We start from the raw sequence: 72,089 nt of genomic DNA on the forward strand, positions 1-72,089 counted from the left end.
TAAGTTTTTTGTAGCCCAACAAACAGCAGATACTTTTTCTTGTAACCCTCAGAGTAGGAATGAATTCATCTTTCTTTCTGTCAGACATTCTTTGTCACATTATAGAGGCTGCACAGTGTAAGAGTAAGAGAACGAAACGGGGAGGCCAGACATGTGAACTGGAGATTTATCTGAGCAATCAGTCAATTGTGTGATCCTGCATGAGACACGTCATGACTCCAGTGCGTGGGTTTTTCTTACACAAAATTAGGTTTGACGCAATTCTGATATTAAGAATGACTGGTGGCAAGTCTGTGGCATAGAACAGAGAAAAGCTGTCACACCAAAGTTCAGCCAAGGGAATTATGCAATCACCAAGTCCTTATAGAAAACATAATTCAGCAACAGCAAAGTATGTACCCTTTGAACTCTATTCTTTTACAAGATTTTGCTGCCGCTATATTTACGTGGACTCATTATGTTTTTTCTAAACCCAGACAACAATCAGTCAACGAAAACAACTTCTCAGGTAGCTCTAACAGTGAGCAAGCTAACATGGAGATATTCCAATTACTCCTCCATTACGTTCACCTTTCAGTGACTTTTCCTTGCTCATGTATTTCAGAAGTTCAAAGACCTATTTCCTCACTGACCTGATATTGCTAGTGAGCTTTAGTATAAACACCTTACTTGAGTTCCTTGTGCTCATCACACTTTTTTTTCTCAAAGTAGTGGGTTTTTATAATAATATAAGTAAATGATCAAGTTTTTAGGAAATAAATTTAAAAATATTTACCAACAAAGCAGAAATGTACCTATAACTTATTTAAGCAAAATTTTCTAAAGGAATCAAAAGGTTTAAGTATTCATATTATTACAAATACCAAAACCTGACCCTGAGCAACGATTTACATTGTAGGTGCATTCACTTCAACATGGACAGATGCAGCAGTTGTTCGTAAACTGGCCCCCATACACAGAGGGAAAGAAGAGGCCAAGGAAGAGGCAGACCACTCCAGATTGGTAGATGGCAGATTTAATAAGCAAGGGAGCTTATCTATGAGACTTGTCTGAGTGGCCACAAGACAGTAGATCTCTGGACCTGCCCTCCAGAATCTTAAACAGTCACATGTCCAGTCCAGATGGTCTCAACAACACAGGCTACATCCTTGGAAAGAACTCCCACTATGGGAAGAGTATGCAGAACGTTCAAGGGCAAGGGAGGCAGTGAGGAGCCTCCAGTTGCCTCGGTCCAGATCAAGAGTTGACTGGTGGTCATGTTCTCTCAATGCCCTCCCTCAACACACAGTAAAAGTCACAATCAAAATAGCCAGAAAATCATTTCTTTTTCTTGAGTACATGTCAGCTGGAGGAGGTGAGAACTGCATAATTTAGGCAGAGGAAAGAGAAAGTGTTGGGATCCCGCTCATCTATGGGTTCAAAAAAAAAAAAAAAAAAAATTCAAATAGGGCCCTTTGTTTCTTGCGGTCTGATCACTAGGGATGGTCCTTGGGAATCTATCTTTAGTCTCTTATTCCACTTCTGATTTCAATCTATGTCCTTTCTCTTCTCTCCATTTTCTTTTCTCTGGGTACATGAATTACTTATATATCTATTTACCCCCCATGTAGGTGCTCTTTTGTATTATCCAGAAATCTCTTTTAAGTAAACTACCTATATCTGAAAACTCCTGTACATTCAGGAATTCATTAAGGAGATATCTAATACTGTAACAATTAGACACAAACCCTGTCCTCACAAAGCTTATAGTCTAGAAGAAACAGATAATAAACAAAAATAATGATGTTGGTAAATGCTCTGAAAAATGAGTTAGCAGGTCTTCTAGAAATGCTTAGTAGGGGCGCCATAAACTGATCTAGGTGGATCAGGGAATTACATTTGAAGGCTTCTTGGTCTAAATACATCATCTTCAAAGCTACACTCTGCCTTACAGTTGGAAATATCCCTATTCCACCTGTCCCCGAAGTTACTAAATATAGAGGTAACATCTGACTTGTCTTTAATTTCCATATATAGTCATTGCCATGTTCTGCCACTTGCTACTATGGAAATGCTATGGATGTGGTTCAGAGAAGTTTTATTTCTTCTTTGTAAACAAAAGTCTAAAATACTTAGGTTCAGTCTCTGTAAATTGCTTACATGAGCTTTAAAATAAGCCTAGTAAGCAAACAGTTGTGTTTTTTAATAAGCCAAATGCTCTATTTATATTTTTTAAACTACAATTAACTCATTTAAAGATTGTTTAGCATTTCAGTCAGTTTACCACCATAATATCAAGTCTTTCTTGGTATCAATTTTGGATCCATTATAATGTGTCTATTTTTAGTGAAGCCATGATGGAACACTTTTTGATGCTCTTCTTTCCTGGAAACCTGAATAATTTCATCTGATTGCCCATGTCTTTTTTCAAGCTTCAACATCCAGCAACAACACTTTCAGAAACAAAAAAGAAAGTGATTAAGTGAAAGAAAAAAATGATTGTATTTTTCTGACATGATTACAGTTTTACTTCTCTTTATCAAGTCCTCTACACACTAACTTCAGGTGTCACAGCAAGGTCAGAAGCTTTTGCTAAACATTCCACTTAGCAATCATGTATTTTCATTTAATTATCCCTTAAAGTAATTTTATGGTTGTCGGTATATATGTACTAATCTTCACCTTCTATAAACTGAAATTCTCCTTGCCTCTTTATGGAGGAAAACATGGACTTGCAGCTAAATATATCTAGGTGCCAGGCCTGGCTCTCTCATTTACAGGCTACATAAGCTTGGGCAAAGTTATTTAACCTCTCTGAGATTTCTCCATCTAAAATACAGAGGTCATAATACTTAATACTGCCCGTCTCACCCCTGCACTACTGACATCTTGTACCAGATAGCTCTTTGTGGTAAGGAGCTGTCCTGTGCTTTAGAAGACGTTTTTTAGCACCCCTGGTCTCTCTATTCGTTAGATGCCGGCACATGCCCCCCACCCTTGGAACAATTGAAATTCTTTCCAGACATTGCCAAATGCCCCCTGGGGCAACAATTACTTGATTGTTGAGTGGGTTAAATGAAGTTATATATGGGTCATTTAGCACATTTTGACACATAATATCTACACAATAAATACAATTTTTTGATTATTGGTAAACCTGGGTTCCCAACAATAATAATTACAACCACATTGTATTGTATAAAAACAAAGAATGAGAAATCTTAGAATGAAAGACTTTTTTTTATTATCAGGGAAAAGATTGGCTACAATTCAGAAAGGAAATAATTCAGTGTTAGTTCGATTAGAATCATAAGCTTTCAGTTGTGCCTGTTCTGGGGGAAGGAGAGGAGGGAACCTGAATCAGTTAAAGCATTTGTGAATTTGACAGATACCAATTTCAACACCAACTGACATTTTTTTCTTTTAGTTCTCTGAAAACAGTCATTGGAATTTCAAGCTAAATTTAAGCCTTAATTTCCAAATGTCTGATAATGTATAAAGAGTTCAGCTTTGAGAAACAGACAGATCTAGGTTCAAATTCCAGCTTACCATTTAGTTGGGAAAATTTCTAACCATTCTGAGCCTATTTCCCGATCTGCAATATAAGGAGCAGTAATATTACCATTTAATTGTGTTTTATGAATATTCTGTATTTTTTCTGGCAACCTAAAATAGAACACAAGGATTAAGTACCTGAGATCCTGTTATTCATTGGTATCTGCTATGAATCAGGCATTGGTCTAAGAGCCTGGCATATATTAACTCACTTAACCTTTAAAACAAAAACAGAAACTCCAGGAGCAGAACAGCACTAATGTTATCCCCCTTTTGGAAAGGCGCCAGGGTGCTAAGGAACTTGCCAAAGGTCACATGGCCAGGAGGTGATGAAGCTAGAATTATAGCCTTCCAACTCCAGAGTCTAAACCTGTAACAACTAAAGTTTCCTAACTCTTATCCTCACCTAATTAGATATATATAGCTGGAGTCTGCATTAGATCCCTTATGTTGATGGAAATGCCTTTTCAGATAGACTGTTGAGTTAAGAAAAGACAGACATGATAATTCAGATTCCAAACTCTGGATTCAAAGTCTTCTATAAATTTGGATCATAGCAAAGGAAAAGAATTCAAACATTTACAGACCAGAAAGGAGAATGATTAAGAACTTACAATGACCAAATAGCTAGGGCTCAACTGCTTATAAAGCAAGTTTATTTTTATTAAAAGAGATTAATTCATTTATGGATCATGTGCAAATCTTTAGCAAAGTATGGGGAGAAGTTGGAGTGGAAGCAGATAGCTTTGAAATGTTCTTAATTTCCTGAGAGTCTATAGGCTTTAGAAAGAAGATTGTAAATGAAGTGACTATAAATGAAAAGAACATATATGGGGATCCCCCTCCCCGGGCAACTGTTTCACTTGTTGAGACACATACAGAGATGACCCATTCAGAAAAGTGCTTCTGATTTTGCACTGATTGCAGTATTTAAAGCTAGATGCTTATGTAGATTTTTTTTATCACAATCTTTGTTAAAAATTAAATCCTGTATTAAATAAACATTTTGTTCAAAACTTGCCTAAAATTTTTGAAAATATTTGCTTATTTTTTCCCCAAGATTTTATTTATTTATTTGACAGAGAGAGAGTATAAGCAGAGGGAGCAGGAGAGGGAAATGCAGGCTCCCCGCTGAGCAGGAAGCCTGATGTGGGACTCAATCCCAGGATCCCAGGATCATGACTCCAGCCGAAGGCAGACACTTAACCAGCTGAGCCACCCAGGTGCCTCTATTTGCTTATTTTTATTAACACAGAGTACAAAGTGTACAAGGTGTGTTGGGTTGAATAATAAATTGGAGTCAGACTAGGAAGGGCCCTGGGAGCCATTTCAAAGGGTTGTGAGGTTAAAGTAGTAAACAGTGGGGGCGCCTGGGTGGCGCAGTCGTTGAGCGTCTGCCTTTGGCTCAGGGCGTGATCCCGGAGTCCTGGGATCGAGCCCCACATCAGGCTTGTCTGCTGGGAGCCTGCTTCTTCCTCTCCCACTCCCCCTGCTTGTGTTCCCTCTCTTGCTGGCTGTCTCTCTGTCAAATGAATAAATAAAATCTTTAAAAAAAAAAAAAGTACTAAACAGTGAGGGGAAAAGAAAGAAAGAAAAAAAAAAAAGGCTGTATCCAAGGGACATCTCCCAAGGAGAGCAGATACTTCTTCAAAACCGATTAGATGTAGTGAGTATAGCAAAAGGGGGAGCAGAGGAAGACTCCAAGGTGGGTAGGTGGTGATGCCATTAGCCAAGACTAGGAAAGACAGAGACCATATTCTCTGAGAGGGGAAACAGTGGAAGAGAGGGACTAACTAGTGATAAAATGACTTCATTTTTAGAAATGTTGAGATGGTGCTCAACACCCAGGTGTGAATAGTTGATGGGATACTGGCTGTATGAATCTGAGTTTGCAATGATAGCAATCATAAGAGTTTCTATTTATTGCTAGATTCTGAGCTAAGCATTTTGTACTCTGTAGCAAAGTTGCTATTTCTAAGTATATATCCTCCCTCAATAACTATATTCCCCTTTATCTGTACTAAGAGAACCCATGATTTGTGGCTGGGTACATAGCTACTTGGAAAGAGACTGTGCATCCCAACCCTCCCTGGCTAGCTGTCATTATGTGACTAAATTCTGACCAATGGCCTGGAAATGGAAGTGTTCTCAAAAAAGCCCTTTCCTTATCTTTCTTGATGTGAGAATGCAGACAACCACATGGCTAGGAGAGACAGATACTTAGAAATGGAAGTCACCCACAGTACAACAACTACATGAGTTTAGACCTGCATACCAGGAACTCCACATCAGCCCCAGGTACCTAGTGAGAATTACTGATGAGACAAAAATAATTTGTCTCTTGTTTAGACTACTAATATTTGGATGTTTTGCCTTTTTAAAACAAAACCAAATCATAACTAGGGCATGTACATTATCTCATATAATCCCCGTAACAACACTATCATTATACCAATTTAGAAGTGAGGAATGAGGCTAGGAGAAATGAGGAAAGAGGTTTGCCCAAGGTCATCCAAACAGGAAGAAGTAGAGCTAGGATTTACTCATTATCACTAAGCTTTAGGAAACTGTCTAGCTCTCTGACCATTCCAAAGGTATCCCACACAGATAAAAATCAGTTGTTTCTTTTTTTTTTACTTTTTATTAAACTATAATATATGTAGAGAAAAGAGCACATTCCTTATTTTTTAAATGAGGAGCATATTCAATCGAAGCATTATCTGGTTTCTAACCTATTCATTCGTTCATATGCTCATTTTCCCTCATTCATGTGCTCATTTTCCCTCATCCCCAGATAAAGGCCACATAGGCACCATTCTTTCCATGTTTATTTTATGACCCAGAAACACATTATTAAAGTCCTCTAGAGACTTCTCTTTTGCAGGCTAAAAAACCATGAATCCTTATTGCCTTTCTTTATGGACTTAATTTCCTAACTACTTGAATTATTCCCGCTGTAAATCTTTAAACATTCTTTAATTCCTCTCAGTCTTTTACCTAAGTACCGCTCATGGTGGCAAACGGAGTAGCATATATGGCTTGAGAAGGAGTTTTTCACAACACTTCCTTTGTACCAGGCCAGGATTCACACATTAGCCCACCCGTCATATTGAGTAGATTTAAATACTTGGTGAGTTAAGAAGTTCTTTCTGTTTTTCAGAGACAAAGAGAGCTTTGTGTTATTGCTGAAAAGCCACATAAATAACTTGAAAACAAAGGGTTTGTCAATTACAATCTGTTCTTTATGTTTTCGGGATTTGTATTTGGCTAACCATAATCCACTAAAATTCATCTGTGGACAGGAGGGCATGGGAAAAGGTGGTGCAATAGTTTCTTTCTGGGACAGACCCAGTGGGTCAGCAGACAGGGAGAGGTTCACCATGCTAGAGAGGTAGATTTAGAGCAGGACAATTGCCATGGGTTAGGTGTCAGAGGGAATAACTCAAGGAATACAACTTGTTATCACACACCGCCAGAAAAATCTGGGTGCCCAAATAGCTTAGATTCAAAAGAAAGATCTATGCCACTGTATAAAATTCTAAAATTTAGAAGTTTAGGAGTTGTTTCCAGATACTTGGGTAAAAAAATTCAGAAAAGGGAAATGCCTTTTGCTAAGAAGGAGTACTCAGAGGTAAGATTAGGATTTCAAAGGGTACCCTAAAGATGCTTCAGAAACATGGAAAATTAGAGGGAAGTTGAAATTCACCGATACGGTAAGTTAATTACAGAGATGAGATAACCTTACAGGAAAGAAACAAAGGGAGTATCATTACACACAAATAGATAAATAATGTGAAATATTTGCAGGTTCTGGAGACACTATCATTAAAAATGATTTTCATGTACTTAATATAATGGTGGGAACATGAAATTTAGATCCAAAATTCGTGTGCATCACACAAAAGATGAATTTCCCTAATATATGAAAACTGTTGTCGATAAATTGTTACCCCAATGGAAAGGGATATGAAAAGATAGTTTATAGAAGCAGAAAGACAAATAGTTCTTCTGTATTTGACATGATTCCCCATTGTACTCAAAATATGACAATTAAAAATTTAAACTACCAATGAAATATTTCTCATCTCTCAAATTGGCAAGCATCAAAATATGTAATCAAACATTATTGGCAAGATTATGTGGAAATAGGCCCTTTCATAATTGCTGGTGGGAGTGCAAATTGATCCAATTTCTTGGGAGAACAATTTGGCAATGTCTATTAAAATTACAAAGGTACACCTTATAGCTTCAGTGCAACATCCTTAAGTCATATACTCCCGCACTGTGAAATGACTTGTGTTCAAGGCTTTTATATTGTAGCATTTTTAAAATTTGAGTATGGCTGACACACAATGTCATATGGGTTTCAGGTGTACAGCATAGTGATTAAAAAAGTTTATACATTATGCTATGCTCACGGCAAATGCAACTGCCATCTGTCTATTTCAGTAGACATTTTGCTATTACAGTATCATTGACTATATTCCTTAGGCTGTGCCTTTTATTCCCATGACTTACTCATTTCCTAACTGGAAGCCTGTATCTCTCTCTCCACTTCCCCCATTTTCCCCACCCCCCACCCCTTCCTGTCTGGCAACCATCAGTTTATTCTCTGCATTTATAGATCTGATCCCACTTTTTGTTTCCTTCTTTATTCATTTGGTTTTTTAGATTCCACATATGAGTGAAATCATATGGTATTTGTCTTTTTCAGTCTTATTTTAGTCAGTGTAATACCCTCTAGGTCCATCCATCTTGTCTCTGAAGGCACGAGCTCATCCTTTTTATGGCTGCATAATATTCCTTTGTGTGCACATGTGCATGCGTGTGTGAGTGTGTGTGTGTATGTCTCACGTCTTCCTTATCCATTCGTCTATCGATGGACACTTAGGTTGCTTCTCTATCTTGACTATTGTAAATAATGCTGCAGTAAACATAGGGATACACATATCTTTCAAATTAGTGTTTTCATTTCCATTTCTAGGGTAAATACCTAATAGTGGAATTACTGGATCATATGGTATTTCTATTTTAATTTTTTGAGGAAACTCCATACTGTTTGCCACAGTGCAGTACCAGTTTATATTCCCACCAACAGTATACAAGGGTTCCTTTTTATCCACATCCTTGTCAACACTTGTTGTTTCTTGTTTTTGATGTTAGCCATTCTGACAGGTGTAAGGTAATATCTCATTATGGTTTTGATTTGCATTTCCCTGATGATTAGTGATGTTGAGCATCTTTTCATGTGTCTGTTAGTCATCTGTATGTTTGTATATATTGTAGCATTTTTACCATGACAAAAGATTTTAAATCATTTGAATGCTCATTAGAGTAAGGGCCTCATTAGATCCGTAGTGATTCGCTCAATCAATGCAATACTACTTCATTGTTTCAAATAAAAAAATTGAAAATGAGTTCTTTATGTATAGATCTGGAATGATTTCTGTGCAGAGTTAATAGGTGAAAAAAAATAAGGTGCAGAATAAAATGTACATTATATTAGCATCAGCATAAAAAAATGGTAGAGGAGTCTTCTGTTCACTAGTATATGCATAGAACTAACTAATACTAACCTAATAATATTGCCCCAAAAGGAAATGGGTGGGTTGGGGACAGATGTCAGAAGGAAATTTTCTCTGCATAACCTTTTGTATCTTATAAATACCGAAGATATGAAAGTATTGGATAGTTCATATACAGTGTTCTTTGTTTTTTAAATTAATAAAAGCTAAATTAAAAAACTATCTAGGCTTGGGCCCAACCTCAGCCTCTCCAAGAGTTATTTTAACCCTTGAAATACAACTTACCTATTTTGGAATTTCCCTAGCAGTAAATGGTACTCCTTGCTTATCACACACTATTTCAAGGAACAAATGAGAAAAGAAGTATGAAGGCACTTTGTAGACTATAAAGTAGATTATTTGATCTCGATGATCAAGAAAAGGAACTTGGGTGTTCTGCTATAAGTCAGGGAAACCTTTTGAAAGTATTTGGTTAGGGTGATGAAATCTTCAAAGTCGTGGTTGAGGGAGGTTACAGTAATAGCAATATCCAAGATAGATTGGAGGAGGGTAAAGAAACTTGGGCTGGGTACATCAGTGTGTTACTGAAATAGTCCTGGCTGAGGTGACAGTGGTCTGAACGAGGGTGATAGCATTGGAAATGGAAAGCAGACATTAAACTATTAAAAATGTTTTAAAAGAGATTCTGGAGAGTAAAAACAGATAGTATACAATAATTGCTAAATAATAACTTTGCAAAATAGCAAATAAGCAATTGCTAAATATGGGGGTCTGAGAGATATTAAGGAGTCAAGGTTATCATATTGGAAGAATAGAAGATCCTATTCCTAATTAGAGTCTGGTCCCCCTCCTGTGTGTGCAAACACACTCAGGCTTTTCTTCTGTCATAATTTGTATTATTCAGTTTATGGTCTCTATTTATCTACCTCCCTCACTAGATGATGAGATGCTTGAACATAAAGATCATGCTTTGGTTGTGGCATAAGTGGCACAAAAATGTTTGTATGTATACAAGCTGGACATAAGGGAGGGATGATGGAAGGGAGGGAGGGAAGTATCTGTTTTAGAGGGAGAGATGAGCAATGGAATTTTATGTGTGGAGAGATAGAAGTAACAGTATATGGTTCAAAATAATACATTTATATTTTATTTAATCCTATTAGATTTTTTCAAATGTTAACTTTGTTACTATCCAATCAGTCCAACACATCATTCGGCATACCCCAAATATACATTCTCAACACCAACATTCTACCGTAAGGCCAACCTCCCACCAGCCATGACTTCCTAGTTCCATTCTACAAAAGTTTTCAAAGGTGCCAGCAAGGCTTCTGGTGGGCTATTTAGTAATAGCCAAAGCCTTAAAATGTATGTAACTTTGATTCTCCATTTGAACTTTAAGGTATATAGTCTAGGTAAATAAACATGGTACATGAAAAAGATAATTAAGGGAATGCTTGTCACATGGAAGTTTATAACAGCAAAACTTTTGGAAACAACATACCTTGCCAAAAATTGGAGATTGGCTAAACAAGTTATGGGATATCTCTACAAAGGAATCTATTGTTATCATAACCAATGATGTAGCAGATTACCAAATGGAAAGATGCTCCCTAATCACCAGTAAGTGACAAGAGCACATTACAAATTATAAAAGGAATGCATAATATAATTCCTTTTGGTGATACTATAATATTGTTGAAAGGCTACATACCAAAATATTAACAGTGGTTATCTTTGGGTGGTGGTATCATGGGGGATATGTATTTCTTTTACTTTCTACTTTTATTTATTCCCAAGTTATTCAGTAAACAGGTATATTTTTCATAGTAAGCAATACTTGAAACTTCAAGAGGAGTAGACTTTGCCATATTCATGTTTTTAATGTCCAAGGTATAGCACAAAATATTGCACATACGTGTTCTATAACTGTTGAATGAAGAAAAATATGTTTAAATATACATTTATATTTAGTTATTATAAATAAAATCTATATAGGATGTAAATATAAGAAATACATATTCTCTGAAGCAAGAGTTGCAGCAGTCATCACTGCAGAGGAGAGCACTGGTATCACCAATTCGACCACTCACAGAAGAAACAGGTCACACAGGTCAGGCCAAGTAACTCCAGTGAAAGGAAGAAAACCACCAGGTCATCAGCAGCTAGCAGGAAACAGAACCAGCAGCTTAGCAAAGGAAGGCAATGAGTACACAACTTTCTAGGAACCGCACCCTCCCCAGACAGTTGAAGAAATCCAGGCTATTGGCCAACGGGACTGACTCAGGCATCCTTCACCTGTTTTCTGGAATCCACGTGAAAATGACTCCTCTCTTCTGAGCGCTCATCAGTGAGCTTGTTTCACGCAACCAACGTGGGCACTTAGAACCCTCCAGTGGGCCAGAGACATTTTGTAAGACAGGGAGTGTAGTCTGGAAGCAGGAGCTATCAGATACGCTTCCTTTACTACTGGTGGTTAAAGGATTTCATAACACTGGCGGAAGAGGAAAGACCGTTCATTGTGGTGTTAATGTAGTTCCATGGAAGCTGCCAACAGATCTCACTTGCCCTACCAACCTCCCACCTACTTGCCTGTCTTGACTATGGAGACAGAAACAAGGGTGCAGGTGAACAGCCAGCAAGTGCTCTGTCCTACTCTGCCTATCAAGGAAGTCAGCAGTTGGGTTCTTGTTTGTGAGGATGGGACCTGGCAGTCTGGCATACCGGCAACTAATCAGATCTAGAATTTACCATCTTGCTCGTAATGATTATAAATTAACACTGGAGCCTAAACTGTGATCTCAGTGAGGGTAAGGTCCATGTGGTGCTCAGCTTTACAGCATCCGCTCAGAGCTGAATACCTAGAATGCAGTAATGAGAAACATGACAGAGGCTGAGCACTAGTGAAACTTAATTTCTTTTTCATAACTTGTTTTCTTTGACCGAGGTATTTGTTCAGTTAACCTTCATCAACCTTCCCATCATTCCTCACTGCAAAGTGAGCCTTTGAAAAACTGGGTAGATTTTTCCCCAAATCTCCAGATTAGCAAACAATCGTGTTTAGCAACTTTTATTTTTTTTCTGTGTGGAAAATACTGAAATATAATATGCACTTAGGTTTTGGAGACCAGGTGCAAATAGACTTTGTTAACTAGATGAACACATGCCAATCTTTCGGTTAAGTCTCTGCACTGAACCATGCCTAGGTTTTTAGGTTATGGTAACCACGAGTAGGGGTATTAACTGGAACAGCAGGGTGTGATTTTGCTGAAGACGTGTCCTAACAGCCCACAGGAACACATTTGCATTCCATACTTAACTTTCCTGTTATCTGACCTCTATCTGCTATTCCACACCAGACAGCAACCCCTTCCACATAGCCCCATTTGTACAAATAAACCCTTTACTAATCTGTAAAGAAACCCAGAAGGAAAGGTGGGGAAAGATAAACAGGGAAATGTACTGAACAATAACTATAAAAGGATATGAGATGACTGTGTAGATTAATGATTAAAATAAAACGCAGGAAAGCCAAAGGAATGGAGTAGCTGGGGGAGGGGTTAGGAATTCTTAAATTAACACCCCCTAGACCTATAAACAGAATGGGTCTTTTTTATTAAATCTGCAACTTCAACTCATTCAAGATGCCCTTTTGAAGAGAGGGAACACAAGCAGGGGGAGTGGGAGAGGAAGAAGCAGGCTCCCAGTGGAGCAGGGAGCCCGATGCGGGGCTTGATCCCAGGACCCTGGGATCAGGCCCTGGGCCGAAGGCAGACGTTTAACGACTGAGCCACCCAGGCACCCCTCAAGATGCTTTTAATATGAGAACACAAGAGATAACACAGTGTATTGCAAATGAGCTTTGGTGTCAAGTAGAAATGACTTCATAGCTGGCTTTTGATTTATTAGCTGAGACCTTGAGCAAGTAACTTTTCTGAGCCTCAGTTTCAATGTCAAAAAAAAATTAAGAGAGCGGTTATATGAATTACTGATAATCTATGCGGAGTGCACAGCTGACATGTAGGTGCACATTAGGTAGTATCCACTAACAGTGATGACCTCTCTTACCAATAAACCCTGACCAGTGCACGCAAGTATTATTCCAAATAAACTACTCCCTTTGAAAACATAATGGAATGAACTGGGGAGGGGAAAATCCTCTCCTTGGTCATTCCTAGGTGAGGCACTGGCAGGCAGGCAAAGATTACACCAAGGGAGTATTTCTGATTTATATATTGCTCAAAGTGAAATTTTATTTTTTAAGCAAGATTTTCCAAAACAACTTGTTACTGTTTTGATTTTTCTTTAAGCTTTATGAATTGAAAGAATTTATTTAGTCTGTTCTTTAAGGGCCCCACTCAGGAAAATCTCAGAAATAATCCTCAGCTGAGGCAGTTTTCTAGTGAAAACTAGGAGATTCAAGACATTTCTGGGACAGAAAGGAAGCCTGAAATTTGAAGTGACAATATTAAAAGTACATAGAAAGCTACCAGGAGGAGTTAAAAAAGGATACTTTCCTGATATCGACGTGACTCCCCATTAATCAGATTATCAGAAAGAGGAGTAAAAGGAGTACACTTAAAAAGAAGGAGCTTTGTGAAGACAGGCAGTAGGAACGGTAGGAAAGATTTCCAGGATGATCCCCCAACAGTGGCGGGTTCAAAAAAGTTTACAGTCCTATTTGATCTTTCTTCATTTGTCAACGAGCACTAATCTATTAGTTGCCTCCTGATGGTCCATTTGCTCCTCCAGATGTTTAAGGAACATATAAAACAAATTCTTTAATTTGGAACTTTAGTATATAACAAAAGAAATTAATTAAGAAAGAAGAGTATAGGTAAAGTAAATGAAACTGTAGGCATATGCATACAAATATTGTACACAGCTGTGTTTTTGTTGAACTATCAATCAACCTCCCTTTCCCTTCCCTTGCCCTCCACACACAGTGGGGATGAGCATCATTTTACTAAACTCAGTGTCAGCCCTGCTTCTTACCTGTCCTTACTCCAATTATTCTCCTCAGATTCCAACTAGTACTTGCCATTAGATTGTGTGAACCCAAGATCCTACATCTGCATCTCCAAAGCTCATTGTCTGTGTGGTCATGACGTTATTGTTTGGCAGTCTTCCTTAACATGACTTCCACTGTCTTCCTCAATACAACTTTATTATTCTTGGAAGCTCTGGACCAGAGAGATAAAAATTTATTATTTATTCTCAGCATTTTTTGAAACTCTCGCCTCAAAACGCTGCTCTTGTGTCCACCAATCCTAAACCATTATATCATAATCATTACCTAATTCCAATCAAGTCCTTGTATTGAAAGACCCATCTTAAACCAGAATCGAAAAACCTCATAAATAGTCCAACATTGTCCTTCCCACTCCAAGATGCTATTAAAACTTTGTCGAGGAAGAAGAAAGCTTCCTTGCCATGGTAAGCAACAAACTCAGTTTTGCCTTAGCAACAGGTTATTTTTTGGTGGTATTTTTAGGGAGCCAGCATTCAGCAATTGCAAGCCTTCTTGCATGGATGGCCTCCTTCTTGGCTTGGTGATTATAGTATATAAGAGGGGTGTGTGTGCATGTGCGTGTGTGTGTGTGTGTATAATTCAGTCCAGAATAAGAAAGGTTTTTATATCTACTGTTAGTGTGGCTGCTGCCTTTTACTGTTTTCTTCTATCATTACAGTCATGCCTTACCCTATTGAACTTCCCTTAAGCTTTCTTCTAAATGCTGTGCTTCCGTGCACTTTCCTTTGTTCTTCTGGTGTGCAATGAAAGGTCTCAGGCATTCCATACATCTAAAAGTCTACAACCATGACCCTATGCCCACTAGACAACAATTCACGGAAGATGATCATAATCCTCCAGAGGACCCTTCTCCTAATTGGCAGCTCTCTCCCTGGTCACACTAACTACCCGGCTCCAACATGGCCAGTCCAGTAAGGTTAGTGTTGGCTCCGCGGGAATGGTTACATCTCTACAGACATGGTTACTCAGACAGCTTCCTAGCCTCTGAGGTCAAAGAAGACTGTGTTTTCCATGGAAGAACAATGTTTCAAAGCATTCATTGAATGGCTGCTTTCTAACCTAGGGAGCCTCAACCTGTTATTATTTTATTGCAGTTTCCTACTTCATACTTTTAACCTCCCCTCACCCTCTTCCAACCAAGTTGCTGCTTTTACAGGTGTATCATTGCAACCTAATGTCTACAGTAGCAAAGACCAACACAGAAAGGCTTTTACACATTTTATGATCATGGAGGTTCTGAGGTGAGAATTGTAAATTACAAAATCATCATGGATCATTAAAGCCATGCTGCAGTTTTCCTTTTGGAAACCCAGCAATGAAGTGTTTAAAACAAAAGAACGATGTGAAGATAAAGCAGAAACAAAGATTGCTATCATTGGTGGGCTAACTTTTCAGAATGGTAGAAGATACTCATTTTTTTAGAACGAGGCAGTGAGTGAAAAGAATGAGTGGCGATTTATATAATGAATAGTTTTCTTGCCCTTTGTCTCATGACTTTTTAAAACTTTTCCCTTTATCCTTTTTGTCTACCTTTTTTTAAAAGTTACTGTTTCATACATTTTGAAGTGGCATAACTAAGGGGGCCACAACAAAAATATAAAAAGAAACGTAGAATAACAGGTAATAGCTGCATTTTCTGCTATGGTTTTATAACTGTTAATTTATATTTTACATCACTTCTCCTAAGATAAATGAGAAACAGATTCAAAAAAGGACCCAGAACATTGAGATTTTGAGTAATCTAACCCACTCAGCAGAGCAATACATTGACAACAGTGATGAGACACAAGATTTTTATTATATATTCTCTAATTTAAAAAATTAGCATGTTTCAATAGCATGTGACTATATATAGTCACATATAAATATATATAGTCACATATATATAAATTTTATACATGCCCTGTTATACCTATATAACTTATATACCTATTATACCTATATAACTTATAAGATCTGTATGATACACAAAACCAGAAATTTTGTCAAGCGCTGAGGATAAAAATACAGGAATAGAAGATATAATTTTTGTATTTAATCCAAGATTTTCCTTCATTCCCTGAGATGAACTAGACTGAACTATAGTATTAGACCTTTCAAGGTTTTCCTTGCATCTTTAAGAAAGGGTAGAATAAATAGAAGACTTGGGCCCTTGAAGTTTAATTAACTATTAGAAAACAATTCAAGTTTAATCTAGTAAGTTAGTGTATGCATGTTTGAATGCCTATATTTACACTACCATGATGAAGTGCTTTCCCTTGCTTGAATAGCAATTATGGAGAAGTGCATTTGGTTTTAGTATCTGATAAATTGGGCCCAGGGTTGAGTTTATTTAGTAAAATAATAACTCAAATAAACATATAGTTGGTATGCATAGTAGTTCCCCTCCTTAGCCACGGGGGATACATTCCAGCACTTCCCACAGATGCCTGAAACCACCAATAGTATTGAGTATATATACCATATATACTATGAGTTTTTTCCTGTACATCCTTATCTATGTCTAAAATTTCTAAATTAGGCACAGCAGGAGATTAACAACAGTAATAAAATCAAGCAATTATAACATTACACTATAATAAAAGTAATGTGAATGTGGTTTTTCTCCCTCAAAATATCTTATTGTACTATACCCATCCTTCTTGTGATGATGTGAGATGATAAAATGCCTACATGATGAGATGAAGTGAAGTGAATGACATAACATTAGGCTACTACCCACCTTCTGATGACATGTCAGGAGGAAGATCGTCTGCTTCTGGACTGTGGAAAGCGAAATTATGGATAAGGGGGAACTAGCTGATCATAATTATTATTAATAATAATCATAGGTAGGCTTTACACATATATGATAGGTTATTATCCTATCAACTAGATTATACACTTCTTAGAGAGAATATAACCCTTTATTTTTCCAGGGTATTTAGCATCTTGTATATAGTAGGTGCTCAAGAAATTGTTTATAGCGTTTAAAAAAAATAATAGTAACAGGCTCAATATGGAGTCACTTGCCCCAAGAAAGCAAAACAAGACTTAGTTACAGAAATGTGACTTTTTTTTTTTAAAGCTTAGTTTTTTGGTTTTTTTTTTTTTTAAGATTTTATTTATTTATTTGACAGAGATAGAGACAGCCAGCGAGAGAGGGAACACAAGCAGGGGGAGTGGGAGAGGAAGAAGCAGGCTCATAGCAGAGGAGCCTGATGTGGGGCTCGATCCCATAACGCCGGGATCACGCCCTGAGCCGAAGGCAGACGGTCAACAGCTGTGCCACCCAGGCGCCCCCAGAAATGTGACTTTTAATCACCACTTGGAATTTCCCGATCAGGACTAGTGTGGTAATCTGCATGACAGACTCCCACACAAAGGAAGGTGACCTTGCCTAAAACAATTCTTTCTTTTCTTTTACTAATAACTTTCCATGTCCCGCCTTGTTTCTGCCTATAAAAGTCTTCCATTTTGTATAGCTCCTTGGAGCTCACTTCTATTTATTAAATGGGATGCAGCCCAATTCATGAATCATTGATTAAAGCTGATTAGATCTTCAGACTTAGTTGAACTTAGTTTTTTAACAACATTATTATTTCTCTTCATTGTACTTGCTCAGTCACTTGGGCAACTAACCGTTTACTGTTTTGCGGTTGGTTTGAGGAGCACCTGAGGCTTCTGTCCCTGGCAGGACAGTTTCCACTCACTGACTTTTGACAGTTGTGAAAGGAAGTCTGCAAATAAACCACATGCTAACGAAGCTTTAAAAAAAAAAAAGTCATTATTTTGACCTTATACAAGTGATATTACTTAAACAATTTTTCTTCTTCTCACCATACTTTTATTTCTCTTACCTAAATCACAGACAATTAAGCAACTATAGACTGTAAACATAAGGAGTTGAAATAAGTAAGGGGAGATAGTGGGGCCAGAAAGCCTTCCATCCAAGAAACATTCCGTCTCCTTACATATTAGAACTGTTATCTAGTTTCTGCCTAGATATGATGAGAGCAGGAGGTTATAAATCAGTATAATTTACCCCTAAGGTTCTTTTCAATCCTTTCAATTCTAAATCTGAATTTTGGATTCAGAATCCAATTCAAAATTGGATTAAAAAGCGCAGCCCCCCCCAACACACCAAAGTTCTAGATTCCCCCACCCTCTCTACAATAAATAAATAAATAAATAAATAAATAAATAAATAAATATCTCACCCTCTATTTCACTCTCCATCTCTGGGATGACCTAGTTCTGCGAGGAGAAAAGCAGCACTGGGGTATGCCAGCGTGAGCAAAGGTACTATTCTTGATATGAGACTGCGCCGCAGCCAGAGCAATGTCCAACCTAGCTGGCCTCAAATCGTTTCATAATTCTGGGGGGGTTTGAATCTCCGTCTTTGGCCCTTAGTAGACTAACCTAGGAAAGCAGACTGGTCAGAGATAGAGATTGAAAAAGTGAACGAGGCCCCGTGGCAACGTTTCAGATGCTGGGGCGTGCAGGCATGGAGTCTCGTGTTTATTCTTTGTGACCGGGGCACAGCTGGCTTTGAATTAGAACATTAAATATACAGCACCACAGTTTGGTCTCAGGCCCGGCCTCTGGTTTGTGGCATTAGGCCATTCGCCTCTGCCAGCCGGCCCTGGCTCTAGTTCCGCGATACAGGGATTGCCCATCAGCTCGCAATCACACCTGTTAGGTGCTTCCCCACTCCTGCCTCCGCCCCAGCAAACGCCTCCCCGCACCGCCTGGGACCCGGGTGCAGAGCGGGGGAAGGAGGCGGAGAAGCAGGGCCCGGCCTTTTCCAGCGGACCCCCGCGGGACTCGGCTTGGAGGGGGGGACGGGGAGGGGGCCCCTGCGAAGACGGGAGAGGTCGAGAAAGGCGGAGAGGGGCATGGGGAGGGCCGGGGGAAGGGGCGTCACTGCTCGCTTTACGCTTCAAGAGCCCGCGGCACAGGCGGCGGGGCTGAGCAGCGGTGGAGATGGGGTTTGCAGCAGCCTCCGCATTCCTCCTTGCAGCCCCAGCACCACCGCCCCTCGCCGGGCCGCGGCGCCTGTTAGGCCGCGCAGAGTGAGCGCGGGCGCGGGCCGGCCGCATCTCACCCAGGACTGGAGGGCAGGGCGCGGTGGGGCCGCGGCGGGGGGACTCTGCCAGCCGGGCGGCCCGCGCGTCTCCCGAGCAAACCAGCTCCGGCTGCCACCCGGCCGCGGCCGGGACGGAGCTCCCTGCGCGCCCCCCGGGGGCCGGCAGCTGCCGGGAGGCGGCGCGGCGCTCGGCTCCTCGGCCCCGCAGCTCCACGCACCAGGCGGCGGCGCGGGCTCGGGTGCCTGGGCAGCCTCTGAGCCCATGGCGGGCAGCGATGCGGACGGCGAGGGTCGCGCTCGAAGGAGCAGCGCCGCGCGGCGTCCCGGGGGCCCCAGCGGGAGGGGAGGCGAGGCTGCAGCCAGCCGCCCGGAGCCGCTGTCCACTGCTGAAGCGCCGGCGGACGGCGCTACGCTGCCCGCCTGGATGCGCCTCTACTTCTACGGGATGCACGGGATCACCCTGGACGTGCTCGTGTCCTCGGCTCGGCGCTTCGCTAGCAGCCCGGACCTCCGGATGCTGGGCTTCTCCTCGCCCTACCGCTGCCTGCTGCACTCGCTCACCCACTTCGCCCTGGAGAAGGTCTACCTGCAGCAGCAGCGCTGCCCCAGCGCCTTCGTCTTCAATTTTCTCCTCTACCCCTCGGCCCACGTGACACTGCAGACCCTGGCCGGCCAGGCGCCGCTGCTCGGCCTGCGCAGCGGGCCGGGGGGCGCGGCGGTGCCGGGGACACTGGACCTAGCACTGCAGTATGTGCTGGCGCTCTACCACTGCCATGTGTTCCTGAAGCGCTTCTTGCGCTTGCGATACGGGCGGCCTCCTGAGCAGCAGCCGCAGCATTGCCCCGGCGCGTCCCCCGCCCCTCTGGGAGCCGGGGTCCCTATGGTTGCAGGTGGCCAGCGGCGACTACCCCGGGGCGCCAGGGGCGTCGGGGGAGCCCCCAGTCGGGGGCTGCCAGGCCTGCTCCGCTTTCTTTTCTTCGGAATGCACGGCTTTTTGGATGAGATTTTCTTCACTTTCTTCTTTAATTTACTGGGGCAGGGAGATGGGGCAACCAGCGGCCACACGTCACTCTGGTCCTTCTTTATGTACGGCAGCTGCAGTTTCGTGGTGGAAAAGCTCTACTTCCACCTCCACTGGAGTCGTGGCTGGAGCAGTTGGAAGCGGATGCCCATCTACGTGATCTTCATCTATGTATGGGAGTTGTCCTGGGGTCTGGGACTCCGCATGTGCGGCGCTTGTTCCTGGGACTATTCTCACTATCCGCTCAATTTCATGGGCCTCATCACCCTGATGTATTTACCTGGTTGGATATTCCTTAGTGTGTACCAGGACCTACTTTCCAACGTGTTGTGGCGGGTGCAATACATACCAGCTAAAAAAAAAAAAAAAAAAAAAAAAAAGTCTCTCGATTCCCACGAACCAATTCGATTTATTTTTACTTGTTTAAAACGGAGTGGTTTTTTAGCCTTTTAATTTTTATACATTTTACTAAGCTCTTCCAGTATGTTCTATTTGACATTTTAGTTTTTCTGACACTTTGGGACCTATGCATAATACAATATTCTGGAATACTACTCAAAACATAACTCAAAGTACTTGTCAATATTTAAAACCCCTTATGAACCCAGACAGCAAAACCATTATATCTTAACATCAGGAGCTGTAGTATATTCACTTATTTGGGCATAGGTGGGTGATAACTACTAATCTTTTTTTAAGCAAGGAAGTTATTCAAATCAGAAATTAGTGATCTTTACAAGATTCGGTGAATTTTTCTAATTTAATGATTTGTTTACTTTCTTTTTAATACAATTTCATTTTCATTCCCTGCCATATTTACCAATCACTGCTGAAAGTCAGTGTCTTGTACTCCTAAAACGACTCTTTAAAGTGCCTCCCTCTAGCACACAAGTGGAAAGAAACGGGCAAATGTGAAAATACATCCTGTGGATCGATTTTTAAATAAGAAATCTTTTCTAGCAACTCAGACAGGTCACACTGTGTTAAGATATTTGATGTCCATCCTGGAAATGATTGTTTTTCCAATGTGGATTAGCCTTAAACGCCAAGTATGTTAACATTGATCAGATCCTGTGTATTCTATGGCTGTAAATTTTTGTTGTAAAATGTTTACCTTATATGCCCAAAGGCCAAGCAAAATTATATCACCCTCAATGGTGTTCTAACCCTAAGGACTCTTTCTACCTGGAGCGGCAAGAATAGAAACAGTTCCTTGGCATAAAATGAACCTGAATGTTCATTATACTCGAATTAGGCCTAATTGTTTACCGTTAATACAGATATATGTTTTCAGTGTATTTCTGCCATGGCTCACTTGTAAGCATCTTTCTTTTTCCTTCTGGACCCATAGAGTTCTTGGGCCAAACCTGATGTGCTAATGTGTGTTATAAATCAATGATAGCATTTTGGTGACTCATTATTAATGTCTGGAAGCTCCAAAGTTAAATGAGATGATAACCATTTTAAGAAATCTTGTCTAATCAATTAATAATGTCCTTTAAGGCTGTTTGTTGTTTTATTATATTTAGAAAAGACAAGTAGAATTGAGTATAGCTCAGCCAAGGATGACTAATACTTTCTCAGTTTTCATTACAAAGATAATTAGGAAAACGTACAGTGTGTACAAATGAATAGTTTCCGCTACAAATTATTAGCTTCTCTATGCTGTGAAAGGGCACTTCTTTCTGTTTTCAAAAAAAATGTTTGCTATGGCAGTAAAAACGAATATGTATTTAGACGATTGTCAGGAATAATTTTGAGAACACTATTGTAATCCACTATCTGAGGTTGTGAGCTAAATTTTAATGCAATATAATCAACCCCACCTGTGAAATGGTCATGTCAAACTGATTATTTTAGCTAGTCAACACCGAGTAGCAACCATTAAAAGTAACCCAAATGTTTGCAGAAAGTAAAAGTATCACTTTATGACACTTGGTCATAGGTAAAGGATTTCTGAAAACCCTGGCAAGGAATAAGGATAAGTGTAGACACTGAAGTTGGATGCTGAACAAAATATTTGTAATACAAATGTGACACATGCCCAGGAATCTGAGTTAAGTGTGGCACCACTGCACACCACACATTCCTGTGAGTGCTGAACCCAATCCCGGCCTTCTAGAATACTTGCTAAATGGACACGTTTGCACTTATGTCCTTCGCATGCTTCTCCCCAACCCTGCACACCTGCTCACCAGCATGGATAGGGTCAGAAATCTGTCAGGAAGTGGGAAGCCTCTTACTTTTTGTTTGTTTGCTTTGCTTTTAGTGTTAATTCTGTTTTAAAGAAAATGTCAAGGTGTCCATTCAGTTCATTGAAGAAATAGTTATTGTGCACCCACTATTTGCAAGGCATTTGCCTGAATTCTGCAGACACAGCAATGACCCAATACAGACAAAATCTCTGTCCTTAGGAAGCTCAGGTGTGAGCGTTTTGATTTATAGGAGGTTATACTTACTTGCAAGACTACTGTTTCAGTACTAGGTAAAGCGAGGCAGTTGCTAGGAGGGTTCTCATCAGGCCTGTCCCTGGACTATCAATCCATCATCTCTGAAACAAAAGCCCATTAATAGCCCCTCTGCTAGTTCTACAAAGACTTCATTCATACGTATTCAGGAAGTGATTATCCTATTAACTCAGCACCTTTCTGTGGGGCTTCTCATTATGTGTTTATTCAATTTCTTTCTTTTTTTTTTTTTAAAGATTTTATTTATTTATTCGACAGGACAGAGACAGCCAGCGAGAGAGGGAACACAAGCAGGGGGAGTGGGAGAGGAAGAAGCAGGCTCCTCGCGGAGGAGCCTGATGTGGGGCTTGATCCCATAATGCCGGAATCACGCCCTGAGCCGAAGGCAGACGCCCAACCGCTGTGCCACCCAGGCGCCCCTGTTTATTCAATTTCTTAAGTGACATTTTGCTATAACTGAAACTTTAAAGAAAAAACAGGACAAGAACCATCAGATCAATTACTTTTGTTAACTCAATAGCAGTTCAGATATGGAAGTGACCAGTCAATATAAAAACAGTTAATATTTAAGTAACACCACCTGCCAAGAAATGCTGTTCTATTACATATATAAAATCTGAAGTAAATATATATATATATATCCATGTATATATCTTAAATAAATATATATATACATCTTAAGTAGATACATATAATCTTAAGTAAACATATATCCATATATATTTTGAAGTAATACATACATATAAAATATATATATCTCTTAACTGTAGATATATATACATATATATATATATATACATATACATACAGATACACATGCACATATTTAGTTAAACCTCTAGCAACCCTCCTTTTACAGATGAAGACAATGAAACTAAAGCCTGAAGAGGTTAAGTGACTGCTCAAGTCATACAGCTATTGAATGTTACGATGTAGGAAAAGATGTTAGGGTTCGAAGCCAACGGCCAAGAAAGAATTCTTGAAATGTCTTTGGTGCAAAAAGGTTGTTTTATCAAAGCACGGGGACAGGACCCGTGGGCAGAAAGAGCTGCACTGGAGTCCCAAGGAGTGGCCCATTATAAACTTTCAAGTTGGGAGGGGGTTAGGGATAGTGTTAAGTCTCTAAGGATTTGGAAGCAAGGTTTCCAGGACCTTGAGGGGGCTAGCTATTGTTGGGAAAAGGTCATTTATTACCGTCTAACAAAACCTTAGTCATGAGACCCTTCAGATGTATGTGGGTGGGCCATATGCTTCGGAGATGATTGCCAACACATATCTTGGGGGGGGGGGTGGTTAGAGATAAAGGAAATTTCTAAAGGTATTTTTATATGTTAAAGTAGACTCACAGGATCCTGGCGGTGGTTGGGTTAAGATTGCCTTTTGCCCTTAGCAAAGTATTAACATTGAGGCAGCTGAGTCCCTAGAGGAACATCACTCTGCCTGTTTCAAGGATTGTCAGCGAGCTATAGGTAGTAAGAATATTTAATGACTTTTCTTCTGCCTTTGTTTCCCACATCATTTTTTTTTTTTAAAGATTTTATTTATTTGACAGAGAGAGACAGCCAGCGAGAGAGGGAACACAAGCCGGGGGAGTGGGAGAGGAAGAAGCAGGCTCATAGCAGAGGAGCCTGATGTGGGGCTCGATCCCATAACGCCGGGATCACGCCCTGAGCCGAAGGCAGACGCTTAACCGCTGTGCCACCCAGGCGCCCCTTCCCACATCATTTAGACTTGAATTCAAGTACACTCTGCTCCAGGGTCTGTTCTTAACAGCAACACTGTCATGCCGCTGTCTACTGACCACAGTGATTTTGGATGTTCTGTGGATTTCACCTGACAATTTGTATTGCTCGTCCCTTTCACTATCACAGATGCAAGGGTGGATGTATAAAAGCCAGGCACTAGTAACAAAAATATTCTATTTCATGGAAAATAAGAAGGGAGCTAATACCAGGATACATAACTGAAAATCAGCTTAGTTCTAATCCTTAGATGATAGTCTTTATATTCAAGCAGGGTTCTGAAATGGAGCTCTTCGTTTGAAGTTAGACAATCTTGATATAAGAATAATACATCCAAAAGCATGACACCTTATATCACAAGCTAGCAAAAATACATACAATTATTTTTTTTAAAAGATTTTATTTATTTATTTGACAGAGATAGAGACAGCCAGCGAGAGAGGCAACACTAGCAGGGGGAGTGGGAGAGGAAGAAGCAGGCTCCCAGCAGAAGAGCCTGATGTGGGGCTCGATCCCATAACGCCGGGATCATGCCCTGAGCCGAAGGCAGACGCTTAAGCGCTGTGCCACCCGGGCGCTCCAAAATACATACAATTATTGCTACATATTTAACATAGCATTCGGAATGAGCATCATTGCAAGAGCTAAACATTCCAAAAATTAAAATTAAATTTTTTGCAGTGACATTTATTCTGAGTTTGATTAAACACCTTAGAGTCTAAGAAAGTCTTTAACAGAAAACATGGGAAAAAAGTAACAAGTGTAAGTTTTGCTCCATGATTAACCTCTACAACACTGAAATTTTCTTCTAAAAGTGCTTTAAATTTTAAACCAATTCTATCTGGGCACTGAATCTACAGAGAAATATGACCTTTTAAGTTTTTCATGTCAACAATGAACATGAAAGTTTTTAGGTTCTGCAAAGACTCCAATAAGGTTGATAATCCATTTCAATATTTCAGACATTTCAATGACTCAGTGTACTTATCTTTGAATATTTTATAAATATTTGACATTTCATGTTTCAACTCAGCAAAACACAGCTTAGAAAAGTATTACTTGTCCTTTGTTGTGTAAGAAACATTTCTAATTGGTTAATCCTATCCTTTTGAAAAAATAGTTTTTCTATACTGTTTTAAAATAGACCCCATTGACGTAATGGTCTTGGTTCTGTTTAAGAGGGATGGTAAAGAATTTTGGTAGACTGTTTCGGTTCTTTTTCCACTTCCAAAATACATTTAAAAATCAATATACTTGGAAAGGAAGTTATATTCATGCTACAGTGATAAATAAATCATTGTATTCTAATATCTGGAAGCATTTTAATAAAATCAATTTTTGTTTATATTAAAAGGCATTAAAAACACTTTACATTTTAAATTAATCTTAAATATACTATCTCCAATATATTTTCCAACATTGCTTAATGTAACTAAGCTCCTTTACTGAAGGAAAATAAAAGATACACTCTTCCCCTCCCTCCATCAAACACGTGCCTCAGTTTATGCTGAAGGGAAAGATGGCAGTAAAAGATGGTTCTGTTGTGTTGCCAGTTTTTTTTTTCTTTCCATTCTTAGACTTGGTACCAGAGGAACCAACAAAAACAGCAATTGTTTGTGTGGACTTCTATTCACTAGAATTGGCCTCATTCTGATTTTTAACATTAAGGCATGAAGCCATCACATAGGCAGTGATGTCCAGACACTAGCAACTCAATTGTAAATTAACCTGGGATGAGTGTCGGGAATTTTTCCCTAGAGACTTTTTCTTAATATAAAGAGAAAATAATTTAGAGACTTTCCCCTTAATTTTTAAGGGACCACTGGAGAAATGGTCAACTCTTAGACAGCCCATAGAGAGAAAGAGAAAGAAAGGGGGTGGGAGTGAGAGACTGGTCTTTGACACAGGGAAAGATTTGATTTTCATCCTTTAATGATTCCATTAGAATCCAAATGTCGCATGGACCAACTTTCCCATTTGGAAAAAATAAATCTTTACCATGATTAAGGAGAGTCAAGGGTTGAAAGAAACCGTAAAGGTTAACACCCAGCCTTCCATCCAAGCCAGGAATTTCTTTTTTTTTTTTTTTTTTTTTTTAAAGATTTTATTTATTTATTTGACAGAGAGAGAGACAGCCAGCGAGAGAGGGTACACAAGCAGGGGGAGTGGGAGAGGAAGAAGCAGGCTCATAGCGGAGGAGCCTGATGTGGGACTCGATCCCGGAACGCCGGGATCACGCCCTGAGCCGAAGGCAGGCGCTTAACCGCTGTGCCACCCAGGCGCCCCGAAGCCAGGAATTTCTGATGGCATCTCTGACAGATGGTTTCTCAACTCAGCTTGGACTATTCAAGGCAGTATTAATTATGTTTTTCATGCAAAGACTGAATGAGGGGAAAGCTGTCAACAGCTGAACTGATAAACCCTACTGTCTATCAGTGAAGGAAGAAGGCTTTTCAGAGCTTTCAGGAGCTAATATATATCATTCATCCTGCTTGTGTATTGCAATGAAAATTTTATGACGCTCTTTTCTTGTCACTAAAAAAAAAAGCAGTGTTTCGTTCTTTTTGTCATGATACATGTGGTCTTACATCTTTTCCAATGATGCTTTATTCATTGAGTCTAAGCAGTAGGGCTTTGAGAACTTTGAGAGTAATTGACATTACTTCAGAAAAAGAGGAAAAAAGAAACATTGGCTGTAGGTATAGGAGTAGAACGTTAAATAGTAGGGACCCTGCTTAGATCACTGGAGTCTCAATGTGGTTGACCCAGGAAAAGCCTTTGGTTGCTGCTCAGGTCTACCTACAGAATGTCAACAGGGGGACTTTCCTGGTAGCTACCTCTGGCAGACCTAAACAGCTGCATTAAGAAAGGAATTGAGGGCACCTGGGTGGCTCAGTCGGTTAAGTGTCTGCCTTTGGCTCAGGTCATGATCCCAGGTTCCTGAGATTGAGTTCCACATTGGGTTCCCTGCTCAGCGGGGAGTCTGCTTCTCTCTCTCCCTCTGCCCCTTCCCCTTGCTTGTGTGTGCTGTCTCCCTCTCTCTCTCTCTCTATCAAATAAATAAATCTTAAAAAAAAAAAAAAGGAATTGAGAGGCCACAGGTGTCACAGAAGCAAATAGCTAGCCAGGAAGGATGAAAGATGCCAAGGATCAACTCTCCCAATCAAAAAAGAGAATTATATATAAGAAAGAGAACTAGCCCTACTTTTGATGGGGTTCCAACAGACATTTATAGTACATCTGAGATATTAACGTATTATTAATATCCATGATGAAAATAAAACTAGTCTCACAGGATCTCAGATTCAGAACTTTAAATATTTGAAAAGTAGTTGTAGTTGGAGAAAAATAGTATTGAGAGGAATATGCAGAAAGTTTACATCGTATCATTTGATTACCCAATAACTTTTAGGAACTAAAGTGAAATTAAATATGCTCTTGTACATTTCTGAAGGAGAACTATTTTAGTCTTAACCTTTTTTTTTTTAAGATTTTATTTATTTATTTGACAGAGAGAGACAGCCAGCGAGAGAGGGAACACAAGCAGGGGGAGTGGAAGAGGAAGAAGCAGGCTCCCAGCGGAGGAGCCTGATGTGGGGCTCGATCCCAGAACGCCGGGACCACGCCCGGAGCCGAAGGCAGACGCCCAACGACTGAGCCACCCAGGCGCCCCTAGTCTTAACCTTTTATTAGAAACAATGAATGGACAGGAAGATAAAATAAATAAAAGAGTTCCCTGGAGTACATCAGAGCAAGTACTTAGATTCCAAGTACTTAAAAGCAAATGTTTAACAAAATTTATCATTGTACTTACTCATAATGATGAAATCTGCAACAAACAAAACGGAAACAAAAGAATAATAAAGGCAGAAATAGAAGATATGGTGGAAGGGATAGTATTCAGTAACTTTAGAGAGCCCATGGATTATTTTTCTATGCCTAAAATAATTCAGATTATGAATGTTATTCTAAGTCTTTATATCATGTAAGATTTGAATTGCAAAGAAAATGTTAAGTTCCTGAAAAACTGTACAACCTAGGTTTGGTGGGGTACCAAAATGTACACTTTATTATCTTAATATTCAAAATTTCTGAGTTTTTTTTTTTTTTTGCTTGTGTAATGATGTTATTGGACATGCTAGAAAAGTTTTAATAATGTGCCTTTGAGGTATCCACCAAATGCACAGGTAAACAGTACACAGCTTACTAAAATCTGAAATCATGGAATTTCAGGGGTGCCTGGCTGGCTCAGCCGATAAAGTATGCAACTCTTGATCTTGGAGTTGAAAGTTCAAGTCCCATGCTGGGTGTAGAGATTACTTAAAAAAAAAAAAAAGAAAGAAAAAGAAAATCTTAAAAAAATAAAAATAGAGTCCATAGTCTCTCATGCTTCATTCCCCCTGAGAAACAAACTGAGGGCCTCAAAGGGGAGGGGGTTGGGGGAATGGGATAGACTGGTGATGGGTAGTAAGGAGGGCACGTATTGCATGGTGCACTGGGTGTTATACGCAACTAATGAATCATCGAACTTTACCTCAAAAACCAGGGATGTACTGTATGGTGACTAACATAATATAATAATAAAACATTAAAATAAAAAAATAAAAATAAAAATAAATAAAATCATGGAACTTTAGAATTTGAGGAGAGAACTAAAGGTCATCTAATTCAACTCCCAGACAATGGAATAATTCCTTCTATATCATCTTTTACCGGTGTTCTTCAATTCTCTTCTTGATCACATCCAATGAGGGAGGTTATGGTACTTACTCAGCTCTCCCAGGCCAACCCATTTCTTTGTTCTATTGTTTTAGTTGCTAGAAAGTTCTTTTTTTTTTTAAGATTTTATTTATTTATTTGACAGAGAGAGACAGCCAGCGAGAGATGGAACACAAGCAGGGGGAGTGGGAGAGGAAGAAGCAGGCTTCCAGCAGAGCAGGGAGCCAATTTGGGGGCTCGATCTCAGAATGCTGGGATCATGACCTGAGCCGAAGGCAGACGCTTAATGACTGAGCCACCCAGGCACCAGTTGCTAGAAAGCTCTTAATAGTAAGACACATTCGTAATTTTCACACATTTTTTCCAAGTTTTCATCCATAGAAAGAAGACAAAAGATTTGAAGAAAGTTTCCAAGTGTGTCTTAATTGTTTTACTCCAGATGAAATATCTAAGATCTTTCAGCAATATATCTATTGTATATGAAGTATACAACTGGGAAATTATTACCTACTTTGATCAGGACACTTTATTTCTGCAAATGCGAACAACATTAAGCACTGTTAGCTTTTTTAGCAGCTCAGACCACTTTATTGTTTTTTTTTTGTTTGTTTTTTAAAGATTTATTTATTTACTTAGTGCTTGGGAGGTGGGGGGGGGCAAATGGAGAGGGAGAGAGAGTCTTAAAAAGACTCTGTGCTGAACGAGGAACCAGACTCGAGGCTTTGTTTCAAGACCCTGAGATCACGACCTGCCTGAAACCAAGAGTCTGATGTTCAACCGCTATGCAACCCAGGTGCCCCCGCTTTGTTGTTTCAATTGAATTTTCATTTCTCTAAATACTCTAAGTCTCTTTCCTGTAAACTGGCATTAAGCCAGTGATCCCTTGCTGCTAGTGGCAGGTGGTAAACATCTATGTTTTATTATCTATGTATCTGATCATTTCTTGCTATATTTCCAACTCCAAATACTATTGGCAGATTGTATTAGTCAGGGTTCTTCTGAGAAACCGAACCAATAGGAGATATATATCTATAGGTAGATGTAGTGATAGATAGATATAGAGATAGATAGGGATATACAGAGAGAGAGAGGTTTATTATAAGGAATTGGCTTGCACGGTTACGGATGCTGACAAGTCCTGAGACCTGCAGGCTGAGTCAACAAGCTGGAGACCCAGGAGAGCCAATGGTGCATGTTCTAGTCTGAGCCCAAAGGCCTGAGAACTGTGAGAACCAATAGTGTAGCTTCAATTCAAGACTGGCAGTCTCAAGACCCAGGAAGAACTGATGCTTCAGTTGGAGTCTGAAGACAGGAAAATACCAATGTCCCAGCTAGAAGGCAGCGAGGCAGGGAGAATTTCCTCTTACTCAGAGAAGGTCAGTCTTTTTGTTCTCTTCAGGTCTTCAGCTGATTGGATGAGGCCCACCTACATTAGGAAGGACAATCTGCTTTGCCTCATCTATTGATTTAAATATTAGAGTCGGGATGCCTGGGTGGCTCAGTCGGTTAAGCGTCTGCCTTCAGCTCAGGTCGTGATCCCAGCGTCCTAGGATGGAGTCCTACAACAGGTTCTTTGCTCCGCGGGGAGCCTGCTTCTCCCTCTCCCTCTGCGGCTCCCCTGGCTTGTGTGCGAGTGAGCTCTCTCTCTCTCTCAGACAAATAAATAAATAAATCTTTTAAAAAATAAATATTAAACTCATCCAGAAATGTCTTCACTGAAATACTCAGAATATTTGATGAAATATCCACGCATCCTTGGCTCAGTCAAGTTAACATATAAAATTAGCCATCATACAGATCAAAGCATTTGAGCCAAAGAATTAAAAATAAGCATAAGGAAAACTGAGGAATTTCACCTATTCATTCACCTATTCAACAAATATTTAAATGTGTACTGTGTTTTAAAAGGCAAATAATACATAGATAATTCTTTTTATCATGGAGCAAAGGATACAGATTTTAAAACAAAAGTTTATGTTAGAGAAAGATGCTGTTGGAGGAAATGACAGGGCAGCCACCTAGACTGGAGAACATGGTGGTGAAATTCTAGGAAGAGGGTCCAAGATGCTCAAAGTCCTGGCAGAATGAGTATCAGAGCACTGAGTAACTCAGAGCCCTTGGAGTTTGGATTAGGAGAGTTAGTAGAGGGGTAAGTGAGAGCTGAAGCCAGAAAGGTAGGCAAAAGGCGGGTCTTGAAGCCTTGTGGGCACATTAGAGTAGGGGGACCATTTCCTAAGGGAGTTGCCAAGTTAGAGGGTTTGAGGAGACAAAGGACTGATGCACTTGGCATATTTGAAAGAAAACTAAGGACAAGATGAGAGATAGAAAAAGCCAGTTATACAGCTGTGATATTAAAAAAAGTGAGAGATGGAGGCACCTGGGTGGCGCAGTCGGTTAAGAGTCTGCCTTCAGCTCAGGTCATGATCCCAGGGTCCTGGCATCTAGTCCTGCCCCTCCCTCTGCCTGCCACTCCCCCTGCTTGTGTGCACTTTCTCTCCCTCTCTGTCAAATAAATAAATAAAATCTTAAAAAAAAATAGTGAGAGATGGATGGTGGGCTGGGCCAGTATTGATGGTGGAGATGGACTAACATACATGGATCTGAGAGATATTTAACTGACCTAACAGACGGTGTGTGGTCATAGGATGGTGTGCAAGTAGGGGGAGAAGCAGATGCAGTTGGCTGAGAAGTGACCGTAGACTCCCAGCCTTGAGGACCTCCCCCAGCAAGTGACAAGCGGAAGCCTGCAAGAAATGCAGGGATAGATGGTCAGATAGGCAGGCGATCTAGAGAATGTGGTCTGGCCAACAGGAGAGAGAGAAGGAGGATGTGTTCAGTATCATCAAATTCAGCTTGAAATTAAAGCAAATTAAGAACAAAATCAACAACCATTGTATTCCAAGATATTCAGGAAGAGGGAGCGTAGGCAGGGATCTAAGGATGTGAAACTGAAATATACTGAGGGGTGCAACTTGGGAAAATGATGACAAGAGGTATATGTGATTTGTCTGAAAAGTGGCTGTGGGGGCACCGGGGTGGCTCAGTCTGTTAAGTCTCTGGCTCCTGCTTTCGGCTCAGGTCATGATCTCCTAGTAGGGGAGGTCAGGAGATCAAGCCCCATGTGAGGCTCTGCGCTCAGCGGGGAGTCTGCTTCCCCTTCCCCTCTCCCCCCACCCCATGCACGGTCTCTCTCTCTCTCAAATAAATAAATAAATCTTTTTTAAAAAGTGGCTATAAAGTAGAGGGGTAGGCAAAGAGGGGTAAAGGGTTAAGGAAGAGTTTTTTGTCTTCTAAATTGGGAGATTTGTGCATATATAATGTTGCTGGGAAGGAGCCAGTATAGTGGTTGAAGGTATAAAAGAGGAAAGGAATATAAGGTCTCTGGTTAAAGCATGATTCAGAATAATTGATAACTACTAACCTTGATGAGAGCTCACTGGTTTTGGAGCATGACATGTATCAGTTTAATTCCCACAGCAGCCTAATCATAGGTACTATAATTATCTTCATTTTTACATATGCTGTTATTGGCACATTGGGGAGTTAACCATCTTGCCCAGGGCTATGAGTGGTAGAGCCAGGACTTGGACCCAAGCAGTCTGGACCCCAAGCTGCATTCTCTCAACACCTACATAGTCAAGTGGAGGAAAAAGGAAAAGGGACAGAGAGGGGAAAAAGAACCTTGGATTGACACTACACTGAATGTCCATGCTGCCCAATTTATGCAATCTAATAAAGAACCCAGAGAAAGCATCTGAAAGTAGTTCTACTCAAAGAGAATTCAGATGCATGTCTGTTGACTAACTTTTGTATTTTTGATTCAATTATAGATTCATTCATTCAGTAAAGATTTATTGAGCATCTACTATGTAATAGGTACTGAGAATGCTCTGGGATTAAAAAATGAGCAAATCTGTGGGTGCCTGGATAGCTCAGTCAGTTAAGCATCTGCCTTTGGCTCAGGTCATGATCCTGGGGTCCTGGGATTGAGCCCCACATCGTGCTTCCTGCTCAGCAGGGAGTCTGCATCTCCCTCTCCCTCTCCCTCTGACCCTTCCCCTGCTCTGGTCGTGTTATCTCTCTCTCTCTCTCAAATGAATGGATAAGAAATCTTTTCAAAAAGTAGCAAGTCTGACAGGGACCCTACTCTTGATACCCTACCTTATTGTATTAGCTCAGGCCACCATAACAAAATACCACAGACTGGGTGCCTTAATCAACAGAAATTTATTTTCTCTGGGGCGCCTGGGTGGCTCAGTTGTTAAGCATCTGCCTTTGGCTCAGGGTGTGATCCCAGAGCCCTGGGATCGAGCCCTGCGTTGGGCTCCCTGCTCCACTGGGAGCCTGCCACTTCCTCTCCCACTCCCCCTGCTTGTGTTCCCTCTCTCGCTGGCTGTTTCTCTCCCTGTCAAATAAATAAATAAATCTTTTAAAAAAATATTATTTTCTCTGTTCTGCAGGCTAGAAGTCCAAAATCAAGGTCCAGCAGGATCAGTTTCTAGTGAGAGCTCTCTTCCTGGCTCACAGATGGTTGCCTTCTCACTGTGTCCTCATATGGCTGAGAGAGAGCAAGGTTTCTGGTGTCTCTTCTTATAAAGACACTAATCCTATCAAGATCAGGGCCCTATCCTTATGACCACAGTTAAACTTAATGACCTCCATAAAGGCCCAATCTCTAGATATAATCGGACTGGGGGTTAGGGCTTAAACATATTAATTTGGGGGGGAGGGGAGATAAAATTCAGTCTATAGCATATATTCTCTCTTAATTCCCACAATGAACTTGTATGGTGGTGGTTGTTATTATTTTATTATTGTTATTATTATTATTATTATTATTATTATTATTATTATTATTAATTTACAGCTCATAGGTGAAGTCACTGAAACTATCTGCCACACAGCTAATAAGGGACGGGAATAAGACTCCATTTCAGTATTCTTTTTAGGCAACACATCAGTCTCTCAGAAAGTCCAGAGCAGTATTATTAGTCCAGGGGGAAAGACTCTAAAAAAGAAGGAGCATCCTGTTAGATTTATCCCTCTCTAGTTACATAAACCAATCATCATTGGTTTTTATTCTCTCTAGAGATAAGTTCTATTTTGTCCATGCCTAATTTTAACCTTTCTTAGTATTTATACACAGATTTCTAAATGAGCCCCTCCCCCCCCCTTTTTTTTTTCTCTCCAGAGTCTGTTTGTTACCCAGAAAATTAGCTCTCTGGAAACATCTGATCATGGACACTGTGTCTCCAGGACTCTCTACAAGCTGACACAGAGGCTTTAAAGGGCAACTATACTCAGAGCCAATTCGCTTAATTTCATACAATATATTTTGGGATTAAGGTTTAAAATAGTTGGCCACTGGTATTCAAGAGTAAAAGATCAATTTTCAATGTATTTTAACTTTTACTGGGTAATCATGTTTCCATTAAGTTTATAAGGTGTTTATTTCCATTTCAGAAACATGAATTCCCAATATTATTTCTAGATGATCTATAAATAACTCTAGATATGCTTGCCAATGTGTTGCTTTGCTTTTGATGGCATAAAATGGAAAACATAAATAACAAGTATTCCGTTTTCTTGGCCAAAGGAAAGATTTTTTTTTAATCCAGAAAATTGTATATTACTATGGAAGCTGCATGCAAATCAGGTAATTTAGACACAATATCAGAAGGAAAGGTGGTCTCCTAGGGAACTGTTTGCAGATCAAATGTTCGGTATGTTCCTTCTTCAATTAAAGCATAGTACAGGAAAGGGACACATCCCTTGAGTCACCCCTTATGTTAGAAGTCATTAGCTCTCCCAAAACACTAGAAATGGTCTAAGTGAAAACTTTTTGTTGAGGCAGAAAGGTGAAATCTTGGAGAATAAATGAATTCCAGATTTTAAATTTCACCATACAAATCACATGGGGTGGGGGGTAATATGTTTAATTTAATGGTAAGAAATTCCGTCAAGGGTCAACTTGCTGCCCCCAAATGATTTAAGGAGGTCAGAGGAAACTTCTTGGAATGAAAAGGTCAGTGATTGAAATTAGCTATTCCAAATGGCCTTTCTACAAAAACACTTTCTTTTCCATTACCAGCTTTTTTGAATAGGCCCATTCACTAAACCAGATAAATGTTGATAAATAATTTGATAGTCAACTTTACACCACACCAGTACGATCCAATAGAACATTTGTTTTGCTTTGTGTTTTGGCCTCTCACAAAGTACACTTGGGAAAAGTTTGCCCTAAATGTATCAACTAACATTCAGCCTATGCCATGACTCACTCTGATCTTCTTACTGTTGGTAACTCTACAGCGAAAGCACTCCTTTGCCCAGGATTAAATGTATTTAAAAAGTTTCTCAAAATTTAAGAGTAGTTTGGATTCCTCCTTTTTGCATACCTTATATGCAGTCAGGAACCCAGATTCTTCTCCGAAATTATCATTTATATTAATTTCTTTCCATTCCCTCAGCCTCCAGAGCAAACAGAAATCATCTCTAACAGTCTCATACTTGATCCCCCTACGCCTGATTTCTGTACAGTTCAAAGTCTAAGCTAATCTTAGAGGACAACAGGCGGGAGCTACATCTTCCTATTGGATACCTGATAACCTGGAATTAACTTCAGCAAAGCAACATCATCCATCGTTTAAATTAACAGTTTATTTTTTTATGTTATTGCTTTATGATTTGCTTTATATTAATGTATAAATGCGTTTCAGTTTTATATTTGTGTATTTTGTTTATTCATTACTTAATATCATGATAATTTTTTTCCTCTTTCATGGAAATTACCATAAGTATCTTTCGTGTAAATGCCAGAAAGACACTGGGGCAGTTTCCAGCTTTCATATACCGTTTTATGGAAGAGCTTGGTCCTTCAAATTGTGGCTTTATCTAAACAAAACTTTCACACAAAACATAAAGTGGTTTCAGATGGAGATCCATATGCGTGTCTGACCTTAACTGAGACCATAGAAGCTCTTCTTCACACCACTGCATTTCTTACGCTCCTTATGAAACTGGGAGGAAATTAGGAAAATTGAGAATACAGGAATGAAAAAAATAAAATGCATAAACTTGAAATTAAAGCAAAATCCTCTGTATCAACTTATAGTAAAGCTCTTAGGAGATCAACATTTTGAAATTCAAATACAAGATTTTGTGTATTAGAAGGAAATAAGTCTAAGTGCACATTTCACTTGTCAATGGGTGTGTATAACAGGAGTGGAAGGGAGGGTATAAAAAAAAGCCCATCATTATTCAGAAACAGTAGGATGTCCTTCTCTCCATGGGTCATGCTTTTTAAGAGTCCCACGATGTGTTAATCTCTTTCTTTTTAGAGGCTTTCCTCCGCTGTTGGCCATCTGTTCTCCCTGCCCCTTCCTCCCTGGTAGGTAGGTCCTGTCTGTGGAATCACTCAGTTAGAGATGGTACCAAACCCTCAGGCCCCACCGTGATCAGCTACTATTTGATTAATGAATGACCCTCTCCTGTGGGATCAGTCCCACAGGATAAATTCGGGTTTAAATTCATCTCATCTTTTTGTGTTCAGTCTACCTTGAATTTTTTCTTTATTGACCAAATAAATGGTGATATAAAATTTTCACAGGAAGATTGAATAGGTAAATTTTAAATCGAGTATGTAAATGTGTAAACTAATGCTGCAGTTCACTTCCTTTTAAAAACTAGCTTCAAATTAGACAGGAAGATTTAGCTATGATTTATCAGGGATGAAATAGTACTCCATAAACCACACTTACTAAAACATAGCCTATGCTATGTGTTTTGTCAATTGTGTATAAGTCAGCACTTTCCTCCTTCCTCCCTGTTCCCCCCCTCCACTCATAGGCCACATCTAAATCCTAAAACCAGGAGACACTTCTTAATAGATACTTTTAAGTACATTTTTACCTATTGGGGTCAGGTTTAAAAAAAACAACTGCATAAATGATACATTTTTTAATCTCAAAATTCCCCATTTACAAGATTTCCTTTAAAGTCCGAATGGGATGACACTGTACTTTCAAGTTCATTGATGAAAGTAGGTATTAAGTACCCTTTTTCTGTAACCACAAGGAAATAGGTAGCTGTATCCTTCACAAACAAATTCTGTCCTTAATCAAGTATGTGGGTAGACACTTAACTGGGGTGGGGGATGGAGAGCCTAGATATTCTTGGTCAGAGGTGGAGAGGCAGGGAATCAAGGTAGGAGTGGCTGCTGGGTGAGACTGGAAAAGGGGACAGGCTATTTAGAGATGTGTATTCTATGCCAGGATTGGATTGATCCTGTGGATATTGGGCGTTAATTGAAACAGGAGAGTGATCTGTCTGTAAGCAGATATGGATTTTAGAAGGATTAGTCTGATCAGCAGGGAGGGAATAGTAAATGACCGAGAAACCCATGAGGTTGCTGTGTTAATCCAGGTAAGAAATGTTGAAGGTCTGAGTAAGGCTGTGGCAAAATGAACAGAGCGAAGTTATTTGGAAAGTAGGTTCTGGAGACTTACTGGATGTGGAAAAAAAGGGATTGGAGGGGCTGGGATGCCAAAATTTTTAGTCATAAGCATGTGCCAGATGAAACACCATGTCATCCTCATTCTCCTTCTCTTTTTCTTTTTTCTTTTCTTTTCTTTCTTTCTTTCTTTCTTTCTTTCTTTCTCTTTCCTTCCTTCCTTCCTTCCTTCCTTCCTTCCTTCCTTCCTTTTACTTTCTTTATAACATACATTATATTAGTTTCAGGTGTACAACATAATGATTCAATATTTGTATATATTGCAAAGTGTTCACCAGAGTAAGTCTGGTTAACATCTGTCTTCATACATAGTTACATCCTGTGATGAGGACTTTTAAGATTTAGTCTCTTAGCAACTTTGAAGAGTGCAATACAGTATTATTAACTATAGTCACCATGCTGTTCCGTCTATCTCCATGACTTTCTTTATATTTTTGTCTTAAAATGTAGTAGTGTCAAGACTGACAGAATTGTCACATGTAACAATTCCCGTGACTTTCATGTCCTCTACGTAAAACAGATAGTTTGCATAATTTCTCTTTCTTGCTTTAATTTTAATACACATTCATTTTACCTGATGGCTGGCTTGCCTCCTCTTTTAAAGTGCTTTATATATATGGTGTGATATTTAAAGTCCAAAGGTGCCTAACAACCTTGTAAGTTCAGGGTGGGGTGAAGCTGGAGAACACCTCAAAGTATCAGTGAATGGATACTGACTCATCTTGGGCCACCCGAGGTCACAAAGCTGCTCCCTGGAGGGCACTGATGTGCCCCGGGGTCTTTCCTTGGCCCATTCCCCAGAAAGTGCAGCTGTCAAAAAATACTTTAATTAGCACGACAATCCTAATATTTTCACAGCAATTGAGAGGGACAAAGCAACTACTGACAATTGTAAATTAAATGGCTTTATGAGTAATCTCAACACAACACAGGTCTGGGCAATTTTAATCTGTTCCCAGGAAGAAATAACAGAATTGAAAGACTGGTGCTGGCAAGTTCCAGGACCTGGGGTCAGCAAATAAGCCGAAGAGGCACTTCCAACCAAGGTACACTGTCTGTTTGCTCTCCATCCACTGTTACGCTCCGTGAGGCTCCTGCAGGCTAGGTTTTAGAGTGTGTGTTTTCAGCAGGAGAGGAAGACAGCCCTCCTAATTGCAGCTTGCAAGAAAGCACTATGAGCAGAACTATGTTAAGGACACTTCTCCAGGAGGGCACAGATATTCTGGGTGAAGCCCTAGGTCTGATGGCTACAAATCCTTCAGTGGGTCCCTCTTTTTCTACCCCAGAAAGTATGTGTATGATCTGTCTCTGAGCCTATTTACAGACCAACCCATTCTATAATTTACTGACCTACATGGGAGTTCTAACAAGGGAAAGTCCTGATACCTGACCTATTTCCACATTGTCTAAACAAAAAGTGAAAAATCCATTTAGCCATAGGCTATAGCAGTACAAATAAGAAAGAAGGAAGAATTTAGTAGTACAATATCTCTGACTGGATTTATGACTGTATAAAAACACTTCATTTTCCTACTTGTCTTTCTTATCTGTTATCTTCAGAGTTGAAAGATATCCACATTAAAACAAATATAGTATCATAGAAAAATAACACTATTGTAATTTTACCTAATAAATGATAAATATAAACATAATACATACAAATATACATTAATAACTTTCTTGTATTAGTCTGGGGGCTCTTTTGATTGCTTTGCGTGGTATATTCAGTGATTTATACAGTTGAACTCTTTTACATTTTTTAATAGACAAGCTTATCTTAAGGTAATTTGCTTAGCATTTTCAAACAGAAATTTGCAAGTCTTTCGTCTTTTAAAATGTCCTTGCTTTCTTTTTGAATGTATTTATCATTCAGTGGCCCATAAGGAATGGTTACATTAGCACATTATACTAACATATTTTTAAAATATGGTGTTATAAATTTGTAGAGTATGGATATGGTTTAACTCTAGGAATATTAATTAGGAATAAAATTGATTTGTGTGTTTTTGTCATTCAAATATTAATGTAGTCTAAGAGCAAGATACTTCAATGCTCTACTTTAAAGTTCAAATAAGTTCAATTTCATTGTTTATAACATTTTATTTTCAAAGGGGTATGTGCATTTATACAGCACAACATTTAAAAACTACAAAAGAGAACAAGAAAACAAACAAAATCAGATTGAAGTATTTTGATACATTTAATATTGCATTGCAATATGATTTTAATGTTTATATATTTTCTGTAAGAATTCATGGTAAAAACTGAGGAAATCGCTTGAGTCTAGCAAAAAAACAACCAATTGAGATATCTCAAGGTACCTGATTTATGTATTTTAATCATTAGATTTTTTAAAAGATTTATTTATTTATTTTAGATGGTGGGCTGGAGTGGGAAGGAGCAGAGGGAGAGTAACTCAAGCGGTCTCTCCACTGAGGGCAGAGCCCCATGCGGGGCTTGATCTCACGACTCATGAGATCACAACCTGAGCTGAAGCCAAGAGTCCAACGCCCAACTGATAGTGCCACCCAGGCGCCCCAGTCATTAGATATTTTGATAAGAGTTTCCTGTCATTTACATGTATTACTAGTTAGTCAAGATGGTAGCTTCAACTATTATTAATTAATATATGCTGTCCCCCACCCCCACCATGTACACCCATGGGTGTACTGAACTTTTCTGACCCTTGATTTTGGGCTTGGCTGTGTGACTTGCCTTGATCCATGGGAGATTAGGAGGATGTGATCATCAGAGGCCAGAAAGCACTTGCACAATTGAGTTTGTTTTCCTGCACTTTTGCGGTCCCCAAGAGAACATGCCTGGGCCAGCTTGTAGGTAAAGGAAGCCCATCTGCCTCTGATGAGCTCCCCGGCCAAGCCCAGCCAACCCCAAACACGTGAGAAATGATACATGATTGCTTCTTGAGGCACTGAGCTTTGGGGTGTTTGGTTGCACACCATTACTTTGGCAAATGGATAACGTAGAGGCCACTTTTAGGCAACCAACTTGAACAACGCCAATCTGAGTAAGGTAAAAGGGCCCACAGCAACCACAGAGCTGCGAGCAAACAGGCTCATTAAGCAACTCACCTTGAAATAGCCATAGGCCCTAACTGACTAATTACAACCAGGCACAGTTCCCAAGATTACCAAAAAAGGGAAAATTCCATACCTTCCCATCCTCCCTTCCTTCCTCACTCCACCCTATAACTGTGGCCCCTCACCCTTCACATTCCCCCCACCCCCACCACATCCCAGACAGTCTCTTTTTTACTGTCCTGCCCTTTGCTCCCTTGTTGGATATTCAATACACTTCTATCTCTTTTGTTCTGCCCTGGGTGAACTCTTTCACCATCTGGGCCACTGGCCTCCCCCCAGTAGGAGGGCCCCACAGGTCATCAGTGCAGATACCAGTAAGAAATGCAAGGGACAAAGGCCCTGCCTGGGTTTGAGTTCCAGCTCTGCCTTAGACTAGCTGTGTGACCTGTCACATTTAACCTCTGTGAGCCCGTTTTGCATCCTTTTCCAACTTGGAACATAAAGACAGAAGGCTCTGGAAAAGCAGCTTCTCTGGGAGAAAAAGAACTTTGCACTAATTGGCAAGTTTGACAATGTGGAAATTATATTGAGAGACTAATTGAGGATGTAGGAGGATTTAATGGTAGTTACAAAGAAAAAGTATGTAAACGAAAAAAAATGAGTCAATGGTTACCTTCATGAGAAGCAAGTTACATAAAAAGGAAACATAATCATAGTACATGACGGCTCAACAGCAAACAATTGTAATAATTTAAATGCTGAATATTGATATAAACAAAAATCATGCTGTATCCAAGTTGAAAGGAAGGCGTGAGGAGAATATCATGGCGCTATGTTTACATTTACCCTCAAGTTTCTCAACCTTAGCATTTTGGGCCACATAAGTCCTTGTTGTGGGAGACCATCCTGTGCATGTAGGAAGTTTAGCAACATCCCTGGTCTCTAGTAGAAGCTGGTAGCGCACTCCCCAGTTGAAAACCACTGGTGTGCCCTAGGAGAGCGGTCTGTAATATCTAACACAATTGAGGCTTTTAAGATATACACGTGTGTTTGGGGGCCTCTGGCTGGCTCAGTCGGAAGAGCATGTTACTCTTGATCTCAGGGCTGTGAGTTCAAGCCCCATGTTGGGTGTAGAAATTACTAAAAAAAAATAAAATAAAACTTAAAAGATATAGAAGTGTATTTCAGTTAATGATTTTGCACCATCTGTACCTCATTTGAGAAGTCCATTCCCTTGAACAATGCATTCTCCTGAAGCCTGGAGCACGAGAGATGGCCACGTTCAACTGTGCCCTGTAACAAAATTTAGACTAACTTATCATTTAAGCTAAAAAAGAATCCTCAGATTAATAATAATACAACTACATTAGTTTCCTAGGACTACTGTAAGAAATCACCACAAACTTGGTGCCTTAGAACAGCAGAATTTTATTTTCTGACAGAAATGACCTGAGCGAGAAGCTTTTACACCTTTTAGACAAAGAAAACAAGTTTGTGAAGAACTAACAAAACAAAGGGGTTTGGGCTATCGGTAGTAAATGGTAAAGAAGTAACTAGAAAGATCAGGGCTTGTTTAAGAAGGTTTATTTGCAGATTTCTCTGGTCTCTGCGTTGGTAAGAGTCTGTCTCCCAACAAAAGGAGAATCCTCTTTTCTGCCTTTGGGTGGAAAAGGGGGAGCTTTTTCTGCATTTACTACTTCTTAATTGCCTGAAAAAAAATTATGTCAAAGAGGAATATTTTGAGGTGACATATTCTGATTTCCTTCACATACATATAACCTTCTCGTCCTTTCCTGTCTCTCTCGTTTACATCTTTCCAAAACTCCAAACCTGGAAAAATCTGCCCTGTCTGTTCCAGAACTTCATTCAAGTAGCTGATGATGGAGAGAAAGCAGCCAAAAGAACTTATATTATTAAGTTTAGAATTCAAAATTCAAGTACACCCCAATGCTGACAGGCAATACAAATGCTTTTCCCTAGACAAGTAGTTCTTTTACTATTTTATAGTCTTTTGTGTTTCTGGACCTTAATTCCCACATGTGGGGGCTGCGGGGACCATCTCCACACCAACAAGCAATTCTTGGACACCAGTGGGGGATCTGAGAATTTGATTTAATTTAACTTAATTCTGACACTATGTACTCGAAAAGAGTATTAGATTCCACAGGTTAAGGGCTCAGTCCTACAAGATTGCACCCCCTCACCCCCCGCAGATGCCAGTCACAAGCCCCGACTGTCACCTGTACTTCTGACTAACTGGCTGTAAGGTGACGGGGTTCTAATGACCTCCTCCTTGGGTTTGATTAATTTGCTAGAGCAGCTCACAGAACTCGGAGAAACATTTTACTTACTAGATCACTGGTTTATTATAAAAGGATAGAACTCTGGAGCACCCAGAGGGTAGAGATGGGTAGGGCAGGGTATGGAGACATTCCATGCCCTCTCCAGGCACGCCATTCTCCCCCAGTCTCCACATGTTCACCAACCTGGAAGCTCTCTGAATCCTGTTCATTTGGGCTTTTATGGGGGCTTCATTAAATAATCACAGATGATTAAGTCATTGACCATTGATTCAATCTTCCCTCTCCGTCAACCCTCTAATCACAGGGTGGGTTTTCTGGCAACCTGTCCCCATCCTTCCATGATTTCCAAAAGTCACCTCATTAACATAACAAGAGATACCTTGGTTGCTCTCATCACTTAGGAAATGCTAAGGATTTTAGGAGCTTTGTTCCAGAAATGGGACAATGATCAAATATATCTTACTATAAATCACAATTTTACACAGAGCTTCTCCTTTTTCCTCAAAATTCTGATACCCCTCTCCTGTTTTCACATGAGATCATGACCTTGCTTCTTAAGCACTAAAATAGTCAGAAGACAGTGTTGTGATTCCTGCTATCAACCACACTACCAACCTCCCTGCATTTACAAATCCACATATTCTGGCTTTTCTCCTATTTTTAAGAGTAAACATCTGTGTTCTGATTTAAGGCCAGCTCCTCCACTGGTGCACTGCCTCTGACCACTTCTTAGGAATGTCAAGGATTTTGCTCCTACAGTAATCCCATTACCTCCTGTATCATCAAATTTTCTCACTCCATTAGATCATTCTCATCAACAGCACCCTTCTTTAAAAAAAAAAAAAAAACACTTAAAGGGATGCCTGGGTGGCTCAGTCAGATGAGCATCTGATTCTTGATTTCTGCTCAGGTCATGATCTCAGGGTCGTGGGATCCAGCCGCGTTGGGCTCCACGCTGGGCGTGGAGTCTGCTTACACCTCTTTCTCCCTATGCCCCTCCTCCCCTTCTTCTTTCTTAAAAAAAAAAAAAAAAATTTTTTTTTAAACAGAATAAAACCTCCCCTGACTCCACAGCTCTCCACCTACTGCCCATTCTCTACTTTCTCACAGCTCACTTCTGTTGAATCCACTCCAACGAGGTTTTGTCTCTGCCAGTCATGGAAATTGCTCTTGTAAAGTCACCAGTGACCTCCAAGTGGCCAAACTGGTGGTCAGCCAGTCTCATCTTCCCCGATGTCCCCACAGCAAGGGTGCCTGTGGCACCAACACTATGCTGTCCCTGTTCCTCCTTTGCACCTTTGTGACGGTGTGTACTTGACTCGAGTCTCCTATATCCCTCCCTCTAATATATCCTCAATGAAGCTGCGGGCTTTTTTTCTTTTTTCTCGTTCTTTTTAAGCACATATCTCACTCCTTTATTTGAACATTTCTGACAGCTCCCCATTTTCTTTGTTCCCCTAAAAGATCTTTGTTCAAGGCCTTATTTCTGCATGGAGCTAATGTCTAAACCTCTACCTACCTGACAGTCTAGTCTGAAGAGAAAAGGACCATGTGTGGGGACAGGAATTGCTTCTTCAGCCTCCCTAAGCCCAGCTTCTGCCCAAACCCCTGTCTCTTCTTCACTAATAGTCACCTCTTTGAAAAAGACCTCTGCCTTCTAGGCATGGGAGTGTGACTTTACACTGTGCCTTCATCAGGGTATCCAGGTCAGGACAGAGGCAGTGGAGTCAAATCCTGGGTTCCAGTCCCCACTCTGCCAAGTACCAGCTACGTGATGTTGAGCAGGGGACTAAATCCCTCTCGTCTCTGGTCCTACCTTTGTAGAACGGGGATAATAATACTTACTTCAGGGGGTGGATGTAAGGGTGAAGTAAGATAACAGATGTCGAACACTGGAAACAGGCTCAGGATCAGAACATAGCAAGGACTCTTCCTGTTAACCAGCTGTAATGCAGAGCCATGCCTACCGCCCACAGGTAACCAGGAGAAATGTCCTCTGGCAAGAATACTGATCCTGGAAAGCCTAGTCAGAGTATCTGTCAGGCTGAAAAGGAACATGAAACCGGAGTGTGGCAGAACCTTGACCAGCACACAAAGTCATCCCATACCACTCTGCAAAACCTCATTGAGGAATGACAGTTTCCAGTTCCCTCATCCCAAGTCTCCTTGCCTCGTCCCCATTTAGAATTCAAAGCTATTGACCTTCCCTCCTTCACCAGGATCCTTTGAAGTGCAAGTTTTACTCTAATCTTTAATAGAGCCTCAGGGCCTCGGTAATTCATCTGCTCCTTTTATTATCCCACAGTGTTTCTGATCAAACAGAATTTGAGTAAGAGACAGAATCCATTCTGTCAAACAGTAAACAAAGAAACTCTCCTGATAACCCAGTGCTCTCACACGCCCCCTCCCCCCCCCCAGGTGTCCTGGAATGCTCCTGCCCTGTGGAAAGGCACTTAACTGTCTTGAATGTAGAAAAGGGACAAGTAAAGTGTAAGGACAGTTTGGCTGTTAAATGTATCTGTGTCATGATTATACTGATCGTTAAGTGTTCAAAAATGCTTTAGAAGCATAGTTTGGTTGGTAGAAAGGTCAGCAAGTTTTTTTCTGTCAAAGGCTGGCTATATTGTCTCTGTCTGAACTACTCAGGTCCTTAGGGTGTGAGGGAAAGCAGCCATAAGCAATTTGATAAGTGAATGGGTGTGACTGTGCTCCAATTATATGCTATTTACAAAAGCAGGAGTGGATTTGGCCCAAGGGCCGTAATCTACAAAACACTGGCCTAGGATAACATTTCTCAATCCGGAGTCCTGTCCATACCACCTTTATGGTTTTTTTCTAAATCTATGCACATCTCTAATCATATTGATTATAACATTATTAAAGCTTACTCTATTTTAATTTAAAAAAAATTTTTTTTTTAATTTTAGAGAAGGAGAGCGCATGAGCGGGGGAGGGGGGGCCGGCGGGGGACAGAGAGAGAGAGGGAGAGAAAGTCTTAAGGAGACTCTCTGCTGGGCACAGAGCCTGACAATGCAGGACTCGACCTTGAGATCACCTCCGGAGCCTGAGCCGAAACCAAGAGTCTGATGCTTAACCCACTGCGCCCCCAGGCGCCCCAAGCTCACTCTATTTTTAAATAAATTGATTATAAAATGAAAATGATATTACTACAGTAAAAGGAAAATGACTATTGCTACTACTAAAAAAGGTAACTGTTAAAACATAAGTACAATGAAAACAAAACATTGCAATTAAAATGCTAATCGAAATTTGAAGAATAAAATTTACCACTGAAGGTGAAGTTCCTTAACAAAGCTAGTCTCATATTTCACCTCCTCACTCCAACTGCTCTCACCACCTTAGCCACGGTGGCCTTCTTAAAGTCCCTCTTGCATTATCCCTGCCACACTGTGTGTGTGCACATGCTGCCTTGCCTACCCAGAAGGCTCGTCCCTGCTTCTTTCCCTGGTTAACTCTAACCCAGTAGGGAGTCTTTCCCCCCCAGATAAGCCCGACCTCTTATTACAGCTGCTCAGACACCAGCAGGCCAGTCCTTGGAAGTACACGTCACAAATGCCATTTTATATTGGCTGGGAAATTATTGGATTGTTTTCTGACTCCCCTGTTACACCATCCTCTTTTTGAAGTCAAGGGATCAGGATCTAACGCTTAAGTTACCACAGCAGCTTCTGAGAAATAATTATTGCACTGAACGAGTAAATGAAATAACTAAGATTTTTAAAAATCAACATTAGTCTATTCTGGTTGTCACTTTTCTTTTTTGTAATCTAAATCTACATTTTATCCATGAGGCTCTAGAAATTCATATTCCTATAACTAGTTAAAAGCCAACACCTTTTTAATAAGAGAAATGTTTAGCTATTTCCAGCAAAGCCAGGGATCAGAATTACTCCCTCAAAACAGGGAAGAGAAAAGTTGAGAGATTCTGAGCCATTTTGAGGTTTAGCTTTCTCCAAATATTCCCAGATGTCACCCTTCCAATGTCAGCATCCCTTTCTTTCTTGGTCAGTACACTCCCATCTCATCCGACCTCCTGAGGATGTCAATTTAATGCTCTAAAGTAAGTACACAATTCTTAAAATAAAAAATGTTCATGTCCATACCATCCAGAATGATCTTGCATTTTACAACTGCGCTGAACGTACTTGGGAACAGGGGCAAGTTAAACAGCAAAATTTTGGATTGAAGTCAACACAGGTTAGAATCCTAGTTCTGCTGTTTGCTGACTCTGTAATCCCTGTTTCCTAACCTGTGACACAGGGATATGAAGAGCTATCTCTAAGGAGTTCAATAACAAAAATTCAACCAAGTGGAATTTAAAAATCTCATTGGTGGGGCGCCTGGGTGGCACAGTGGTTAAGCGTCTGCCTTCGGCTCAGGGCGTGATCCCCGGCGTTATGGGATCGAGCCCCACATCAGGCTCCTCCGCTGGGAGCCTGCTTCTTCCTCTCCCACTCCCCCTGCTTGTGTTCCCTCTCTCGCTGGCTGTCTCTATCTCTGTCGAATAAATAAATAAAATCTTTAAAAAAAAATTTAAAAAAAAATCTCATTGGCTTTACTAATCAATTCATGAATCAGGCAGCATTGAACAAGGAGAGGGGAGTTCCAGAAGACCATAGAAAGGAAAAGGTTTTTAAAGGCAGAACAGGGAAATCATAAACAGAAAAAAAGGATTATTTCAGGTGAGGTCACCTTCCTTTGGGGACAAAAAGGTCTTATGAGGTGGATTACCTCATCTCTCTTTGGGTGATGGAGAGGGTCCACGTGACAGATTACCTTACTGATGCTGACCAGTAAATTCCTGACTGACCTGTTCAAGACTGCATCTTAGGTGGAGTTTGAAACTGCAATTTGGTTAGGTGCCATGGCCTAGCACAAGTGACTCCACTTTGGGCCTGTGGTTTTCTTTTTAACATAGGACTATTCTGGGGATTTTGTTAGGATAATAATGTAGAGTATATACTAAGCGCAAGATCTTACTGGTATATGATAAGCAGTGAAAAAATAGTCAGTATGGCTGCTACTGTTACTGGGGATTTTGTTAGGATAATAATGTAGAGTATATACTAAGCGCAAGATCTTACTGGTATATGATAAGCAGTAAAAAAATAGTCAGTATGGCTGCTACTGTTACTTACATAATTTACATGCTACATTCTCTCCAGTGAGGATGAAAAAAATGCTACTCATGTCAAGAACATTTTTTTAATGAATTAATGAATTAATTGTTTAAAGATTTTATTTATTTATTTGACAGAGAGAGCACAAGCAGGAGGAGAGGTAGGCAGAGGGAGAAGCAGGCTCCCCGCTGAGCAGGGAGCCGGAGTCGGACTCAATCCCAGGACCCCGGGATCATGACCTGAGCCGAAGCAGATGCTTAACTGACTGAGACACCCAGGTGCCCTAAACTCAATTTCATATTTAAGCAACATCAATGCAGATGAAAAAGAACAGAAACATAAAAATTGTAAACCGTAGATCTAGAGTTGATATCAAAAAGGTTGGGTGCAGGGAAATTTGTGGCACTCTCAGTATTTTTTTAAAATGTTTTAATAAAAAGTATGTTGTTAAATAAAAACTCCTTCAGCGCTTTCAAGGCTTTGCTCCGATTGTCACTTCTCAGTAACGCTCAGTAATCTATAAACCTGACTGTCATGTTTACAATTGTAACCTGCCCCATACCTCCTCTGGGAACCCCTGGTCCCCCTTACCCTCATCCTTTTTCCCTGCTTTCTATGGCACTTATTGTCTTCCACCCTTCTGTTTAATTTGTTCATTATAGTTTGTTGTTTATCTCTCCATTAGAATCTTCACAGGAAGGAATCTTTGTCTCTTTTCTTCTCAGATGCCTCCCCTCTATCTAGAACAGTGCCTGACCATTATTGGAACGTGATAAATACATGTTGAATAAAAGAATTAAGGAGGACAGAGACTACAGGGCGCCTTCTTATAGAAGAGTTATGTCCTCCAAATATTTAACAAAATCCTAAGCAAAAAGCAGGGAGAAATAGCAATGTATAAAAGATATCATCTTAGTATCATATGTGAGTCCATACTTTAGGCGAAGAAAAGAGCTAGATTATGGCACTAAGCAGTGAGCTGGGATTATGGCAACTAAGTGCAATTAAAATAAAAATTAAAAAAAAAAGTGAGGTAGGGTTGACTTCTTGGTGTATGTCTTAGGAGTAATCCGGCAAAGGAACAAATCAGAGTCTTATTCCAGTTCCCATTATGATTTGCATAGAATTAGCAAGATACTTTTCCATGTATAAATTTAAAAGTCTCTAGTTCAATAAGAGATGTTTGCATAGAAATCAATGTCTTGTCTTCATAATGCACATTTTTGGAATGAAGCTTAAGCTATCACCTTATTTCTGCAGAGACCACCTCAGTTATCCAGTGTTATCATTTGACTTGATTAAACCAGTGTCAAAATTCATAGGAAGTAGAAATCTAATATATGAATAATATCATTATATGGCCTCCAGATACACCTAGAAACTAGAAAACTACAATACATATAAACCACTCATAGTGTACATATGTATTACTTTTTTTTAAAAAAGTCATGGGTTCTCTTCCATCTGTGTATGCTTATTTCTTTTTAGAAATTGGACATAAACAATTATCCTTGTTTTATAAAATGGATTGTTCCAGGCACAACATATTTAAATTGATCTATAGCCAATCCTATCACATTTTAAATGCTCAAGAAACATTATTCAAAGGAACCCTGGAATGGAAAAAGAATTGTCTTAAACAGCTGTTTTTCTGTTAATTTCAAACCTACCAGGAATATGAAACACTAATTTTGCTTCTTTCCTGTCCAGAGCAATAGAAAAATCCTTTCGGGGTAGGATTTAAGCGGACAGTAGACAATACAGTAGAAAAAGCAAATCATCAATGAGAATGAAAAATGAGAAATGCCCTCAAGCAATGACAACTTCCACTTTTTATTTACACATAAAAACCTTTTCCTTACTCTGTATGTAGGTATGTTTTCTTCTTCATTATGTGGTTTTTATAATGAATATTCCAAATCTGTGCCTGTGTTTACTCTTACTTAAAAACGCCAGCCAGGGTGCCTGGGTGGCTCAGTTGGTTAAGTGTCTGCCTTTGACTCAGGTCATGATCCCAGGGTCCTGGGATCAAGTCCCCACATCGGGCTCAGCGGGGAGTCTGCTTCTCCCTCTGTCCTTCCTCCATGCTCATGGTCTCTCTCACTCAAATAAATAAATAAAATCTTTAAAAAGAAAAAAAGAAAAGGCAGGCCATCTTTGTTGCTTAATACCAAGCAGCTAACATCCCAACTGGGTATAGGCCCAGAGTTTGAAGAACTGGTCTTCTGAGACTTTCATTTTATGTGTTACTCTGGTGAAGGACATTAGTGATGCAGGAGGTTGTACGTGTGTGTGTGTGTGTGTGTGTGTGTGTGTGTGTGTGTGTGTGTGTAGTGGTGGCAGGTGTGTGGGAAATCTCTGTACCTTCCCCTCAATTTTGCTGTGAACCTAAAACTGCTCTAAAGAATTGTCTTAATTTTTTAAAAAAGGAAACTGCAAATCAGTGTGTGAGTATGATTTCATTTTTTTGGTAAACTACATGAAATTATGTATGTTTATTTATAAGCTTAAAAACTAGTCCAAAAAATTTTTTATTTATGCAATTCTGCAACGCTTGTATTGTTTAAGAATTTACTATTCTTGTACTTAATTTTTTCTTAACGCTAAACCAAATGTAACTCAAAGTCACCTAAAAAACACCAAATTATAAATTGTTTTTATAAGAACATAAACTTACTTATTTTAATATCCGTTCCATATTTCTACTAAACTAGGTGTTTAAATCATACCACACAACCAAATAAGCCCAGCAACCCAAGCATTTGCCCTGAGTATTATAGTAATGGACTCTTTCTTATCTATAAAGAATGTCAGGAACATTGAATATAGCTAAGGTTAGAATCACAGAATAAGAAACTAATAACACCCAACAATTCTTGTGTTTAATATTTGCCTTCCATTGTTCTAAGAATTTTTCAATTGTAACTCATTTTATCCCCCTAACACCCTTACTGTTATTTGCATGATACAGCTAAAGAAATTGAGAAATAGAGGGTTTGAATATCATGCCCAAGGTCACAGGTAGTAAGTGGTGGATCTAGGATTTGAAGTAAGCCATCCAGCTGCAGACCCTGAACTATTTACCACTCAGTAACCAGCTCTCCTTCCAGGGGAATCCTTTAGATAGTTTGAACAACAGACAGCACGCATCATAGGGCAGTCTTTTTTGGTAGGGGCTGTTCTAGGTATTTGAGAGTTTTTGTTTTTAATCATATTGAACCAAAGTCATCTTCCCTGTATCTTATACCCAGTGGTCTCAGGACTTCTGTGTAGAACAACATGGAACAAGTCAGAGAATCAGAGATCTTTGAGCGTAAAGAAACCTTAAGTTCAGACATCCTTCAGGTGCTTCTTCACCTACATGGAATTTGAAGAAAGCTATCATATCTCCCTGTATTACTGTACAAGCTTCACTCCTCCGATTTCTTCAACCTGAGCTGCTGCTTTGGGAAACATGGCAGTTCATCCAAGTTTCTCTTTTTGATATGCAGAATTGACTTTAACATTCAAGATTTGGTATATTGCAAAATGAGAGACATTATTTCTTCATGCAAATAATACTATAATTTGATAGGAAGGACATCCCGGCCCTGCCCATATGCGTGTATCTTGTACTACTGTTGGACTGCTGTATTAGGACATCGTTGTTCTATTGAGGCCAAAGTGTACTCTCATGCCAGTCATCAGAGTAGAAACCAGGGTCTCATTGTGATGAAGTAGTCATTCCCAATGTCAGTTGTCCTTGGAAAAGACACATCTTGGGAATAAGAGTAAGACCCGGAAGGGGGTCTACAATGTGAAAGAAATGGATCATTTTCCTCACTCCACTTGGGGTCTTCAGAAGTGTTTGGAGGACTCTTGGTTGGCTGGGGAAATTGGATGCTGCACAGGGAGGCAACTGAATGGTTAGCAAGGAAACATAAGGGGATGGTTGGGCAGGGGGTCACACCCACAGGGGGTCCTGAGGCAAGCCATGGTTCTGCTGGTTGAGAAGAGCCATTCCTAGAAGCTGATTGCGTACAGTAGTCTTTGTGTGGAAACCCCCTCCAGTTTCCTGGCACCTTTTGTTAAATTATAGCTTGTGCCAGAGTAAGGATATATGGGGTACAGCTGTTGGTGCCAGTGTAATCTCTTAAAGGATAAGAGAAAAGCTGTGACGTCCAACTGCTCATCCCCATCTGGAGACTCTCTGTCCACTGCCGAGCCTGGAGAATTAGTTATTCTATTAAGGGAGCTGGTAAGCTTCCTTGTAGCATGCTAATACTTTTAGCTTTTCAACAATTACATTATACCTTATAATTATGATAAATTTCAGATCAGTTAAAGTGCTTAAGATGTTCAGATATCTCTACTATACATATACCATACCTGTTTGAATTATATATTTTTTAATCAAAATATGAAAGCTCACAGTTTTTCAGTTAAGCTTTTTTTTTCCTTGATGTCCCAGCATGTCAGGATCATACAGCCAGTCTTTGATTGATTGTAGGGTTAGTGAGCCCTTTCTTAGCTTTGGTCACATTCAAATTGGACAAAGGTGTTATTATGTCTTCAATCAAATCATTAGTAGAAAAGGTAAAAAAGATAGGGTCAAGGGTAAAACCTTGCTTTATTTATTTGGCCCGCCTTGAAATGAAATCTCTTAATATTATCTGGAACATAATTCATCATCGAGTCCTCAAGGAGATCCTAGGAGGCTTGTCAAATGGCTTGCTGCATTGACAGCACACTGTGTTTATCTCATTCCCTGATAACCTAGTGATAATTATTGAAAATTAGGAAGAGGAAAAAATAGGTTAACTTAGCTATCAAATCTATCATATGGTTCTTGTGATCAACTCAGCCCTTTCTAAAATACCAAACTATCTGCTTAATATTCATTTTTAAGTTTTTGCCAAGAATCTATTTCAGTACTAATAGAATTCACATCGCCATTTTTTGAAAATATGAATGGCATTAGTCCAGCAATCCATTTTCTTTTTACAAAAGAGAAAAAAATCCAGCAACATACCAGGTAGCTTTTCCACTGACATCACCTATTGCTATTTCTAGAGATTTGGCAACAGCAGCAGAGCAATAGAGATAAAAAGCCAATGATCAGAAATAGGCTTCCTCTGTTCCAATAGTCCCCAAATATAAAGGACCAGCAGAGCCAAGCGAGGAGTGTTTGCTAGCTAGTTGGCTGATTTGTTTTAATACACATTCCTTGGACCTACCCCCCACTACTCTGATTCGGTAGGCAAGGGAAAGGATCCAGAAATCCCCTCGTAGTTCTAACAAACAGCTGAGTTTGGGGGCTACCATGCTCATTCCTTTATTTTTTTTTCTTGGATATGATGCAGTAAATCATTTAATTAGAGAACTAATACAATTATTATATTTCATAGATTCCAAGGCATTTTTATGCACTTTAATACTATTTATTAGGATATATCTTATAATTGATCATTCATAGTTTAATTGAGAACTTGTCTTTCTTAATGGAACTTAAAATGATGCATCTTACAATGGATGGAGTATTAATTAGATTCAATGAAATATGGTGTTACAAGTTGTAAATTAATTTCACTGTTTCAGAGTCACAAATTTATCTTTTACCTTTAAGTTCTTGGCAAATAAATACGTGCCTTTGGTTATAAGGTGCAGTTAGCTAAGAACATGAAGAGGAACTACACAGTTCCTTAGGACTGCTGGAAAAAAATTAGCACTCTTTGTATTGCAAGAAAAGCCAATAGTGCCTAGAATTTTTGGTGACAAGAATTGAGAAGAAAAATAAATGTGTTGGGTCCATGAGGTATTATAGGCTATTCTAACTTCTCAGCTTAATGTGGTTACAAGTGAGTTTTTAATAATAGTCACTTGAAAATTATGTTTAATAAGTTACAGAGGATAAAGTTGATTTCATTTTCTTGCCTTTAGGAAAGCTTCCTGAATAAGGGTCATGAAAGTAATAAACAGAGGCCAGACATAGTGACAGGCATGCACATGGGTGTAGGCTCCACAGTGAAACAACGTAGGATGTAGTCACAGCAGGTGAAAAAATGTACTGACCAGGAACACTTAATTGTATGAAAGAAGAAAATGAAGAAGAATAGAAAAATATCTAGTAACAGAGCAGGAATGGGAAACCAGGAACATGGCTCCGAGTCCCCTGCTCTTTTAACTCTTCACTCTCTTAGCACCTCTTGGCACCTAAGCAAAGTGTGTGATTTACTTTAACCTTGAAAATCAAGACTGTTTTTAGAAATCAAAATTTTTCCATAACCTAGGAAACAAACATCCTCCAGTTACATGATGCTAACTACATTTCAGTGAGAAGTCTGCTTTTTTTTCTTTTTATGGAAGTACAGATTTTTTTTTCAGCAAAAATATTTTATCTTGGGAAAGAAGTTTGACCTTTCATTTCCTGACAATTATTTAAAAAGACACAAAAGCAGAACAAAAACCAATTTAAGTTGCTTTCTCAAGACTATGGCAAAAATCCAAGACCATGGTGGAATCTTGTGGTGGTCTTGGTTTAAGGATCATTAAAATGCATCTAAAAAAAGTCTGTTTTAACAACAACAATGACAACAAAAATTAGAGAAATCTTTTATCATGGATTCCAGTTACATAACAAAAAGATGTGTAAGGGATGGAAAAGAAAACATTGTTCTCAGGTTTTATTCTGTTTGATTAGGGCTATTTAAAACCAGTTGGATAAGGTGACACTGAAGAGCAATGGTCTTAATAAATGGTACTGGTAAAATTGGACATCTAAAAAGATAACCAATGAAGCTTTACCCTACCTTTCACCATAGAAAATAATAAATTCTAGGTAAATGACAGGTCAAAATCTGAGAGGTAAAACAATAGTTGCTAGAAGATAACATAACCTTTTTTTTTTTATTATTTGAGAGAGAGACAGCATGGAGGGAGGGGCAGAGGGAGAAGGAGAGAGAGAATCCCAAGCAGACTCCAGGCTCAGCGTGGGGCCCAACATGAGGCTCGATCTCACAACCCCAAGATCACCACCAGAGCCAAAATCAAGAGTTAAATGCTCAACCAACTGAGCCACCCAGGTGCCCCTAAGAATAACAGAATTTATTAATGACCTTGGTCTAGGCAAAGATTTTTTAAGCAGGACAGAAAAAGCACTACCCTTAGATAAAAAGATGGATAAATCAGGCTACATTAAAATTAGGAACTTCTGATATTTAAAACAAACCATTAAGAGAGGAAAAGTGCAAGCCACAGTATTGGAAGAAAATATGCTGATAGGCATTAAGGCTGGGTTAATGCTGCTTTGGGCTTTTATTTTATTTTTTTAAAGATTTTTATTTATTCATTTGACAGAGACAACCAGCGAGAGAGGGAACACAAGCAGGGGGAGTGGGAGAGGAGGAAGCAGGCTTACAGCAGAGGAGCCTGATGTGGGGCTCCATGCTAGAACGCCAGGATCACGCCCTGAGCCGAAGGCAGATGCTTAACCACTGAGCCACCCAGGCACCCCTGCCATGGGCTTTCTTGATCCTGTCCTTTGGTTCACACTCTCCTAGGTATAACATAGGACTGGTTTATTATATAAATTAGTGAGATTATATTATACCATGTTTTATTATATTATAGTGAATATGATATTCATGCCATAGACTTATACAACAATGAAAATGAACAAACTACTACCACAACAATATGAATGAATCTCACAAAAATAATATTTGAGGGAGAGAAAGGCAGCTACAGAAGGGTATATTTTATTTTTATAAAATTATAAAATAGAAAAACAAATCTATGATGATAACAGCCAGACAGCGATTACCTTTGATGAAGGGGACAGTGACTGGGAAAAAAACCACAAAGATGTTTCAATGTGAGAATGCTTGGGACTGTAGATGTATGATCTGTATCCCTTTCTGAATGTATGTTATACTTCAGTAACACAATTATTAAAAAAAGGAAAAAATTACAGTAATAATCATCAATTGTAGAATTGATTAGGAACTGATAGAGCAGTAAGCTCGAGGTAATCCAAAAGGATCACTGAATTTCAGCTAAAACAATTACCTGACACAACTCTACACATTTCTGATTAAGGAGGACATTTATTAGTATACCAGTCTTACTCCAGACAAAATTTGTTGTTGTTTTTTAGGTAATTCCCATTACTTCATTTATCAGATGTCATTTAAGTTTGTTTTTTTTTTAGTTTATCATCCTTATTTTTTTATTTACCTTACTTCTATAACCTAAACAAATCCTATGCAATTTGATGAATTGTAATTTTTCTTCAGAGTTGGTTTTTCCTGCTTCATTTTCTAACATTGCACTCGTTAGTAGGAATTCTATTCAATGGCCTGCTTTGACTATAAAATGAAAAAGTTAGTAGTTCACATATTCAACAGACTGTGGAACTTACTGTTTTGATCTCATCTCTCTAGGGAGTATGTATTACTGCATCCTCTTTTGAGTTTGTTGGAAAAATAAAAGACAGTCTTCACAAGTACATTGGCCAATAACAAAGGCATTCCTTGTTCAAATGTTACTGTTCAGAGGTCTCTCAGTGGTGTGAGGATGCACTGTGGGACACCTATAAGGAACCTACTTTGTAGAGTGTCATTGCTGTCAGATCATTGGAGGGACAACTAATCAGCTACCAAGGTAGAAATGATCTCTGAAAAAGAAACAAATCTAATATCGAGAATGTACTTCCAGTGGAATAATTTTCTCAGAGATTGGAATGTGGTTGAGCAGATTCCTAGTGTGGATGACATCCTCATCAGCATTTAGGGCATGGCTGGCAGCCCTTCTATCCTCGAGGAGTTGATGCTTAGGGAGAATGTGTAATCTTGCCCTTATCACAGTCAATGGTAATTTCAAGGTCTCCCACTCATCCTGAAATACACATCTTTAATCCTAAAGCACTCAGTGTTTATTAAATGGGAAAAACAAACTTCACCGAGGAAATATAATTTGAGGAAATTATTAGCACTGATAAAGCAGAAATTAAAAACAAACTCAGGAATAACCCTAGTAATAATAATGTCAGCTAATGAGTTACTTATTGTTATTATTAATATTATTATTATAATCAAGAAGCACTTCCTCTATGCCATGGACCACACTGAATTCTTTCATGGTTTATCTCATATAATCCTCATCCCAGTTTCCTGATTGTACCAGGGAAGGATGCTTAGAGAGGAGTCAACATTTACTAGGGTCCGTGACTCGGAAGTGTGCCTCCGGATCTTAAACCCACGTTTCCCTGATTCACAATCTATGCTAGCTAGTTATGTGGCAAGAATGACGAAGTTAGACATACGTCTATCTTTTCTTCACAGTTTGCTCCATTTTGATACATATCTTCATCTGATGGACTTGTGAGTTGTCGTGACACATCTTAAGATGAATGGCATTGATTTGGGTCAAGGTGGTGGCTTTTCCAGATGTCATGTGTGGTAGCTACCAAAGGGCTGCTTTGTCTTGGGCAGAGCCTCCTGCTGACAGCATAGAGGAGGGAGAGTCTCTGGAAAACCCTGACATCTTATGTCAAAACATGAGTGTTTTCTCATCTATTACCCATTACTTTATTTTGTTCACATGATAATCATGTGTGTCACATAAGATCTTTATTAACATTCTTATATTAGAGAAGAAGTTCTTGCCATAAATACTAATTCCTGTCTGATAAATCCAAGGTAATGGTATATTAATCATGGTTTTGTTGTTGTTTTAAATTTTCTGTATATTATCATGTTTTGACATCTTAAAACACCTTTCTGGCTGGGGAGAGACTGCTCCTTCTGGGGCTAGCTAATTCTTAGGGACAGCAGAGAGCATGCTATTTGATGAGCAGACAAACCAATCCAGAGCCCCACCTCCTCTCTCCGCTCTGTACACCCCAGGAGGCAATATTCCTCTGTCTTTATCATCCCAGGGCCAAGTACCAGGCTACTAGAAGTATGGCCCCAAGCCTATGGCCCCAGGCCTACCAAAAGTATTCAAACTAGCCAATCCCAAACTATATACCCTGCCCTGCCTTGCCTTTTCCACAGAAATCCCAAAGGCCATGACCTAAGCACTCCCCCACCCAACCTACTCCTGCCTCTGCTTCCTAACCCAAACTTGCTGTTCCTTGTGTGTCTACGTGTGGTGAGCTGTGCCTCTGATTTCTAGTACAACTGTGAGTAACGTTAACCTTTTCTTTCATTGGTATTGACTTCTCCATGTAGTCACTCAGTCACCTGCATAAATGAAGACCTGGACACAAAACAAACCTTTCCCTGACTTTTTTCCTACTTGGCAGCCCCCTATCCCCATCACTTTACATTCAGCCCTGTGTCTCTACCTGCCCCGTACCCTGCCAGGGCAGACAGACCCTGCTTTCTTCCTCTATCCCCACACGGCCCCTTCCTCATCCCACCCCATTCTCTGATGCCTTCTCAGTCCAAGGAAAGGTGCATGGCATACTTTGTGCATCCCCGTCCCCTGAATTGCAGTGATGACATTCTAAAAAACACCTACAGCCTTGCTGCAGCCCACCTTGCTCCCCTCCTTGACTTTGTCGGGATAATACAGATGGTTTCAACACCCAGCTCAGTTCTTTCTGTCTGCTCTGGCTCTCCCTGCCTCTTTCTTTCTCTGTGACCTTAAGCAAGTCAAACAAATGTTTTACCTCCTGCTTGGAGGAAGATGAAAAATGTTCCACTTCACAGGGGATTTGGGAGGACTCATTAAAAGCTCCTGAAGTGTTTTGAGAACCTGCCTGGTCTCAGGCAGAGGAAGCAGCCTTGACAGCATGGCTGCACATTTTCATTGTAAACATGGCAGCTTGGGACAAGCTCTTATGACTGGGCTTTGTAAACAACTTCCTTAAGGTAGGAATGAACTGAAATGAAACTGCAGTGTGGTCAGCTGTTAACCTCAAATGCAGCCATAATGCTAGGAGCTGTTAGTATTGGGCTCCTTCTTGTGTCCACAGTGCTTTGGATATAAATGTAGCATTTTCTTTATTCTAACTTTCTCATCTGGAGGCTTTCATGGAGGAGACCCAATGGTTAATATATGCAAGAGTGTGTATGAATATTTTTTACGGTATAAAGAAGTAATTGATGAGCTTTCAGACAAAAGTTTCTCTTAGGTTATTTGGTTGGAAGAAATCACTTGCTAATTTACATGTGTAAATATGCCTGTGACATACAATACAGCTCAGAATATATTGTCTAGTCAACATGTGGGTGAGGGACACTAGGAAAAGTAGATGATGCTATCCAGAAGGTCCATCTGGGTGACTTGCAACATACTATCTTAAGCGGGAGGGAAGATTACATCCACTGTGGCAGAGAGCATGAGACACTGTTTTCAAATTGGAATCAGAGAGGAATCTGGGAGGTTGTGGGCTGTAGATGACGGCACCCTTAGCCCAAATCTTGAGAGCGGTGGGGTGGTCAGGAAGTTGAACTTGGTAAGCCCCAAGATTAATCTTCTGCTTCTATTCCTTATTACTCTTTACTGTATTACTTCACAGAATCAACCTAAATAAACAAAAATGGCAGAAACTAACTGCCATGGTTTGAATGTTTGTGTCCCCCTTGAATTCAGATGAAGAAATCCTAATTCCCACAGATAATGGTATTAGGAGCAAGAGTCTTTGGGAGTTGCTTAGGTCATGAGGGTGGAGCCCTCATGAATGAAATTCGTGTTCTTTTTTATGAGGCTCCAGAGAGATCCCTAGCCCTTCCACCATGTGAAGACAGTGAGAAGGTGCCAGGTGTGAGTCAGGAAGAGGCCCTCACCAAACATGACCATGCTGGTGCATTGATCTTGGACTTCCCAGCCTCCAGAGCTGTGGGCAATAAATTTGTGTTGCTTATAAGCTCCCCAGTCTGTGGAATTTTATTATAGCAGTCCAAGCGGACTAAAATATCAACTAAGATACTTTCTTCCTATAACCTTGAGCTGGGTAGATAAGCTCATTTGACAGAGGAAGATATGAGGGAGGAAATTCAGAAATGTAAACAGTTAAATCAAGCTAGATCCAGCTGGAGTCCTTTCCCTCAGGCAGAACAAGCTCCATGGTTGATTATAACCTGACAAAATTCTTTAGAAGAAATGAAAAGAAACCCAGCATGTGTTTTGTACAGACCCCAGAGAAGCACCTAGCCTCCACTCCATGAGCACCTTTTTAGAAAATCTGTTTTATTTTTTGGTGTTCCTTCTTCTTCCCCTTGTTCTTTGTCCTCCCCATGCTCAGTTTTCTGAACATATAAGTGAGACTCAGGGCAGCCACAGCTTCTGCTTAACAAAATTTTATATCACTCAGTGCACTCATTTCTAGCATATTCCAGGAGAAAGTATTTATTTATTTATTTATTTATTTGAGAAAGAGAATGAGAGCATGAGGAGAAGCAAGTGCTCCACTGAGCAGGGAGACCGATGCGGGGCTTGATTCAGGGACTCTGGGATCATGAGCTGAGCCAAAGGCAGACACTTAACCAACTGAGCCACCCAGGTGCCCCTGGGAGAAAGTATTTAACTTGGGCCTGACAATAGCTCAATAGTGCATGGAGTTCCCTCTCCCAGACATACAGGGACCTGCAGTCCTGGGCCCTGGCGGTTGCACAATATCCTTCGAATCCAGGTTAAGTGGTAGCATGTGTCGCTTGCACATAGAGGCCAGGATGGTCCGAGAAGCAGCCTCATGGAAAGAAGTCAAACATGAGCAGACCATCCAAAGGAAGTTTCTATCTGAGGGGCTACTAGAGAGGGTAAATCCAGGCATGGTGATCATTGGATACAATCGAAGAAGACTAGCTACAGGAGGAAACTTAAAACAGATAGGTAGAGGAAAGAGCCCGACTTAAATGGCTGGCTTTATGGCCGCTCTCTGAGAAATTTTGGCTATGTCCCTTAACCTATCTAAACCTGTTTCCTTGGACTCCTGGGTGGCTCAGTCGGTTAAGTGTCTGCCTTTGGCTCCAGTCATGATCCCAGGGTCCTGAGATTGAGTCCTGCTTCAGGCTCTCTGCTCAGCAGGGAGTCTGCTTCTTCTTTGCCCTCTGCCTACCTCTGTGCCTGCTTGTGCACGCGCTCTCTCTGTGAAATAAATAAATAAAATCTTTAAAAACAAAAAGGAAACAAACAAACCTGTTTCCTCATCATGGACATAACGGCGGCTTCTGCCTCAAGTGTTATGAAGTGAAATGTGATGATACATGCGAAACACTTAATACAACACTTGCACAGAGTATAGGCTCATTCTACTTCAGCTATTAGAATTGTCAATACTACTATTGCTATTGTTATTTACCCTAAATGAAGGGGAGGGTGAAGGAGAGGGTGGCTGTATCATTTTCATAGAGTGTTCATGCACTTGGTGTGGCAAGGAGGGTTTAAAGCAATCCTATTTGGACAAATACAAAATCCCAGCCCAAGCTGGCTTTCAGCTGCTGTCCCCATATTAAAAATGAGGAAAGGGAGCTCAAAGGAGTTTACGAAATTTATCCAGGGTCACACAGAAAAATAGCAAGAGTTAAAACTCAAGCCTACATAGTTTTCTCTGTCTTGATAGCTAAACATTTCCAATATAACTCTTAGCTTCTTAGAACCGTCCACACACAGTACCAGAAGTTCCCTGGTTATGGCATCTCCCTTTTCCATTTCTGTCTGGAGTGCCCTTTGTCCTCCTCTCAACCTAAAGATCTTCTACTCAGTCTTCAAGTTGTAGCTCCAATGTTATCAGGGACTTTTCTAAGACTACCAGGAAAGTGGGTCTCTCCCACCATTGGGCTCACATCCTTCTGTCATCACACTGGATTTTGGGTTTCCTTGAAGATACCGTCCACTCATTTATCCCAGTGCACTTACCCTGATGTCTGTCGGAGGCCATCAGAGGGCAGTCTGGATATGCATGTGGACATACACGGGGACAGAAATGCACACACACATACACATCAGTGATTTTTTATGAGATTTTTCCAAAGTATCTTGGTGAATACAGTATTTCAATGTCTATTGTGGCTTGCTCCTACAGACATGCAGTGTAGACTCATCAGTGTTGTCATATGTCAGAACAGCTTTCTACTGCTAGGAATTAAAAAATATGTGTCCTGCCATCATGAGGATGAGCATCTGTCTTTGTTTACTGCAGGATTGGCCTAAGTTAGAAAATGTCAAAGAAAATAATAAGGAAGAGATGTCAAATAGCTTTTGGCTTTGGTTCCCACTGTGCGTGATAGAACATCAAAGCCCTAGTCCTTTTTGCATGACAACATTCTTGTCAGTGAAAAAGCATGGAGCCAAAAATGCTGAAGAAGTATCTCATCATTTTTGTTCCAAAAATTTACTAGTGTAGCTCTTTTCTAAGAAAAGAAGACTAGAGTTGAAAAGGCAAGACTTCACTAAAATTTAGTGTGCCCTGATAAATCAGTCTACTCTTACTATAGCAACGAAGTAAGTGGTAAAACCTGGGTACCCCAGAAATGGTCAAGTTGGTGTGTGGTTCGGAGCAGAAGAGACAGGTTAAAGCAATGCCTCCAAAAAATGAAATTATTCCATGATGGTTGACTCTTTAAAAATATTATTTTGAGACATACGATGGAGGAATTGGAAGCTTCTTTATGCAGCCAGCTGATGCCTTCAAAAATAAATTCCTATTTAGCAAGTCCCTTCAGAAATTTCAAATCCATTGATATCTTTGAAATGCTGAAAAGTTTATTCAGCAAAAACAACTCATTGGGCACTTTGTGAATAGACAGAACACCTGTGATGCTTAGTAACACAGCTTAGAGGACATATCTTCATGCAGCAAGCTCTCTGCCCATTGCTTTCTCTGGTTCTGCTGTCTACAGCAAGGTGTCAACTTTGTTTATGCCAGTGCCTTGAATCTTTGCCTTTTCAAAATGTTTTCTCATGAAACGAAAGCAGAATATGAACTTCTCTTTTACAAATCTGTGATACAGAAATATGCAGACAACTTGAAACTCCACAACTCTTTAAAGTACTTCTGATACGACAGCCTGAAAATTGAAACATGAATTCTTAACCCTCCCTTTGCTGACATCAACATCATCCCCTTGCTGAAGATGAAACTCAGTGATGTGAAGCCAACAGAAATTAAACGACATAAGTCCACTATCCACGTCAGATCATCTTGGAATATCTTGGTGTTCTCTTGTCATAAGCCCATTGTGTCATCTGTCGTGAATTGATTCTGTTTGCTACCACATGCTGTTGTGAGCCCAGCTTTTTAGCGTGTGTTGCCATCAAACAGAAAGTGTAAAGGAAAGTATATGTGTTGTCATACCAGAGACCACTCAGTAATTTCGACTTCTTATCAAGCCAAGGGAGAGATGCCTTCTCATTGAAATTTATTTTTTTAGCAAAGACAAAGTTTATGGTCTAATTTTATTTGCATTCATTGATTTCTTTTCTGCTTCCTATTTTTTAAAAATTTGCCTGAAATTAATTTTGCATGTAAAGATGGATGGAAAAAGCACAATTCTATAAAAAAGTATTTTGATCTAATGCAACAAAATCAGCTGTATACAGAATTTTGCTTATCATCATATATAAATATCTCTGAGAAGAGAAGCTCTAGCTTTCACCAGATTCCCAAGCCTCTATGGTGCAAAAAGGATTAAGAATAATAGCATGAAATTATAAATATCTTGAGGTCAGAGAATCTTTGTAATCTGTTTCCCTTTCCACAGCACCTGGGAGAGTGGCTGCACTTAATACCCAGGAGGTTGGTCATGGTAGTCATGGCTTTCCCATTCCCTAAAGGATGTTGACTGTAAGAGACAGAATTGGCTGAATGAGCAGGTGAACTCATGATTTTTAATTTTAAAGTGAGTGCAAATCTTTTTCCTTAGCAAGAGAAGAAAGAAAGCTGCTTCTTTTTTTTTTTTTTTTTTAGATTTATTTATTTATTTTGAGAGAGACAGCACAGGCGGGGAGGGGCAGAGGGAGAGAAACTCTTAAGCAGACTCTGCTCTGAGCATGGAGCTGGACTTGGGTCTTGATCTCAGGACCCTGAGATCATGACCTGAGCGAAGACCAAGGGTCTGAGGCTTAACCAACTGCACCACCCAGGTGCCCCGAAAGCTTCTTTATTAAAAATCTTTTTTTTAAAAAAAAAAAGCTTTTATTTATTTACTTGAAAGAGAGAGAGCAAGCAAGAGAGAGAGCATGAGTGGGGAAGAGGGGCAGAGGGAGAGAGAGAAAGGGAGAACCAGACTCCCCACTGAGCAGGGAGCCCACTGTGGGGCTCGATCCCAGGACCCCAGGACCATGACCTGAACCAAAGGCAGATGCTTAACTGAATGAGCCACCCAGGCACCCCTCTTTATTAAATATCTCATGAATTGGAAAAGGATGACTCGGAGGATGTAAAATGAAGATTTATTTCCTTTGGTTGATACCACAAAAAAATGGGGTAGAATAGGTTTCTTTACTTGTACTGCATTTCCATACTGGATTCAAAGTCAAAGTCTCTAGTAATTAAAGTAAACATCATTAGGGTATTGATATTGTTTTGGGCCAAATTATGTCCCTTCAAAATTCATATATTGAAGTTCTACCTCCAGTACCTCAGAATGTGACTTTATTTGTAGACAAGATCTTAACAGAGGTAATCAAGTTAAAATGAGGTCATTAGGGTGGCTTCTAATCCAATATGACTAGCATCCTTATACAAAGAGGAAATCTGGACACATAGAGGGACAGATGGAAGACACAGAGAGGGAACGGCCATCCACAAGCCAAGGAGAGAGACCTGGAACAGACCTGTCCCTTATGCCCCTTGGAAGGAATCAACTCTGTTGACACCTTGATCTTGGACTTTATCCCTCAGAACTGTGATAAAATCAATTTCTGTTGTTTAAACCACCCAGTCCGGGGTACTTTGTTATGGCAGCTGTAGCAAACTAGTACATGTATCCAGAATAAATCCCAGGAACTCCAGGCAAAGACAGTGAATATAGGCTAGGGGGACCGTGGAAGTAGCACTAAGCTGGGACACAGAAGCAGATATGATTATTAATCCCTGTGGCCACTGCCTCGGGAAGGAGAAAGCTCTTAGGACCTAACATAGATGAGCAGCTCTGAGCCTCAAAATTTTAAGTACCTTCATCATCCCTTAAGTCTATTAGATAATGTGATGCCTCTGGTGTAGGAGTCAAGATTCTTGGGTCTAGTTAGTAATTTTTCTTTCACGCCCAGAGTATGAAATGTAAAATCTCAACATTAGAGGTAGAGGCAGAAGGGGAGATAATGAGAGCATCCTGGAAAGTCGATCCTTACCTTCCCGGGCTCCAGGTACACTCGACTTGCTAACCTGCTGCTGCTTCTGGCACTGCGAGTCTTCTGTTGCTTTTCTCTGCCCTTACCCCCAGCTATGGAGGAGCCCTTGTGTTTCCTGGCTCCTCTCCCTTTACATACTCTCATGGTTTCAGGTATCATCTTAATGGGCTTGGACTCCTGTTGTCCTTCAGGCTTGAGTTTGCATCCTGGCTCTGCCCTTTATTTCCCAGTGGGTTGCTTTGAGCCATCTGATCAGCCTTCCTGTGCTCTGAGTTTCTTTAGATCCTGACAGTATCCCCATCACAGGGTGTTATGGAGAGTAAGTGAGAGATTGCCTGCAAGCTCTTAACACAGGTGTGGCCCAGAACGGGTGTGCCATAAATGAGAGCTGAAATAAAAGCAACAATACAACAAACCAGTATATGGTGCTTACCGTGTGCCAAGTTCTGATGTAAAAGCTTTACATGGATCAACTCACTTAATTCTCACAGCATATGAGGAAACTAAGGCACAGAGAAGTTATGCAAATTGCTCAAACTCACAGAGTCAGCAAATGATAGACCTGGAACTCGAACTCGGGTCATCTCGTTCCAGACACTATCTTCTCAAACTATTAGGCATACTGTATCTCTCCAACTATTATTTTTCATTATTAATGACACAGCCCTACTTTTTCCCTTGAGCTTCCAAATCATATGGCTTAAAAACAAAAATACAAACAACAGAAAACTATCTGGATACCCCACAGTCACCTCAGATACAACACGCTCAAAGGAGCCCCCACACCTGCTTGCCACCCCTGCTCCCTTCTCAGGAGTGGATGCTGTCATCCAGCAAGAAACCTGGTGTCACATTAGGTTCCTTGTTTTTCCTAACCTTCCCACACCCAAGCGATCTATTGATTTCTATTTCTATCCTCCTCTCTCCTTCCCTCATACTTCCCTTGTTCAAGCCTTCATCATCTCTGCTCTGGATGCTAGCAACAGCCTTCTAACTAGATTTCCTGCCTCCAGACTCATCTCCTCACCTCATCTTCTCCACAGATTTAAAATACAAATCTGACTGTTTCAGTCCTGCCTAAAGGATTAATTTGGAGTTCATTAACATAGCCCAGAAGACCCTCATATCTGACCCCTGTCTACCTCTCCAGCCTCAACTCCCCCTCCTACCTTGTCCCACCCCTCCTTGCACTTGAGCAAACCCCTGCTGCTCTCTTTATCTCTCTCTCTTTCCCATCTCTCTGCCTCTCTCTCTCTCTCAGTCTCTCTCATATACCATGTTGTTTCACAACTAGTGTATCAGAGTTGACATTTAAAAAGAATTATTCAGGGGCGCCTCCATGGCTCAGTTGGTTAAGCGTCTGCCTTCGGCTCAGGTCATGGTCTCAGGGTCCTGAGACCGAGTCCCGCATTGGGCTCTGCTGCTCCCTCTGCTTGTGCTCTCTCTCTCTGTCAAATAAATAAAAAATAAGCTCTTTTTTAAAAAGAGAATTATTCAGTTTATCTACTAAGAATACATAAAACAATCACAGGGAAGATATAATCACTTACTTTCCCACCCCTATTTCCCTTTCTGCCAAAATACCCACCAAATTAAATTTGTTACTTGAGGGAAAAAAATTGCGTTTAAATCAGTTTTATAAGTAAGCAAATTAAAAAATCTCTCAAAGACATAAAAATTCTAAAGTAACCACAAACCAGCAGTTATTTATATTCTGTTTTTAGCATCCAAATAGCCCATGTTTTATCTGAAAGATAAGCTAACTGATTTTCTTCTGGTGACATAATGGGGTAGCATGTGAGCAGTTATCATTTCTGTTTGCTGAAGAAAGGCTTCAAGGACAGAGATGGTATTGTTCAACAAGCGGTGGGGCTGACGCTGTTATCCTACTGCCCTCTGCTGCTGTGAATGGAAAGTTTATCACTGTGTGCCTGATGCCCAGGCTTCCTCTTTCTTTGAAGGCCAGTTTCTCCTTTAATCCATGAAAGTTAGCACGCAGAAAAGTTTTCGGGCATTGGCCGACACTCATGGTCAGATGTTGCTGTGGAGAAAAAGAGGAAATCAGAAGTAGTTCTAAGTTCTACGTGCCATGTTATCTCATCTCATAACCTAAGGGAGTGCCGTATTCTGTAATGACACAATGCACAGGCTGGGGAGTCAAAGCCATCAGGGCCTTCTTTGCAGCTGTACCTATGTGACCTTGGGGGAGTCACTTAACCTAAGGTTCAGTTTCTTCATCTGAAAAAATAAAAATTAAAAGGGAAGTTGTATGTAAAACACATAATTAAATGTTGAGTAACAAATGGAAGCTCTTATTTATGAGGAGTTATAAGGCAGTGATTGACAATTTCAGCAAAGGTAGTTCTCAACATCATATGGGGACAAGACATTGCTAAAACTATTAGTCACTGAAATCGTCTCTCACCATTCAAGGATTAAAGTTTTCTAAATGATGCAAAAAGTATACTTTTGCCTGCTCACCTTTCAAAAATATTTGTATACTACATATTATAGTCTTCATGATTGTTTCTACTTTTGTATAAGGATTAATCCAGAAATCTCTTTTACCTCTGATCTTCAATTAAAGCCTATAAGAGGAAAATGAAATAATCCATAATGATTTGTTCTCCAAAAGTTGCATAATTGTATGTTTTTTAAAAAATTTTTTATTACGTTATGTTAGTCATCATACAGTACATCACTAGTTTTTGATGTAGTGTTCCATGACTCATTGTTTGCGTTTAACACCCAGTGCTCCATGCAATATGTGCCCTCCTTAATACCCATCACTGGCCTATCCCAATCCCCCACTCCCCTCCCCTCTGAAGCCCTCAGTTTGTTTCCCAGAGTCCATAGTCTCTTGTGGTTCATTCTCCCTTCTGTTTACCCCCCCTTCATTCTTCCCTTCCTTCTCCTACTGATCTCCCTGCTATTCCTTATGTTCCACAAATGAGTGAAACCATATGATAATTATCTTTCTCTGCTTGACTTATTTCACTTAGCATAATCTCCTCTAGTCCTGTCCATGTTGCTGCAGATGTTGGGTAATCGTTCTTTCTGATGGATGAGTAATATTCCATTGTCTATATGGACCACATCTTCTTTATCCATTCGTCTATTGAAGGGTATCTTGGCTCCTTCCAGAATTTAGCTATTGTGGACAATGCTGCTATGAACATTGGGGTGCATATGGCCCTTTCTCTTCACTACATCTGTATCTTTGGGGTAAATACCCAGTAGTGCAATTGCTGGGTCATAGGGTTGCTCTATTCTTTTTTTAAAGTTACATAATTGTATGTTAACCCAAGCCCATCCTTGTCCCTATATGTATTGTTTAGGATTAGCAAGTTGGTGTGGGGGAGAAATATATTTCAGTAAAAATTGTATGTGCTACCTCCTACTCTGACATTTGTTATTAAAAAATGTGCTATAATGAAATAATTGGAAACCAAGTACGTGAACAAAGTTGTGTTAACACAATGTGTTCAAAATTTTATGGGGTCTAATTAGAAACAAGCACATCAGGCATAAGACAGAAACCCCTAGAGGTATTAATTTTATTTTGATAATATTTGCACATTGGCATAATAACACATTGTGCCAGAATTAGGTAATTTGTTTTCAATCAAATTAAACCTACTTACCCTTTTTAAGTAAGGAACAATTATAAGTACGTCTTACCGCATATCATATTCCTCAAAATGAAATTTTTAAAGCCAGTTTTAGATTTCAAATGTAAACTTTAAGTCATCTAATAGAGGGAAAACTCTGGAATGTATATAAAGCCTTCAAATAAATAATGATCTCTATCTATGTGCCTACCATTCTTATGACAAGCGCTGCACTAGCTGACTGTTGTTTACTTTCTCTAGTCTTCTCAAAAATTGGCCTTTCACAGTTGGGGAAACAAAGTTACAGAAGGTAAGTGACTAACCCAGAGTCGACAACTTGCTAATGTTTAAACTATAATTAGCTTGTTCTTTCCTTTACTACTAAGGATTAGGCTTCCTGTGAAAACTACTATCATATTTTATTTAAAAGATACTTATTACAAAAGATTTATTTGCCAAAACTTTGTATGGCCATACTGCTCATGAAAGCAATGAGGTTCAGCGGATGGAGGAATGTGTAGCTCCTAGTGACTACTGTACTGTTAAAATATAATAATGATAATTAAAGCCAAATACCACAAAAGAAACAATAGGCAAAAGAAATAAGGTGTTCTGGGGCGCCTGGGTGGCGCAGTCGTTGAGCGTCTGCCTTCGGCTCAGGGCATGATCCCGGTGTTCTGGGATCGAGCCCCGCATCGGGCTCCTCTGCTGGGAGCCTGCTTCTTCCTCTCCCACTCCCCCTGCTGTGTTCCCTCTCTCGCTGGCTGTCTCTCTCTCTGTCAAATAAATAAATAAAATCTTTAAAAAAAAAAAAAAAGAAATAAGGTGTTCTTTTTTTAAACCTGGTTGTTGGTTTCCTATTTCATATTATAATCTGTTGATATCTGAAAAGGTCTATCTTAATTTTCTGAAATGGCGACAATCTCTTAAAAATATAATTTGGGCATAAATGAGAAACAAAACAAGGTTTGCTCTTTAAAAAAAAAAAGATCTTGGCAAGAAAAAAGAACACCCCTTAAACAAACTATGAAAAGAAATGTCAACTTTACTATTGAAGAACCAAGTTTATGAATAAATAGTACTTACAGAATTTGATAATGCCCAGTGTTGGTAAGGAAAACTGGCTCCCTCTCATTCACTATTGCTGAGATCCTTAATTGGAACAAACTTTTTAGAAAATAATTCTGCAGCGTCTATCTAAATTGAAATTTATATACCCTTTGCATTAGCAGTTCCACTTCATTCTGGCAAAAATGTGCCATACACACACACACACACACACACACACACACACACACACACACATACATACAAATGCTAACTACAATATTTTTGATAGAGGAGAAAAAATCTTCAGAAAATGAAATGTCCATCAATAAGAACTTTAAAAAAATTGTCATATAGGAGACAACGGAGTACAATGTGGTTACTACAGATACACCAAAAATATTGTCATGTGGGAAAAGCAAGTTATAGACAATACATCTTACTGAATATCATACACCATAGCCCCATTTGTGTTAAATGGACTGTTAAATTAATTAAACAAGGAGATCCTGAGACTGATGTGGGTCTATTGCTATGGCAGCCTATAGAGGCAAACCAAAATCAAAACCTATAAATGCCTCAAAGTTAGAAATTAAAACACTAAGGACAACCAATCACAAACAGCCAACTAGGCTTAAAGCTTTAGCCAATCAGTAATTTTCTTTCTTTGCTTCCTTTCTTTCTCCATATGTCTTCTCCCTGGTCCCTGTCTATGGAGTGCTCCTAACAACTTCTGGTTTGGTGCTACCCAATTTGAATCAGTTTTTGCTCAAATAAGCTCTTAAAATTTTTAATATACCTCAGTTTATCTTTTAACCATATACACACTCATTTGCTTCCATATTTCTAGGAAATTTCTAGAATTACATGCAAGAAACTATAACCAGGAGTTATCACTGGTAAAGGGAGGAGGGAAGAGGACTTTCAGTTTTCCACTGTGTATCTTTGCATTATTTCACCACGAGGAGCAATGATTTCATAAGAACAAAAGAGATTTTTAAAATTTAAATTCAACTAATGAACATATAATGTATTATTTGCTTCAGGGGTAAAGATCTGCAATTCATCATTCTTATATAATACCCAGTGCTCATTACAACACATACCCTCCCTAGGGTCCATCGCCCAGTTACCCCATCCTTCACCTCCCTCCCCTCCAGCAACCCTCAGTTTGTTTCCTATGATTAAGAGCCTCTTGTGGTTTGTCTCCCTCTCTGGTTTCGTCTTGTTTCACTTTTTCCTCTCTTCCCCTATGATCCTCTGCCTTGTTTCTTAGATTCCACATATCATCAAGATCATATAGTAATTGTTTTTCTCTGATTGACTTATTTTGCTTAGCATAATACCCTCTAGTTCCATCAATATCGTTGCAAATGGCAAGATTTCGTTTTTTGATGGCTGTGTAATATTCCATTGTATATATAGACCACATCTTTATCCATTCATCTGTCAGTGGACATCTGGGCTCTTTCCATAGTTTGGCTATTGTGGACATTGCTGCTAAACATTAGGGTGAAGGTGCCCCTTTGGATCACTACCTTTGTATCTTTGAGGTAAATACCCAGTAGTGCACTTGCTGGGTCATACGGTAGCGCTATTTTCAACTTTTTGAAGAAGCTCCAAGTGGCTGCACCAGCTTGCATTCTCACCAACAGTGTAGGAGGGTTCCCCTTTCTCCACATCCTCACCAACATCTGTTGTTTCCTGATTTGTTAATTTTAGCCATTCTGACTGGTATGAGATGGTATCTCATTGTGGTTTTGATTTGTATTTCCCTGATGCCGACTGATGTTGAGTACTTCCCATGTGTCTGTTGGCCATTTGTATGTCTTCTTTGGAGAAATGTCTGTTCATGTCTTCTGCCCATTTCTTGATTGGATTATTTGTTCTTTGGGTGTTGAGTTTGATAAGTTCTTTATAGATTTTGGATACTAGCCCTTTATCTGATCCCGTTCTGTTGGTTGTCTTTTGATTTTGTCGACTGTTTCCTTTGCTGCGCAAAAGCTTTTTATCTTGATGAAATCCTAATAGTTCATTTTTGCCTGTGT

The 72,089-nt window shown here is 39.9% G+C and overlaps 2 protein-coding genes across 2 annotated transcripts in view; both read left to right on the forward strand.

The window, feature by feature from the left end:
- Positions 1 to 19,421: 19,421 nt before the first annotated feature.
- TMEM229A (transmembrane protein 229A) lies at positions 19,422 to 20,633 on the forward strand. The gene has a single exon (XM_008705902.2). It carries the CDS (start codon positions 19,422 to 19,424, stop codon positions 20,631 to 20,633), a length of 1,212 nt encoding a protein of 403 aa, XP_008704124.2.
- Positions 20,634 to 60,735: 40,102 nt separating this feature from the next.
- The window catches only part of LOC103676688 (gametocyte-specific factor 1-like), a 12,966-nt gene continuing 1,612 nt past the window's right edge, over positions 60,736 to 72,089 (forward strand). Inside the window, 1 exon segment of the mRNA XM_040644547.1 lies at positions 60,736 to 60,922. Coding sequence (XP_040500481.1) covers positions 60,736 to 60,922 — 187 coding nt within the window.

The sequence above is a fragment of the Ursus maritimus genome, unplaced genomic scaffold (genome assembly GCF_017311325.1).
Source record: "Ursus maritimus isolate PB19 unplaced genomic scaffold, ASM1731132v1 scaffold_3, whole genome shotgun sequence".
Lineage (NCBI taxonomy): Eukaryota > Metazoa > Chordata > Mammalia > Carnivora > Ursidae > Ursus > Ursus maritimus.

What these genes read in the sequence shown, in the direction of transcription:
- TMEM229A (XM_008705902.2), top strand. Translation starts at nt 19,422, where the DNA reads ATGGCGGGCAGCGATGCGGACGGCGAGGGTCGCGCTCGAAGGAGCAGC.